A 71725-nucleotide genomic window follows, 5' to 3' on the forward strand; every position below is an offset into this window, starting at 1 on the left:
GTAAGAGGGTTAAAACCAGAATGATACATTATAAGTGCTAAATAAGTGCTGAGTATTGTTATTATTTTTATTATTGTTGTATGCACATATATGGATATACAAATGTACACCCAATTCACCCCTTAACATATTTCAGTTATATCTTGCTGAGCCACCCACCTCTATTTACTGTAATGAGATCTTCTAATTAATAAACATTCAGTCCAAAATGATGTCATTTCCCCTGAAAAACAAATAAACCTCTCTGCAAGATAGCTGTTCCCACTGCCTCTTGGTTTGGGTTGTCTAAGCCACCAGAGTCATAAAACGTATATCCACGGGTATTATGAAATTTTGCAACTGAATTAATTGGTGTTTGTTTATTAAAAAAAATAACAACAACGTTTTCAAATAGGAGTGGAAGAAGTTGATGGAGAGCAAAAAAAGCACAGTTAGGTAATCCTATTCCCCAAAGACAGGGTGCTGATCTCCTCCCTCCCTCGCCCTCTTCTTCCCTCCTTCCCCCTCTCATTTCCATTCCTTTCTTCTTAGTTACAGCAGTGACTACTTAGAGCCGCCTAATCCTTTCTGCAGAGGACAAAATGTTTAGAAAACTCCACTCTTGGTCAGCAGTTTCCCAGGAAAGATCCCTTATTGGAATCTTCCTTTCTGCCCCGAATAAGGGACTTCGCCTTGGGTTAGGTTTCTTTTGAAGACATGAGTCTCTGTAGTTTGCCTTCCAGACTAACAGCCAGATTTGGGTGAAGACCCCAAACGCGGAGGTTGTACCAAGGTCTTTTGTCATCTTGGGGACTGTCCCAGGCGGGGCTTGAGGGGCTCAGTGTCCCTATCCCATTTGTTCTTGGGTGGATGCTCTCGTCTGCATGGGATCTCCTTCATACCTCCCCCTCAGGCTTTTCCATTCCCTGGAATTTTGAGGTCATGGGTATGGAAGATGGGGTCCTTCGCAGGTTTTCTTACAGCTTGGTGCTCTGAGAATCAGCATTCCCAAGCCCTCCCAGCACTAGAGAGAGGATGCGGGCAGCTCATCACCCCTTCATTTGAGCAGAATGAGGTGGTGCAGAGTTTGGGAGCCCACTCTTGGGACCTTGGATACTCACCAGAGCTGCAGCAGAGAGCCAGTAGGACCAGGGTGAAGGTGACTATGAGCTTCATGGTGGGAGGCCCTGGTGATTCTGGTTGTCTCTGGATCCTGTCGTCTTGTGGCCTTCGGAGGCATTGGTGCCTTCTTATATGCTGCAGGCAGTGCCCAGAGGGAGGAGGTCAGGGTGCAGGCTCCGCTTAAGAGACTGCATTATTTACTTGTGCATCAGCTCTGTGGAATAAGTAAACATTCTCTTTTCTCAACCAGTTTCTGTTGTCATTGAAACTGAACTCACATAATGGGCCACCTGGAGCGGGGAGGCCCAGAGTACTGTGTGGAGGTAACAAGGGGAACCTGAGTCAGAGGGCATGAAGCCTGGCCACCTGTGCTCTCTCTTTGAACCGGAGCACTGGGGCAGTCCAGATCAATGGGAGCAATTGTAGAGCCCACCTGGACGCACCATCCCAGGAAAGACAGAGGCCCAAGGACCCTCACAGGTGGCAGGGACAGGGCTTGGATGGAGGACCCTGATTCTCCACTGGCTCTTCCACTGCTCCCCTCCAAGGAAGGAGGCTGGACCACAAGCCACAGGTTCCTGTGATTTGGAGCATCCCTGTGGTCAGGGTTGGGGGAGACCTTGGATCAAAGCACATGGACTTCTCCAGCGCACGCATCAGAAATCGAACCCCAGATTTTAAGCTGGATGATGTTGTGCATCAGGCTAGGCCTGTTCCCACCCAGAAGGGCCACCTGCCCTTCTGGTGGCCAGATGCAGGGGCACCTTCAGTCTTCTCTCGCTTGACCTCTTACTGGTCTTCACCCTGCTGACCTCCTCTTCCTCCACCCATTCTCTCCCCTGCGCTCCCACGGCAAGTTCTTTCCTTCTCCTTCTGTTTAGCTGTTTACTCTTTGCTGACTGGCCTTAAGTGTTGGGAGTTCCCAGGCTTTGACCTTAGCCTCTTTCTTGCCTCCCACAGCCACTTTCTCTGCTTGTTCCCTTCCTTCTCCAGGGTCCATATTCTATGACCACGGGCCTCCTGGACGGAATGCGCTCCTCCCCGGCCTCCCTGCCTCTCAACCATCTCTGAAGGGCCATTGGGATGATCTTCCTAAAGCCCACGGATCATGCCGTTCTGCTTCTTGAAACCCTTTCAAAGCTTCCTTTTGCCAGCAGGATAAAATTCAAGTGCGACTTACAAGGCCTTTGCCCACCAGCCTTTGCCAACCATCTGAACTTCCTTTCTCTACTCCCCTGCAGGGCACTTTAACTCTCTCTTCCTATTTGTGGACTTGGGCATGTTCCATGTTTTTTCCTGCCTTTTCACCTTTGCACAAACTAAGCCCCATGCCTGGAATATGAGTTTCCTGCCTTGTCCATTTCTCCAAATCCTATTTGTATTTCAAGGCTCAATTAAACATCCACCCATTCATTTATTCAAAAATTCCAAGCATCTTCTATGCCCGAGGCACTGTGCTAGGATTTGGGAATTGGGAATTGCACGGAGGGGCACTGTAGGAGCCCCTACAAGATGAACTCTCTGCCACTTGGCCTCCAGGAGTGTGGTCAGAAGAGAAACTCCAGCTGCCAGTAACCCAGAGAACTGACTTTTTCAAGGTTACACTGTCCCTGGAGGCTGATCACATTTGGTGGCAGAACAAGAAGGGGCTCTAAAAGCCTGGGCATTTCCTTTCCTTCCCTCCCTTCTTGTCTTTTTCTGAGATGGAGTTTTTGTTGCCTAGGCTGCTGTAGAGCTTCTGGGTGCAAGCGTACCTCCCTCCTTAGCTTCCTGAGTAGCTGGGACAGGTATTCGCCACTGTGCCCAGCAAGCCTGGGCATTTTTGCATCAGGTGAACACGTCTGGTGGGCAAATCTCCGGAGCCCTCTGCCTGGTTGGCTGAGAGGCAGTTCAGCTTTTCCCTCTGCCCGATCCTGCTTCCATCTCAGGTACAGCTTCCTGGTTACAATCTTGCATCCCAAGCTCTATCTCAGCATCTGCTATCCTGATGGTAACTATCCAGGACAGGGATACAGTGACAACGAACCAGACCCAAATCCCTGTGAAGCTTCACTTGAGTGATGACGACAGACTAGTAAACAATCAAACAGATGAAATAATTACAGGTTGCGATACTTGCTAGGGCAGAACTAAGCAGGGTGCTGAGACCTACTTAGATGGGGGACTCAGGGTGGACTTTCTAGATAGGTGGCTTCATGCTGAGGCCCATAGAGGGTTCCAGGCAGAGGAGACTAGCAGCACCAGGGCCCTAGGACAGGAAGGAGTCCAGTGTGCCTGAGAGGCAGTGGCTGGAACATAACAAGCCTCAAGCTAAGAGCTTTAGGCCCCGAGTACTGGGAGCTCTTGAAGATTTTTATCAAGGAGTGACATGCTCTGATTTCCCATCTGCTGAGATGGACCCTGGCTTGGGCGTTGGGATTCAAAGGGTGCTGTTTCCTGAAACAGAAGTCTTGGGAGTAATAGGGTTGGGAGCAGGAACAATGGAGTCTTTGACACCCCTGTTTACAGTGCTCACTGTATGTTATTTTAACCTTGGGATTCTTTATGTGTAAGACTCCTTTGCTGGCTGAATAGGAATCCCTGGCATGGATCAATGAATAAGTCCTTTGCATTATGTTTTATTTGGAGGCCGTGGCGACCTGCACTGTCTGACTTCAAGGCACCTCGACAGGGTTGAGAGCACAGGTTCCAAACTAGCCACAGCCAGGACTTGTCAAGTAAATTACCGTGTGGCCCTACAGCAAGGCACTAGGTAGCTGAAGAGTCAGGGAAGATCTGAACTATCAGGAAATGATCTTCTAGACAGACTGCAAACCAAAGCACAGAACAGGGTAAAACTGAGTCAAAAGACACCATGAATGTACTTACTTGTATGCCTGCAAACTATCTCTTCAGTGGACGGTAATGGTTGTTTCTAGAAAGGAGAAGCATTTGGAGGGGCCTAAGAGGAGACTTTTCACTATGATTCCTTCGGTAACTTTTTTTTTTTTTTGGTATAAATTTATCATCAATACAAAATAATTTTTTAAGAAGAGAGAACAGGGCTAACACCTGCTACTACTTGGACACACCTCGAGGACATTATATTTTGTGAAATAAGCCATTCAGAGAAAGACAGGCACATGTGATTCCCACTTTATGAGATACCTCAGGAAGTCGAATTTATAGAGACAGAGAGTAGAATGGTGGCTATTAGGGTCTTGGGAGAGGACCATGGGGAGTTAGTGTGAAGTGGGGCAGTTTCAGGGTTTGCTTGCTGAAGAAGAGTTTTGCACATCTCCAGGTGGTGGTGGTTTTATAAGAAGGCCAAGGCACTTAAATGTGTTTGAAATGGTAAAATTCATATTAAGTGAATCCTTCCACAATTAAAAACAATAATATAAAAAAAGAGAGAGAACAGGTTGAAGAATGAGACTAAATGGATTGAGTGTCAGACCCATCGAATTGGAAGTGAATTGCCTTGAACCAAGAACTTCACCTCTCTCTGTCTCGATTTCCTTGTTGTATAAGGAGCATAATAAGATCATCTTTGCTTCTGGCTCTGACCAAGGAGTCATGGAGTCCTAGTACAGAGAGTTACTCAGTATAGGAGGGCAAGTGCCACATTTTCACATCTGCACCTGGAATGTCTTCCAGATTCCTTGGTCGAGTCTACACATGTGTGAGTCGGGGCAGCAGAGGATCTTGGGTAAGCCTTGGCCTGGGCCATTAGGTTGAGCGTTTCCTGAACTGCCCTGCTGTGTCCATCAGATATACCTCTGGGCTTAGCTGACTCCTTTGCCTCTGGCTTGGCCCCAAGACAGGCGTTAACAAGTAAGGTTACTGCAGGAAAGGGAACTTCCAAGGTTGCGCTGTAGGAAAGCCTCGGAAAGAGGCTCAGAATGCCCAGGAACACTTTGTATCCTTGTCTTGGAGTCCTAGAGTGAGGACATCTCCCCGTATCCTCCCCCAGAGGAGTAGTTAAACACAAGGCCCTCCTGGATGCATGGATGACCATTGGCTGTGCAGAGAATGGCTTGATAAGTGTCATGGAGACGGGAACCTTAAAAATGCCAACATCAAAGATTCTAGTTTGCTTCTTCCAGGGAATTCTTCACGGTCATATGATAGGAATTAGCTTGTCTTGTGCTTGTTTCTGACATTTCTGCTCCTCTCTGACTCTGACTCCTTGTTTCTCTGTGTTTATCCTTTAACCCTTTTTCCTCCCTCCTCCATATTACCTCCCCTTCCCAACAAGGCCCTGGCTCAGTACAGGGACAGCTGGCTTCTGTTGATGGCTTCCCAGGCCCAGCTGGTGGGGGTGGGAGTCTGGGTGGGACCTTGACTCCACCACCAAGTATCCTAGACAGGCTTCTCCATCCCGGCCCTTGGGAGAGCCCTACCTGGCCATGGTGGGCCTTTCTGCCCCCTGCCCTGGAGCCTGCAAAGCTCCTGCTTCTCTGACCCACCACGAGGGACAGTGAGGCAGAAAGTGCTGATCAAGGGTCAGAGTTCGAGCCTCAGAGTGTTGAGCCTCTTAAACTCAAACATCAGCTCTCATCCTCAAAGCCTGCACTGTGCTGAGGCCCAGGCCAGAGCCCTAAGCCCACCTGGCACACGGAAGGGGCGGGAGCCCCCATTTCTGGCTGCTCATGGACCATTACCTGGTCACTTTGCAAAGATAGCCTTCTGGGGGAAGACAAGTCACTCAGTTATTACCACCAAGGGGACAGCAATGAATTGGCACAGTTCCTGTCAATCTTTCCACACCCTCAAGCCCTATGTTGCCCTGATCCCTGGATTGCTGGAGCTTCAAGGGCTGGGCCCGTGGACCTCTGGGGAGCCTGCTAAGATGGTGTAAGCACCTTGGGCCTGGTTCTGGCTTTTAGGAAAGAACCTCACCCAGAGTCTAAGGTAGAAGGTGCTGAGGAACCTGGAGGCCTGACCCGGCCCTTTCCCATACAAGGGGTATGTGTTGGTAATACATGTGGGTGCCAGGTTTTTGAGGCACATTCAATAATCCTCCGTGAGGCTTCCCCCAGTTCCTACTTAGAGGTCTGGTGGGAGGGGAGGAGCCAGCAGCGTCCCCAGCACATACTGCTCAAAGGTGTTGACTGAGACCAGGTGTTCACCCCTGGGCTTGATGCTTGGCATATCCCAATGAGTAGGAAACTGGAGTAGCAGCTCATGCTGGCAGCAGACTTGCTGCAAGTCTCAGCATGGCCCAGAAAACAGGTTGAAGGCCCTGGGCAGGCCATGCTATCTGGCTGTGCCACTGGAGGAGGACTAGTAAGACTACTGACTTAGGCTTGGGTCAGCTCATGGGGTCAGCTCATAGAACGAGCTATGGAGGCTAGTCTCCCTTCTTCTCCCTGGCCAGCTAGCTCCTTGGTTGCTCAGGAAATAGCTCTTAAGCAGAGAAAAATTCTCCCGTGTGGGTTTGGTCCATTCTCTGCAACCTTGGTGATCCCCTGGGACTGCCCCTGCATTGGAACGGGCCCTCCGAGGAGGGGCCCAGCAACTTCTGAACATTCCAGATATTTTTTCCACCAGCTCCATTGCCGAGGGCTTGTGAGCTTTTAGAAGGCCTTAAAAACAAAATTATCGTGTATCTCCTGGCTCCAAAATATAAAAAGAATGTCTCAAAATTAATGAATCTTTATCAAAGTAACATTATTTCAACTAGTTAATTGCAACTCAGGCTAACTTTTGTGCCATTGTATGTAAACTCAATACTGTTTAAATTGTATGAACCAAAGGCATAATCTCTTGCTAGTATCAAAATTAATAACTTCATACAAGCCCTTTCAAAAAGCTTATAGTCAACACTGTACTTATTGTGAGGAATGTGCATATCTTAATGCATCCGATATGATCTAGGGTGGGAACATTAAAACTCAGATGCCTCAAGTCTGCTCTTCCAGTGCCTTTGGCTGCAGCCAAAGTAGAGCAAAAGCCCCAGGACAGGGAGGGATCTGCCTCTAGTCCCATCCTCTGATCTCTGGCCAGAGGCTTTTCCATTGGCCCAATCCAATTGGCATTCAGCTGCAAGGGAACCTGGGATTTGTGGTCCTTAGAGGTTGGCTTCCTGGGGCCCAGAGCAGGACAGGGGAAGGCAGAGAGGATGGGTGAGACGGCATCAAATATAGAATGACAGTAATAATGGAATCATGCTACACGCATGGCTGACTTTAGAGCTCACTTTCCCCACTCATTAGGTCTTGGATTGCTTTTGAAATCTTGGCACTTATGAATACATTGCATTTTTGTTTTTATGATGCCGAATATCACTTTGCATAGATGTAATATAATTTAATTTACTCATACTTTGTTGGTGAACACTTGCATCATTTCTAGTTTTTCTGCCATTACAAACTGCACAGCATAGGCCTCCTGCTGCCCTGGGGATTCTTTCTATCCGGGAGATGCCTGGATTTAGGCAAGCTACTACCCTTCCCTGGTGTTGGCTCTCCTGAGCCTGCAAGCCCTTCCATTCCAAGGGCAGAAGGGATGTTGGTGGTGATGGTCAGGGCTAGGAAAGGAAGGATGCCAGGGACCAAGTGTCAACTGTTTTAATCTTCCACAAGGATCTTGGTCAATTTCTGAGTCTGTCACTCAGCCCACAAACTAGGGTGGTGGTAGCCTATTGAACGTGTGCAGAGATGTTAATGTCTCCAGCACATGTGTGTCCTTGCGGGCTTCAGAGCAGCCTACTGTGGTCACACACCACCCTCCAGCTGCCAAATGTACCCAGATACAAAGCCACTTGGCTTTGGCTGTGACTGGGGCCCCAAGGTTTCAGGGAGGGCAGGGGCAGGCTTCAACTTGCTACAGATTTGGGTACTTTCTTGCTCCCAGGCAGGCGGGTAGGCACTGTGTTTTCAGTAGGCAGGACTCAGCTGAAAGTTGGGGGGTGGGAGGGTGGAGCCGGGGGTGGGGATGGGGGATGTGCCTTCCCAAGACCAGGGTGGCCCAGCAGAACAGAACCAACCGGCAGGTTCTTTGTTTCAGGATAAGCTCTACTGGAGGGGTGTGGATGATGAAGCTGAGGGTAGTCCTTGTTCTGCAGGGAGGAAACTGGTTCCCCTCTGTTTTACAGGCTTACTCTGGGGATTTGGACAGCAGATTTGGGGGTTGACAGCAGAATGACACGATTCTCTTGTTGACCTTTTCCAGGATGCTTCTCATTTTATTGCTGACTTCTGCAGGTCCTTTGTTCTGGGGTGAGTCATTCTTGCCCTGCCCTCCTGCCTGTCTGCCCTCTCCACCTTCCCAGCCCTGAGCTTGTTCCCACTCATAGATTTGGCCAGTTACTGCGGAGGCCCCCCTGCTCCTATTGAGGATGGCACCCACAGGATGGGTGGCACAGCTCTGCTCTCTGCCCTCGTCGGGGAGATGAGCTTCAGGGTTGCAGAAGTGGGTCAGGACCCAGCTCAGATGCTGAGGGGCTGAGTGGCTCTGCAGGGATCCAGTTGTCCTACATGCACGGGGAGGGTAGAAAAGACCACCTTGGGCTCCTTCTGACTGTCATAGTCTGAGACCCTCCAACCAGAGGAGCCTGGTGAGCCCCTAACCCTGCTTCCCCAGCCAACAACCTGATGCTGTCTGATCTGAGCACCTTGCTACTTTTGGTTGATTAGCTTATATAGTGATTCAGGGTTCTCAAATGCAGGTGCTTACAAAATGAAATAGAGCTATCCTTTATTTATCATCTATCAACTGTCATCTTTTTTATTTTTATAACTAATGTCATTATATTTTATTTTTACATGTATGTATTTTATATATAATATATACATATTACATACAATACATGATATAAAATATTTATAACAAATATAACTAAAATAAAATGTAATTTCAATCTCAAGTCTGCGTTCTGTTAAGGAGTTGGGAACTTAATCTTGGTCATTTTGGGGGTCACTCTCCCTGGGCCTGAACCTGACTTTCTAGCTGTGTTGGTGAAGATATCTGGTGCTTAATGTAATTTATCACCAACCTGTTCCTTGTCATTGGTCATCTGCTTCTCAGGCAACTCCTGAGTATATTGGTACCATTTTTCAGGCTTTAACTCACTAGCATCCTCTGCCCCTCGGCTCACTCCTGAGTGCAAGGGAGTCTGGCTTCTCCCAGGCCATTCTTGGTTCTGGGGAGAAAGTGTGTATAGAATCATGCCAATTAACATAAACAAATAAATATAAGAGCACACACGAATATACATGAAAAACACAACTGTTATCTAATAGTCTGTATATTTACCTAATAGCACTTTGATTTTTTGATTGCAGTCTGATTTATTACATTTCATATAAATAATTAGTAATCAATAAACAAATTCTCACAAAGCCAAAATATATGTAAAAGGCAAAATTAAATTGTACAGTTTTTTTAAATTAATTCCTTAGTTCTAAAACAAGCAACAGGTAATGCAAAATAAATAAATAAATAAAAATCACTAAAAAAAGAAAAAGAAAGAAAATAAAACAAGCAACAGTTGAAAAAAGAATACATTTCAACTCTGAGGATATTATAATTCAGTAAGATATTTCCTGTATGAACTACAATATTTGTTTGCCAAATGAAAATATCACACCTTACATTCTTTCATTATTTATCAAATAAAATTTCCAAGTGGTCTCATCGTACAGGATTGAAGCAATTTTTTTGTTTTCTTCATGGTTCTGGGAACTGAACCCAGAGCCTTAGCATGTTCTAGGCAAGTGCTCCACCACTGAGCTATGTCCCCAGCCATGAAGCGACGTTTTAAGTTGTTTCTCGATCTTTGCGGTCATGATTCGTTTGTCATTTGTTCTGAATCTGATTAAATGCAGGAACACGGAGCACCTAATAAGACTTGGACATAAGAACTGAGTCTGAAGCTAGCTCTAAGAATTCCAAGCCTCCATGAACTCCTCATGAAATAAACGTGTTGGGCAAAAAAATACCAAAACAAAATGTTCCTCCACCCTCCCGCAAAAAAAGGTGAGAGATGATGAATATGTTATAATCTTTCTCCCATGTACACACAACATCAATTGAGCCCCTTAAATATATACAATTAATTTCAGTCAAATAAATGAATAATAAAAGGACTGTTTAAAAATAATCTAGTTAATAAATGGGCAAATGAACTAAACAGACTCTTTTCAAAAGAAGAAATACAAAGGCCAACAAGTATATGAAGGGATGTTTAACATCTTGAGCAATTAGAGAAATACAAATCAAAAGTACACTGAGATGTCATCTCACACCAGTCAGACTGGCAGCCGTCAAGACTATAAACAGAAAAAAAAAAGACTATAAACAGTAATAAACTTTGGAGAGGATGTGGGGAAAAGGAACACTTTTACACAGTTGGCAGGATTGTAAATTAGTACAACCACTATGGAAATCAGTGTGGAAGTTCTTCAAAAGGCAAGGAACCACCATATGACCCAGTTATACCACTCTTCTGTATTTATTCTAAAGAATCAAAGTCATTATGCTACAGTGCTATATGCATATCCATGTTTATAGCAGCACAATTCACCATGGTGGGATTATGGAACCTGTCTAGGTGTCTATCAGTGGATGAATGGATTAAAATATATATATATATATATATATATATACACACACACACACACACACACATATACACACACTTGGGTTTTATTCAGTCATAAAGAAGAATAAAATTATGTATTTGCAGGAAAATGGATGGAACTTGAGAGCATTATGTTAATGAAAATAAGCCAGACTCAGAAAGTCAAGAACACATTATCTCTCATATATGGAAGCTAGAAAGGAAAAAGGAAAAGAATAGTGTGTGTGTAGGGATCTCACTAAAATCAAAGAGAGGGCAGGGGTTGTGGCTCAGTGATAAAGTGCTCGCCTAGCATGTGCAAGTGATATATGATATTGACAAAATTATATTGTTACATGGTATGTGTGTATGAATATGTAACAATGAGTCCCACTATCATATATAATTGTAATGCATCAATAAAAATATGGAAAAAAATATAACACCAATGAGCATAAAAAATGAACATTTTGGGGACTACCTGTATCACTGAGAATTCTTAGAAATAATTTTCATGAAAATGATAATATTTATCTAAAAATAAACCTGTACTTATCTGGAGCTTGCATCTGTATCATACCATTAACACTCAAGGGGAACTGAAGAGATGGAGAAATTTTCAGGTGGGAAGATTTGGTCACTGGCTTAGAATGGCTGGAGCCTGGCGATAATAAAAAGCAGACCATCTTTTAATGGCCTTACTGCTTTTAGATCCTCTCACTGCTTGTACCTGGAGGAGACCGAAGGCCATTGCTCTCAGGAGGGACCACCAACCCTCAGTGGCACTTGGGCTTCTACTTCCTGCCACCCTGGGGATCCTTTTCTTGTCTGGGGGGACAGCGGGGTGCCTTGAAAGCCTGGCGCTTACTTACAACCGGCGCCTGGAGGTCTTTCCATTCCTCCCAGAGCCTGGGCTTTTGAACTGTAAAAGCCAGGAAGAGACTTCTCCTTCCTTTGCCTTCCTCTATCATAGCCCTTCCCTGGGGCCCCCTTGGCTGCCTGAATCAGGGGAAGAGCTAAGAGAAGAAAGGAAAATAATATGGGTTAATGTTCAGAAGTTTCCCACCACCAGAGGATGGCCCAGGCGGTTCTCTGCAACTGCCTTTGGCTTGCCCCAGATCTGAACTCCCAGGAACCCTCCACTGGAGTCTTTGATCTGGAACAGCCGGAAGGGCGCAGGGAATATCTGCTCCACCCTGTGTGTGCTGAAGAGCTTTGGGGCCTAGAGAGGACTTGAGATAGTATCAAAGGTTGCACGGAGGTTAGGGGCAGGGACAGGAGCTGAATGTGGGTCCTGCTGGGTTAACCCTCAGAGCACAGCTCTGTCCCTGTTTATTGCTCAGATCCAAGTGCACCCAACGTCCTATGAGCAAACATTGTTCAATGCACTTATGCTCTGAACTTAATGGAGCCCTGGGGCTTGTAAAAATGCTGAAAAACAACCAGCGCTGCTGCAATTTATTTTCCTCTGAAGTCACTGGTGGGTCTTTCCCAGGTGGATTCAGAATGCCAGGAAATAGGATAACTAGAGAACAGGCATTCCTCAGTCCCAGAGGCTGGAAACAGAGACGCCTTGGCCAGGCAAGGGACAATTCTAAGTAGCCCATGCCACAGTGACTCTGGAGACGCCAAGGCCAGATCTGTGGCCTGGCCCCCCTGGGGACAGGAAGTGTGGAGGCTGCCTCCTTGGCTCTCTGGCTCAGGATGGAGTTCATGTCCAAGGTCAGTGTCGTCCTGAAGTCTATTCTCCCCAGGGCAGCCAGATGAGCTTCAAAAAATGTGTATCAGGCCATGTGGCTTTCCTGTGAAAAGCTTTCTTGGTTTCTCAGGATCCTTAGAATAAAACCCAAGACCCTCCCAATCTGTGTCTCCAGCCTCATCTTGTGTCCCCGCACTCCCCAGAACCTGCAGCCAGTGCGGGGAGCATTTGCCACCTCCTGGCCTTTATTCTCACTTTCCCTCCGCCTGGACACTCTCCTCTCGATTATTTCCTGATTGTACCTTCTTATCCTCAATGCCAACTCATTTGTCCCTTCTGTAGACTCATCACTGTGGGTCATGCACCCCCAACATTCAGCCTCTGGCTCTTTCCTTCACCACCTTTGTCACTGTGTGAAATGGTCTTGTTTATGCATCATCCGTCTAGAGGTGCTCTAGAATGGAAGCCCCTTGGCTCACCTTCCACGCTCCAGGGCCCAGCTGAACAGTAGGTGCTCATTAAATATTTATTGCATGAATGAACAGGGCTCTGGGCCTTTTTCTCCATCCTCATCTCCAGGTGTTCTGTCAGTTAGTGGGGGCGGGGGATGTGCAGAGTACTCAGGGGTGCTTGGTACATAGGAAGCACTCAGTATTTGCTGTAACAATGACTGCGCTCAGCCTCAGGCATGTTCCCGCCTCTGCTTATCTTCCATCCTGTTCTGCCATCTGCAGAAATCCTATTTACCTTCAAGACCAAAGGCTGCCTTCTGTGACGTCTCCTCTTACCCCTCCAGGGAGAATGTATCACCAGCCACAGGATACTAACAGGGATACTAACTGGGCCCTATGAAAATGTGAGGTCAGTTAACCTCCACGGCAGTCCTCTTAGGCAGGTGCTCTTCCCCGTCTGTTTTAAAGATGGAGAAACCACTGCTCAGAACGTTGCCCAAGGCCTTCCTCGTAGTCAGTGAGTAGAGGAGATGGGATTTAAACTTGGGGGGTGACCCCAAACCAGGGTCTACACACCCTGGCTGAGTCTGTGGTCCTGCCCTTGCCCCTTCCTGCTGTCCTGGTCCTGGATGTCCACCTCAGCGAGGAGGGAGCTGAGGTCCCAGCAGTCTTCCTCATCTGAGGCTCTGTGTTCTTCCTCAGCACCATTGCTGGATGCAGCTGGCTTGAATTCTGGTCCTTCTCCTCACCCCTGCCACCTAAGCCATAGCCTTTTTGGTCCCCTTTCTGGAGTGGTGATAAGGAGCTGCCCTTTTTTCATTTATCCTTATTTGCCAACAAAAATATGCTCCAAAGAACAAGGTAGGTTTTTTTTTTTTTTTTGGAGGGGGGCAGTTACCAGGGATTGAACTCTGGGATGCTCAACCACTGAGCCACATCCCCAGCCCTATTTTGTATTTTATTTAGAGACAGGGTCTCACTGAGTTGCTAAGCTCCTCGCCATTGCTGAGGCTGGCTTTGGACTCGCAATTCTCCTGCCTCAGCCTCCCCAGCTGCTGGGATTACAGGAGTGCTCCTCGGCGCCCGGCTAGGATATGAGGATTTTGAAGGAAAAGGAAGACCGTGCACTGGGAAGCGATTGGTAGACATTTGGTAAATAAAAAGTGATTGCTGTAAATGTCACCTTAATGTTCTCCTGGTGTATCACCCTCCTCTGTGGTCCAAGCTGCCAAACAGCACCTTTACAATACAGTCCCAGTGGAGGTAGTTAGGTCTTCTCTCTCTTTCCTCAGTAGAGCTGGACCTCTGTGTGGGAAGCACTATGGCTTAGGTCTGGGTACCTCTGGAAGTCTGCCCCCTACACAATGCCAAGTGTGGTCAGCCCTTGACATCTTCAGGTTCTGCATCTGTGGAGTCAACCAACAGAGGAGTGAAAATATTCAAAAAGAAAAATTGCATGTGTACTGAACATGTGTGGACTTTCCCTCCCGTCATTACCCTATACGTGATTCAGTGTAACCACTATTGACATAGCATCTTCATTGCATAAGGTACTCTAAGTGATCTAGAAATGACAAAGGATAGGGAAGGATGTGAGTAGGGTCTATCCAAACACTCTGCCATATAATATAAGGGACTTGAGCATCTGTGGGTTTTGGAATGGGGCCTGGAGTCCTGGAACTAATTCTCAAAGGATACCCGGGGACAGCAGCATCTGAATGTTTAGAATAAGGAGAAACGTGAGCACTTTTTCCTCTTAGCCTCAGAGGTAAGCTGCAGGAACAGCTCTCTATATCAGGGGCTGACAGAGTCAACAAGTGACAGGAGGAAGTCATCTTCCCAGAGGGCCTAGGCTGGAGTTTGATGGTTGGGCCCAGGGGCTTGGGGTCGCTTCAAGGATCTTGCAATCGTCCGGGGAGACAGATGGACATATGGACCATAATTCTTGGGAAGTTCCCTAAGGATTGTTCAGAGGAGGGAAATATGACTTCTGAGTGGGTTCAGGAGGCTTCCTGGAAGAGGTGTCTCTGAGCTGTGTCCAGTGGAGGCTGGGACAGATCTTGTGGGGGGAGCAAGCTCAGGGCTGGGAGAAGCCCCTGCTGATTGTTGTTTTTTTCCAGCACAGGCCTGCTGTGTGCCAGGCCTGGTGCAGCCCTGGAGCATGGTCTACTGCAGGAGACAGATGCTATTTGTAAAGGTGACAGTTTCCATGAAGGAGAGACTCAGGGGTTGGAAGAGTTCCTGAGTGAGCTCCGTGAGATCAGCAGGTACCCTCTGGTGAAGATGGGAGGAGGCAGCTTTGTGGACAGAGAGGAGCTTCTAGGGCCCTCGAGTGACTGTTGCTGAGTGGGCAGAGGTGCCATCGCTCAGGTCCTCGGGCAGGGTCAGTCCACAGAGGACTCTAAGTGCCAAGGGGGAGTTTGGGTTTAGCTTGGCAGGTCTTGGGAGACCGTAAAAGGGATAAAGTGGGATCCAGGGCAGCGTCTGTCGAGGGAGGAATGCGGCCAGTGATTGGTGGACAGTGTCTGTGTGGGGCGCAGGTGGGCAAAGCCTGGCCAGTAGTACAGTTCAGCTCAGAGTCTTTTAGAAGCTCCTCCGTGCTCTCCTGGGTCAGCACCGGCTGGAGAGCTGGCTGGGATTGGGGTGGAGTTTAGTTTCATTGTTATTTCTGCTTTGTGGTCATGGCTTGTTGTTATGTTTGTTCAGTGAATGTGAACAGCCTTTCTGCTGGGGGCTCAGGAACTTGGATCCAGTGCTGCACACCCCACACGGCCCTGGGCCCAGCCCCCCCCCCCCCCCCCCCCGTTTGGCTTGCGCCTGGCCCTCCCTCAGCTCTGCAGGCCTTCTGTATCACATGGGAGGCAGCGTGGGCTAGAGAAATGAGCCTCCATGTGCAGCTGGGTTGTTACCTGGGTCCCCCTCACTGTGTACCCCTGTTTTCCTGGTCTGTCCTCGGATCCTCACCCCCCCACCCCTGCTCAGTCCTGCCTCTGACCCTCCTGGAGCCCTGTCCTCTCTTCCTCCCCCAGGCCCTGACCTGCTGGAGAATACCAAAAGAACCTTAAACCACTAGCACTGGCATTTCTCCCTAAAGGCCAGGAGGGAGTAAGGACCTTGTGAACCGGATGGTGGGGGGTGCACAGCTGTAGGCCCCAGGGAAGTGGCTGTAGGCAAGGCAGAATGTGGTCCCTGTCCTTGGGCAGTAGCATCCTGATTTGATCCGAGCCCCAGAGGACAAGCTCTTCCTGGTGGGCTCACAACTGCAGGTTGGCCTGAAGTGGGGCCCCACAGACTGGGGCTCACCTCTGGCATTCCTCGTGTTAGCTTAGAGAGTCGCATGTCCCCAGCCTCAGCTTTCTCATCTGAAAAACAGGAGCAGCATCTAGTTTGCAGGGTGTTTAAGGTTAATGGCAACATGGCTGGCCTTGGACACTCCTTGTTCCAACCCTGGGGTCTGGCCCCAGCTCTGCTGTAAGGCTCTCCTGGGCCCAGGGAGCCCACCAGGCCTTCCTCAGAGAGGAGCTCTTTCTGCCAGGAGCTGAGCTCATGGGCAGGGCGGCTGCAGGGGCCACACACCAGCCAGTTGTCCTCCCTTTCCTGGGAGCCAGTCCAGAGACAAGGGGCAGGGCATCTGGTTTTCATTGTGAGGCTGTCTCTAATTCCTTTGGCATCCGAGCTTCTTTTTAGAAGGAGAAAGATGCACTTAACTGGTTGTGACCCAGCCCAGTGCTGAGGAAAACTCACTGCGCTGGAGATCAAGCAGAGCTGGCTTTGGGGCCTAATTCAGCCACTTCCTGGTTGTGTCACCAGGGCTCCGAGCATTGGGGACCCCATCTGGAAACGGGCAATGATTTCTACCCTGTCTATCCACGCTATGGAAGTTGATGGGGAAATGTTTTATAAACCATAAAATATGAAGCTGGGGTTCTTCTGTGTGGGCATAGTGAAGGGAATGCTGGGGCCCCTCTGGCTGAGCAACTGGCCACCTGCCAAAGTGGTCAAAGTGACTTTTGGGTCCCACGGGACAGAGGCCTATTTTATTTCTATTTATTTATTTATTGTGTTGCTGGGCATTGAATTCAGGGCCTCACACACACACTGGGCAAGAGCTCTACCACTGAGCTCCAAGGTCCCAGCCCAGAGAAGCTTCTGGTTGGTGACCTTGAAGAGCCCCAGGGGCTCAGGAAAGGAGGGGCTCACTCTGGTTGGTGTGATTTGGGAAGACAATAACAGAATACTAGCTAAACACTAACTGAGCACTGTAGCACTACACCAGGCACATGTTGAAGAATTTTCAATGTGTTAATTGATTTTCACAATAACCTTTCTGGGAGAATTACTGTCATTCCTCCTTTAAGTACCTTTGAGGTGGAAGGGATTTTTGGAGCAGGAATTGGGTGCACAAAGGCCTGGGGAGGGTGGGGGAGGCCTTGACCCCCAGCTGCAGTTAGATTTGATCCAGTCAGCAGCAGGGACCCCTGGAGGCTCTTGAGTGATCTAATCCTTGAGGGTGGGCCAGATGGAGGGGCGGTGATGGGCTGGCTGTGGGGCGCAGAGTCCAAGGAGGGAGGTGGGGTTTCCTCATTCTTCTGTCTTCATGCTTGAGCATAGTTCCAGCTGCCATCCAAGTGGCCCCGTGGGAAGCCTTGATGCTGAGATGGCCTCAGAGCCCCCCCGCCCCCAGGGCCAGGGTAGCAGCCAATGGCCTGGAGTCTGGTCCTGCATGTGCCAAGTCTCACACGCAGCCCTCCAGGGGCCGTCTGCACCCTGCCCTGGGAACTGCCTGCTGGGTTTTAGAGGAGCCTGGAGCATTCCATCCACCCTGGCCTGACACAGTGCCTTCTTGTCTGAGTCCCCTGTAGGACCTGGTCAGGGACTGGCTGGGGCCAGGGAGGGGTGGTAGAGCAATAGCTGTGGGGGTTAGAGACAGGAAGCAGGGTTGGTACCTTTCCTCCCAAATACAATGGGTTCCCTTGCCAGAGAAGCCACCGTAGAGTTGGCCAGGACATTGGCCTTCCACTCTGCAATCTTGGTGACAGCACCCAGATAACTTAGAAGTTAGACATTTACCCCTGTTGTCTGCAGCACACCCGAGTCCGGACTTGGGCCAGGAATACTGAGACCGTGTGTGCAGGGAGACTTCTCCTATTTGTGGGCGCCCCACCCTGTGTCCAGACCCTTTCTGCTCGAGAGCAGTCCACAAATGTGTTGGAATTTCCAACTAAGACAGGGACAGGGTGGGAAGGCGCTTGGGGAAGTGGCAAAGGTTTTAGTCATGAGGCCTCCAGGGAGTGATAACTGCGTGATCTATTCCAGAGATAAGACAGAGATGGCTGGGAAGACTGGGGAGCCCAGGACAGAAGGGCTGGAAGGGGTGAGGTCAGTGGGGAGGCATGTGGGGCCCACAGTGAGCCCCGGGAGGGGCGGGGATGGATGAAGGAAGGAAAAACCGGCCTTGATGTTTTCTTACTTTTAAGATTAAATACTTGGTGTCTGAATACAATGTTGAGAGGTCAGGAGTTCAGGTCCCCAGGGACCTGCACAGGGTAGACAGGGTCAGGCTGTTCCCCAAGCTAATGGCAAATATTCCTGGATTTGGGGTGAGTGGCGTCCACGTGGACTTATTTGTGAACACTTCTGCAAGCTGTCCTTTGCCCAAGATGCACTGGGGTAGCCCTTGCTATTGTGTTGGGGGACAGGCCCTGGGAAAGGTTGAAGGCGAAGGGAGCTGGGAAGGAGAGCAAACAGACTCACTGTATGAGGGGAAGTGACCTGGGGAGGAAGAGCGTGGGGAGGTCTTTCCTGGTGGCTGCAGGGAGTGGAATCGCTCCCACCTGCTCTTCTCACTTTTGCTCACCCTTTGCCAAACTTCGGGGTGGGGCCCTGTGCTTTGGGCATGACCCACATTTCCCTCTCCAAGCCTTCTGCCTGGGCCTGTCTGGTAGCCTAGCACTGCTGGACTTGTGCTGGAAATGGTCTTCCTGGCCCTCAGGACCCCCTGGGCTGTGTCCAGGCCACTGTCTCCTCAACCACCAGGGGGGCAACCTGACCAACCCAGAAGGTGCCCCCTCGGAAGTGCAGGGGCCCAGTTACCTGTCAGTGCCACTTAAAAAGCCAGACATTTGGATACACGTATTGTAAAGAATACTTTTGAGAAAACTAGGGAAATTTGAATAGTGAACGAATATTCCATAAGATGACATGACAATTTTTTTATTGTCATGAAAAAGTGAAGAATGTTTATTGCATAAAAGTTACCCCATAGTATGTGTGGTATAGTCTCATACTAGAAAGCAATTATGTATATAAATATATGCAAAAAGATCTGGAAAAATACATGATCATTTACTAACAGTGATATTCACCAGGTGATAGGAAATGTCCCACCCCCCTTTTTATTTTTGGTGGATCTATTTTCTCACAGGTGTTTTAAGATTTTTGGTTACGGTTATTTTAAATGTTTTTCCAACTTCTACAATTCACATATACTGATTTTGTTGCAGTAGAGGTTATTATTAGCATTATTATTTGTTGAGATGGGGGTCTTGTTATGTTCCCCGGGCTCTCCCTGCATTCCTGTACTCAAGCAATCTTCTTGCCTTTCAGCCTCCCAAGTAGCTGGGACCACAGGTTTGTGCTTCTGGGCCTAGATTCAAGGTTACTTTTTTTTTTTTTTTTGCACTGGGATTGAACCCAGAGGTGCTTTACCACTGAGCCACATCTCCAGCCATTTTTATTTTGAGAGAGGGTCACTTGTTGCTTAGGGCCTTGCTAAATTGCTGAGTCTGGCCTTGAACTTGGGATCCTCCTGCTTCAGCCTCCTGAGTTGCTGGGATTACAGGCATGCACCACTGTGCCGGGCTCAACGATTATTTTTAACTTAAAAAGGTTTAGTAAAAAGTTGCTACCCTGAGATAACAATCCTGGGGCTGCCTGCACTAGGCATTAGGTGGTGGGCACTAGGACGGGAAGATCCAGTCTCTTTTCTCCTTGGCTCCCAGTCATAGCTCAGAACCCAACCCTCTATCGGAGTTGGGCACAGAATCCAGAAAGTGGATTGTGCAGTGGAGAAACGCACAACAAAAAATAGTTAACTGACATGATCAGAAATGATTTCCTCCATCAACCCAGTTCCTGTCTGGCTGATGGCACTGAAACCCAACTTCATTTTAATGGTGGCCTGGGGGAAGCTGAGGATGTGCTGCTCTTCCCTGCTTCCCAGCTGGAGCACTCTCGGGCTTCCCCAGAACTAGGAGGATGCTGGCTGTCATGGCTGGCGTGATGAGGATGGTCACGTGTAGGTAGGAGCCCCGGGATTTAGGGTGGCCGATAACCTTGGATTAACAAGAGTAGAAAGAGTGCCCTGGGTGGGGGATCCAGTCTCTTGGGGCCTTATTTTCTTATCTTTTAAAGGGCAGGATAATTCCGGAGCCTCCACTGCACATTTCTAAGATGTGCTATCTACAACTATGGCTCGGCTCCTTCTGGGGTCTGGTGTGGGGCAGGGTAAGGTAAGGAGGCTGCTTTCCCACGGAATGGTATTTATGCTCTGGATGGAACCACTAATGGCACCCAGACCACACCCACTCCCACCCGACCGCACCCACGTTCCAGGCCCAGATTTCCTCCCAACCCCATTCTTGACCTGGTATTGCCTGTATCTTTCGGTTTGGCTCATTCCTTTCTGGGTCGTGCCTCCAATTCTGTGGAGAGGAGAGAGGACACCCCTACTTCTCGCAGCTGGACACCCTCTCGGGGACACTCCCTGTTCCTCTAAACAGCTGCAGAATCCAAATTCAGTGGGGGTTTTGTGCCAAGGTGAAGGCTGATGGGAGGCCTCCAGTGGGGAAGGTGTGGGGCTGGGGGAAGGAGCACCCTGGCCTTTCTTCCCCACACCCTCCATTTCTGATGACAGGGACATGAAGTACACCTGCTCCACCTTCCTTTGCCCTCAGTTTATATCTCGATGCTAGAAGGACAAGTCAAGAAAGAATGCACTTAGAAAAAGCGTTTATTGAGCAATAGCTACAAGGCTGAGGCTCCTCCTCTCCCAGGACTTTCCTCTGCAGCTCGGCAGGTGTCTGGCCCAGCACCTCCTGTTGGGGTGGTCACTTGACCTTGGTTGTGGGACCCTCTTGTGCTCCTATTGTCTCACCACTTGGCGGGCAGAGGCCAAGTGGCAATTTATGTCCTCCTGGCTGGAAGGAGTAACCAAGGCCAGGGCTGGGCAGCCCGACTTTGCTCACTGTGAATTGGGGCATCCTGCCGCAGCCCCCACCCCCAGCAGAGGAGGTTTAAGTGTTGATCTGGATGGCTCCCTGGGGCATTTGCGTTTGTTTTGATAGTTCTGCTTTAAAAAATAAAGTATTTGGATGAAAAGGAGGGCTGGGAACATGGACCCTCTGTTGGTTCCACATTTTCCCCAGAGGCGGTTCTGCTCCAGAATAAGATAAATTACCTCCTCTTTGGGCCTCTGACCCTTGTGGACATGTTGTAGTTTGCTGCCCTCTTGTGGCACAGAGGGATTAAAGGGACCGTCATTCGGGTGCAGATAATATCTTGATCGTTTGTTTGCTTGACAGTTATGGAGCAGGCCACTGGTGGCGTGGGGCAAAAGTCACAACCATTTGTGGTCTCCCCTTACAGAATTTCCAGGCTAGTGTTTTTTTGCCAAACCAAGGTCTGAGGGCAAAAAGATACACTGTGGCTGAGAATGGGCGGATGATTCTGTATGGCAACTGCCTGAAGAGGTCAAGTGGCCACAAGCCCAGCCCGTGGCAGTGTTTAACTAGGGTCCCCTCCCTTGTGAATGGGAGAAATGACAGATAAGCTCTGACAGCTCTTTCACTGTGGCCTTCCTATCCCTCTCCCCCTTTTTCTTAGGTACTTAGTGATTATTTTCTTCTCCAAAGGGTCTCTTGCCTTTCTAATCCTGAACACGATCCTGCGTTGCGGGCTGTCACGGGCTGCATTCCGTCATCTTCCCAAGTCACATGTTGAAGCTCTAATCCCCATGACCTCAGAAAAGGACTGTATTTGGAGATGGGGCCTTTCAATGAGACTGATGGGATGGTACCTAATCTGACTGGTGTCCTTGCAAGAAGAGGCCTGTGCATGCCCAGAGAAAAGGCCATGTGAGGACACAGGGAGAAGACAGGCATCTCCCAGTCAAGGAGAGAAACCAAATCTGCTGATACCTTGATCCTGGACTTCTAACGTCTAGAACTGAGAAAATTCTTTCCTGTTGGTTAAGCCAGTCGATGGACATTTCTTGCGGCAGCCCTAGAAAACGAATTCTCCTTCTAACACAATACTTCTAAAGGTGTTTTTTAGGTCTATGAACATACAACCTTCTTCCTGGGCAGAGCGTAGTTTCTACATATTTGCCCATAGGATCCTTAAGATAGAATACCAAGCAGTTTTTCTTTAATTTGATCTTCATGGTAACATTTTATAGGTGAAAAATTCCTGGAAGTTGACGTGCCCAGGATCACCCAGGTAGTGGGTGGAAACAGACTTCAAGCTCATTTTCGACTCCAGATGCAGTTGGTCTCTTTGTCTTTAGTTCAGAGCAGCTGATGGGAGCCTAGGGAGGGTCTTAGATCAGAAGCTAGAACTCTGAGTCTTTCTGGGATGAATACTGCCAAACTGTAGGAAGATGGCCTGTTGCTATTTGCAAATGGTGGTTTTTATTTCTTCTCTTTAATTCATTCAGAAAAAGTTTGACTCTTCCAAAAAACTCCTGATTACGCTCTGCGAAGACAGGATGTGTCATCACACCCGCAAGCCATCCTCACTTCAAAAGTACGCTGTCTGGTCAGCTGCCTGCACTGAGACCCTGGGAGAGCTTGCATGCTTCTGGTCTTGGTCCACAGTGACCCCGAACCACACTGTTATTCTTTCAAAACACATTTTATTAGTGGCACATGGAATTTCGAGTTAAGCAACGAGTTTCCAGAGAGAAGGTAAGCCCTGGCAGACTCAATAACTGAGCAGATGTGTCACAGGAGAAAGACCATTTCCAGTGCAGTGAGATGGACAGGGATATTCCTCACCAAGGAAATGACTTTATCACGCTGAACACACTGAACAATGCCCTCTCAGTACATTCAGGGGGGCCCCAAAGCTCTAGAGCGTCTGTGTCCTCAGTAAATCATGGTGTCATTTCTCCACTGATTGGCCACTCCCCGCTGTTGGAGAGGCGGAGCCCTGTGACTCCCTGGGTGGGGACGGGGGTCTGTGGCAGGTAGGGGCTGGCTTGTGGGAGAATGCTAGGTGAACCCAGAAAACCCTTAAGACTCAAAGCACCCCCCACCCCAAGTTTCCATTATTGTCCCTTGTCTCCAGCTGGGGGAGCTACGGGTGATCAGAGGGTCCTTTGCAAGCATCGGGAAACACGTCCATGTTGGTCAGCTGCAGAACTGAGCCTTCTTAGGAAACCTGTTTTCCCTCTCTCAGATGAAGAACACCTCCCTTCAAGAATGTTCACTCTTCCGCCAAGGGTCCTTGTCACATTCCTGCAGCTTCTCCCACCTCACTCAGGCACCTTCGCGGAACTCGTCCCTTTCTGGTCCTTCACCTGCAAGCTTTGAGTCTCCCAATCCCAAAAGGCTCCCTGCACTGGGCCAAGGTATCCTCCCTTCTTTTTAACCTTACACAATGGAGACTGCTGGCTAGAGACTGTCATCTTCACTGGTCTTATTTGGACATATTTTTTTAGTAGATGGACACAATATCTTTGTTTATTTTTTTAGGTGGTCCTGGGAATCGAACCCACTGCCTCACATGTGCGAGGCAAGTCTTCTGCCACTGAGCCACAACCCCGGCCCCTTATTTGGATATTAATAGGGGTATTTCTCTTATTGCTTTGGAACCACACCCTCAACCAAACATTCAGATACTTATTGATCAAGGCAACAAAATGAGGGACAGATTGCGTAATGTTTCCATTTCTGAATCTAATTGATTAAGTGGCATCTCCCCAGCAGGCAGATGAGTTTTACCTCCAAGTTATCACCTAGAATACAAATTTCAGGGGTTTAGGGCAGGTCTGTGATCGTGGTGTCACCAAGGTCAAGGCCAACGTGCAGCTTGTTGTCCTTGGCGGCTGCCCAGGGCATGGAGGTAGAGGTCCACTTTGCCACCCAGTCTCCTGTTTTGCTGATCAAGATGAGGCCACCCAAACCTTTGATCTTTGACTTCATATAACCCAACGACAGGTCCGCGGCCTCTTCCACGGTCTTTCCTGAGAACAAAGGAAAGTTGAGAAACAACACAGGTTACTGAAAGGAATCAGATGGTGACATCCTCTGCAGTATGAGAAGCCAAAGTGAGTTAATGATTTCTATCTGCATGCCTAAAATGAGGATCCTCACCTTCTTGCTGAGACAGAGCTCCTGCATCAGCTAAGCAGAGCTGCCCTCCCTATCCCACCCAGGCTGGATGCCTCTGCAGCCCCCATCTCCTGAGATGCAGAGAAAAGAGTATTCTAAGTGCTCTTCCTGGTCCAGATCCGACTAGAAGGTGGGGAGGAGTCAAATAGTGGAAACTCTTTCTGAAAGAACATCTGCAGCCAATAAGAGAGGGCTCCCCATACTTCTCCATCTATTGATCACCTAGCTCCTGTACTTGTTTTCACAAATTATGAACTTGTCCTTTGTTCCACACACCTTGTTCCATGTGGAAGAGAGTAAGCCTGGCTAGATTCACCTTCAGGATGCTCTCCCCGTGCCCCGTCGTGGAAATGGCTCCGATGTTATTGTCAGCGTAACCTCCAGATCCTGCTCAAAAAAAGTGATTGGTTCTAACTTAGCAGCAATGGTCAGGAAGCACAAATACACATCACCTAGGCGTGTGCTGCGTAAGGCTAAACCTCAGAGTGCTGAAGAGTAGGCAAAGGCCAGGTTCATGGCCAGGAGCCACTGAAGCAACGATGGACCAGGATGCACTGGAATCCAGGAGGATGGAGCCCTGGGGAGGGAGGCAGGGGTGACCTCACAGAGCAGCTACACCAGGCCAGCATCTCCTTTGCCTCAAAGCATATCCATCCCCTGCTCAGTGATCCTGCCCCTCCCGGTCTCCTTCCCACACCCCACATGGAAGTGACTTTGTGGTCTCCTCTCCATTCCTGAACCTGTTCACACACAGCCACTGGCCTGAGAGTCCCACGGTATTGGCACAGTTAGCCTTTACTCTCCCCTGGTCTATCAGAAGCATTATATTGATTTTCGCCTTTGCTATTGATGGGGCATGGGGGGAAAGGGCTCTGGAATGGAGACATTGTGTGGAATGTCACGGGTCCCCAGGGTTTTCAGAGGCAGGTAACCCCTAGTTCTGGAGGGAGCTGGAACAGGGTAGGGACTGTAAACTCTAGCCAAGGGAGGTGGCTTTTCTTATAAGCTTTTGCTGTGGGAGGAACTGGACTGACCCCATGGTGTCCAGATGGCTGAGGCAGCCAGGTCTTTACTTTCACTTCTTCTAAGACCACAAAAGACCAGGGTGGTGCCAAGAGTGGTCCCGGCGTGGGCAGCAGGACTGCAAAGACACCTCCCCTTCTCAAGATGACAACACCTGGGAGAACTCTGCAGTGTGCCCAGTGTCCACCCAGAGTCCTCTGGGGCCGGCTGGGGTGTCCCAAGGGAATGCTCATCAGAAAGTCCAGGTCGAGCACATGTGGGGGTCAGAACCAAGACAAGGACTTTGGGTGACACCTTCTCTCTCTCTCAAGACGTCACCATCGCAACCTAACAAATTTGAATTCGGTTTCTGGGACCTGATCTGCTGTGCCTCTGGAGCCTGGACTGAACCCAGCTGCAGGCAAACTGCACAACCAACCAGACATTTTGGGAGGATTTTTTTTTTTTTTTTTTTTGCTAAGGAGAAAAGATTATTTCATATCTCTGGGGTAAGTAATTAGACATCTTCTCTTTAAAGAGGCTTCCAGGGTCTCCTCCAAGTTCATGACAGTACAAAGGATGTCAAGAGTTGTCAAGCGTACAGATTACTACCAAAGACTAAAGCAACACATTAAAAAAGGGAGGGCAGGGTTAGTTTTCCACCCAAAGTACAAGCTGTTGAAACAATTTAGCTGTTCCTGAAACTTCAATCAGAATTCTCACAAGAAAACTCTGAAAATCTGCACAGGATGAAACATATACAAACCCCCGACCCTGCCAATCACACGTCCTGGAAAAGAGAGGACGTGCGCTAGCGTTAATGTGAAGAACACTTCAATCTGTAATATTTCTGTAGAAGTGTGTCAGATTTGTGCCACTTAATTCTAATATCTGCAAACTGAAGTTCCCAGCTCTCTTATATCATTAATGTGAGCCCACGCCTGGGAAGAGGTTTTGGGTGCTTAACCCTCTGCAGGCAAGTCGGCAGGTTCTGAACCGGGGCTAAAGAGAAGACAGGTAGCCTACAGGGTTAAAAGCCCGGGGCATTTTAAGCATTTAATGCATTGCCCATCTCTGTTTCCTTTCCCAAGGCATCCCAAAAATGTAATCCAGGGAACAGAATGCCCACTGGATGAAAACATCCTCTCAAAGCAGTGCCCCAAACCACCCTTCCAGCCCCCAATTCTGAAGCTGTCATTGAGAAGAGGAAATAAAACAAGAAAAGGAGAGAACAGCGGAGAAGAGAGAACGAAGGGGACCTGGTGACAGGGAGGGAAAGGGGCAGAGGCAGGAGCGGTCCCTCAGACCTACCTACACATGGTGAGTCCCCAACTCGGCCAACCATCTTATTAACGATACCCCCTGTCGAGGTGGCATAAGCCACGTTTCCTTTGGAGTCCAAGGCCACGGCACCCACAGTGCCTGCCGAGTTTCTGCCAAAAACAAAAAGAGTGACAGTTTGAAGATGAGAAACGCTCCCACAAGCACCAGTGTGGCTTACAGCCACTGAATTCCCACATGACATGTTGACAGTGTGGGGACATCTTCCATGCCAACACTCTCCTTTGCTTCTTACCCCACGTGTCAGTCGCAGGCGGACTTCCAGACGTTCTCTAGCTCTGTACTCTAGGAGGACATCCAGTCCGGCACTACCATTATCTCGCTGTGTGGCTTAAGTTTTATTCCCTGTGTCTCACTGTCTCCATGAACGAAATGGGGATAAATATAACAGATTTATAAATATGACTGCATCTCAAACTTGGGCGTGCATGAGATTCCCTTGGATCCCTGCCTGCCCCCAAGAGATTCTGAAGCGGCCACCACGAACAGAAAGAAACGGAGGACGCGAGTTGGTAGCTCCAGGGTGGCCACCTCCCAGGTATGGTGGAGCTGCCAGGTACCTATTTTATGGGGTTGTTGTGAGGATCGAGTAAGTTGATTTCCCTCCTGACATTCTATTATGAATTTTCTGATGAGATGGTTGAAAACGTATTTTAACACCCGTGCATCCACCCAGATTCCACAGTAAACCATCCTGGAATACCGTCAGTCCGAGGCGCTGAGTCACAGCAGCAAGTGTGAGATAGGAGATAGGGGAGTTTAAGCCAAGAAGTGTTGTTATCTGAGTTGAATTTTAAAAATAATCATTCTTATCAATGCACCAACCCACGGGGACCGTTAAAATTTAAAAAGCACGATATGAAGCTCTGACAAAAAATGTGCAGGAACCCCAATCATCATTCATTCAGTAAGGCCACAGGTGCACACTGGCCAGACCCTTTTGACATCTCACTTTGCAACATCTGCTAAGGCTGAACATAAAGGCGCTCCACGACGCAGCAATTACACACCGCCAATCTGTCCATCAGAACGTGGACACATGATCACCCAGAAAGAGCACAAAGATGTTCCCAGCATCGCTGTTTGTAATGACCCCAAACAGAAGACACAAATCCCCCTCCCCACCCCAGGATGAGTAGATAACCGTGGGATACTCATGGAATACCATACCCCAATGGGGAGGAAGGCAGACCCCGTACGGTTCCACTCAATCCAAGCTAACGACAGGCAACACACCATCATCCACTGTGCTAGAAGTCAGCCAGCCGCTACCCGGGGGAGGGGAAGGCAGGAAGGGGCAGGAGGTGGGGCTTCTGGCAACATCCTGTTTTCTGATCTGGCAGCTGATTATGTGGGTGTGTGTATTCTATGAAAATCCATCAAGGTGCAGACTGGTGTGCTTGTGTACGTGCTCCTCTGCAAAGTTTATCTTAAAATAATCACTCTGGTGTGTAGTTGACTGAGAGTAGAGACTAGCAACAGACAGGGAGGAGGTGTGAGGAGGCGCTGGTTTGTTAGGGCAGTTTTGGTGGAAGGGGTGATGAGAGGCTGGACATTTTGAAGGCAGACTTGAGTTTGCAGGTGGACAGGATGTGAGGAAGAGAAATCTTGAAAGAGTCTGAAGGCGTTTGGCCTCAGCAAGTGAAAAGGCATGTATTGCAGTGTAGGAGATCATTAGGAGTAGGGTTTTTTGTTTTGCCGTTGGTGTGTGTATGGAGGAGCGTGGTAGGGCTGAGAAATAAAAACTCTGTCTTGGACCCAGGCTGGGGGGTTAAGTGATCACCTGGAGAGGCTGGTCCACAGCCCCACACTGCCTGCCTTCAGGGCATCTACTCAGGAGGAGCCCCGGGTTCCGTCACCTCAAAGTCTACTTGCGGATGGCCAAAGACCTCAATCTAGGGGGCTGTGTGTCTCAAGTGGGAAATGCTTTCTGAGTTTTAGTTTTGCTAACTATAAAAAAAGGTAGACATATTACCAAAAAAAAATCTTTTATATGGTAAAAAATGCCATAAAGAAAGTAAAAGTAGGTAAGTAAAGAGGTGCTCTCAGGCATTGCCAGTGGCGGGCTGGCTCCCAGCTTTGCAAGGGACAGGGCAGGAGCATACATGGAGTCAGAGGCCCACACAGCATATATGGTCAGTACTCAGAATTTATGAGTATTCTCTACCTTCTTACCATGGTAAACTGTCTTGAAAATATTTTCATACACACACACACACATATATACACACACACATACATATATGAAAATAACATATACGCATAAAATAAAGGTATACTGTATATTTTGATATAATGAAATTATTATTATAGTCAATCAAAATTATATAACTATCTATTATGTCAGAGTTACCTTTTTTTGTTACCTAAGATCCACTCTTGGCAAATTTCCAGTAGATAATATCATTAATGACCGTCTGCACGTTGTATGTCGGGTCTCTAGACTTATCCATGCTACGTAACTGTAACTTTGTACCCTTGGACCCACTTCTCCCCACTTCCCTTATCCCACCCTCTCCCAGTCCCTAGGAATTATTATTCTTTCCTATGTATCTTATTATTATAAATATTTTAGATGCCGCATACAGCTGAGATCATGCCGTGTTTTTCTTTCTTTGTCTGATTTCATTTAGCCTGATGTCCTCAAGGTCCATCCATGTGGTTGCAAACAGCAGGATCCCCTTGTTGGTGGGGTTCTTTTTTTTGTCTTTTTTGGAACTGGGGGGGGTCAAACCCAGGGCTTTGCAAATGCAGGGCAGATGCTTTGCCACTGAGCTACATCCCAGCCCAATTCTTTTTAATATTCCATTACTTACGCACACACCCCCACCCCACAATTTCTTGATCTATTCATCCGTTACGGACACGTCCATATCTTGGCTATTGAGAATGATGCTGCAACGAAGGCGGGAGTGCAGAAGTCTTAGGACGCGCTGATTTCATCTCCCTGGGGTGTACGACACAGACGGGCTGTGGGGTCACATGCTGGTTCTATTTTAGATTTCTTTAGGAATCTCCATGCTGTCTGATCTTGAAAAGTATTGTAAAGCTACATTTTCATTTAACTGAAAGTTAACATACTACTAACGATGATGTAATTTAATTATTATTATAATTAATATTGTGCACACTTGCACCATTGGATTAGCTGGGGATGGCAGCAGGATTCACAATGGTTATGCACTTCCTCCAAACAATCCATTTTTCTTGTCTTTGTTTCAGGGGTCACTTGTCATGTTCTCACACTCAACATTTTCACACATCATGAATTCTATTGACAAAAAATGAAAAATAGGACAACCTTTTTGGAGTCGATATATTCTTAGTACATTTTAAAGCAATTTTAATCTGGAGATGCCTTACTTCGGATAAATATGGAATTGCCCAATGTAGTTCTTAAAGCATACTTAGATTTGGAAATGAATCCTGATTTTTACATCATCATGCAAAAACACCGCATGGATCTATACATGATAAATTATTATCACAGAAGATATTACATACTTTAATTTGGTTGTATAAATCACAACCATTTATTATTGTCATTTCATCATCTCTTAAGTGATATCTATTTCCATGCAAATAAATTCTTTTAAATTTCAATGCTGGTATATTATAAAGAAAACCAGAGATAGTAGCATTTTCTTCAATTTTGTTCATATCTCTCTCTTCAAATGAGACCATACAGATTAAAAATCGTGTCTGCAGAAATTGGTTTGGGGACTTTTTGTACATAAGTTCTTCCTTGAATTAAGCAAAGAATATCTGTAATTCTTTTAAAGGAGAAATAGGCCAACTCAGATCTTCTTTTTTTTTAAAGCTTATTATTAGAAGACAATAGAGTAAGCCCGGTGTGGTGTTACACGCCTGTGATCCCAGTGACTCAGGAGGCTGACGCAAGAGGATCACAAGCTCAAAGCCAGCCTCAGCAACTTAGTGAGACTCGTCTCAAAATAAAAAACGAAAAAGGGCTGAGGATGTAACTCAGTGGTAAAGCATCCGAGGGTTCACTCTCCAGTATGAATTAAAACAACAACAACAAAAAAAAACAGCCAATAGTGTATTCAAGCACTTACAGATAGCACAAATTAAAAATCACCTTCACCTTCTGCGGAGGCCCATGCCTTACTCTTTGGACACCTTCTGTGGTTCTGCTTAGCTCTTCCCATCTAAATTCAGTTGAGTTACGTCAGCAGCATTCAGCAGGTGTCCCCACCACGTGTCTTTGTTATAGGGTCAGACATGAATTCAGTCAAGATGCTCCCCCTTTGGGCATATCTAGAGGATCCCTCTGTGTTCCACAGCACCCTGCCATTGGCTCAGCTGAGGTCATATATCCCCGAAACAAATCCAACACAGCTGCGCACAGACACAGAACCTAGTGGACTCTCGGCCAAGCTTCCTGCTTGTATGCTTCCATTACCAACCCGGTCAGATCCATCATCACCATTACCACAGGCTTGCCGCCTTCAACAGTCTTTCAACTTAACGCCTACAGCAAAGTTTCCCCACCTACTTCTTCATTTAATTTAAAACCATATTTTAAGAAGCTGATGTAAAGCCAGTGAAACACAGATTGCTTTAGACTTGTTTCCCTTCTTCAAGTAGTGCGATGAGCCTCCGGTAGATGTCAGTTGTCCAGCACGTCTTCTGACCACGGTACGTTCTAGATTAACACATTTTAGCTGGGTTCAGTGGTAGAGTGTTTGTCTAGTATGTGTAAGGTCCTGGGTTCCAACCTTAGCACTGCAAAAACAAAACACCTCCAAAAACAAAACGAAAAAACTACCACTAAACCAGCCAACCAACAAACCACTCCCCAGTTCGCCTGCCTGTAATCCCAGCTACATGGGAGGCTGAGGCAGGAGGATCAGGAGTTTGAGGCCAGCCTGGGACAGTGAAACTCTGTCTCAAAAAAAAAAAAAAAGATTTAATGTCTTTATTGCCCATTGAATTAACGTGTTTGAATTCCCCATTCTACACACTGAGCACGGTGTTTCACTATTTTCTGTCTTCAAATCATGTTTGGCATTTTGCCAAATTTTGAAATCATTTTTACTAAACCAAGAACATTTCTGTTGTGTTGTAAACTGCTGGGAGCCATTAGCCAAGTAGGTATGACAATTTCCTTGCCAGCGAACCCCATGTTGCTTAGTGGAAGGACTCGTGGAAATAGGACATTTTGCAGTGACATTGCATCTAAGGTGACCTTGCTCAAGGACCAGGGCGATCCGGGTTTAGGGCATTCCAGGTTTAAGGTTATTCCTGCTGGGAATAGGGCGTATCCTGCTGCCTGAGTTCCCCTTGAGTTCTCACGGGATTCAGACAGTATTTTTTGGGAGACAGAAGCCCAGTGGGGGTAGATTTGGGCAGAGAACGTGGATTTCCCCAGAACGTGATTGTAGACGGCTGGTGTGAGTTCGGGAATAAAGAGTTGCTGTTTGAATCTACAAGCTGTGTGGTGGCTCGTGATTGTGTGCCCAGCCAGACTGCGGCAGTAAACCCTGGTGGTGTCTTGAACCATGAGGCTTGACTAAATCCTGGACACCCGTGTTGTCCTCTCCAGGACAGCAGGTGACGTTTCCAGCACTATATTTTCCTGGTGTCACCAACTGTCCACTGTGTGTTCAGCCTCTTCCTCCCAATCCCTGTGCTTTTTTTGTGTGTGATTCTTTGTGGCCAGAAATTCAATTCTTCAATGAAGAATATCAAGCTTCAGGGATTTCACTTGATCTGTTCAAGTTGTAGATTCCAAGAGAATAAACTTCTTACTGATTTCCACTATTTGGATAAGAAACGGAATCTTCATTTAACAAAGAATTGGTAATGTCCTGTTGTGAACTTCACGTGGCTCATCCTGGAAGGGGATTGCTTGCTTTATGGATTCCAGTTTTTAAAGTGGAAGCAGACTCTTCTTTGAAGAATTTTTTTGCTTCTTTTTTTTCTTTCACTTTTTTTCCTGTTGTGAGATCCATTTTAGTATTCATTCTTTTTCTATCAAAATCTTGACTTATACTCAATTTCAATAATCTAGGGATTAAAAAGTAAAATAAAGTTATATCCAAAGTATACAAAAAATTAGAATATATTTTCATAAAAAAATGAAGCGGTAATTTAAAGAAGTTGAAAAATATAAAAAGTAATTTAAAGACTTAATTTTCAAGTCAGTTTTTTGTAAAATATAAAAAAATTGTCTATTAATACTACAATAAAAATGTGGGTTATAAATAATGAATATGTCTTACGTCAAAATCACTTAAGAGCTAAGAATTTTAATGTTACATTTTTGAAATTAACTAAATGTTTTAATTATCTCTTATTAAATAAAACAGACCACTCAATATTCTATATTCAAGGTCCATTTAGTTGGCCCCTTGGGCAGCTGACTCTGGAGCTGTGCTGTTCACTGTGGTCACCGCCAGCTACAGGTGGCCACTGGTGACTGCTAGCCACATGTAGCTAGCTAGGCTGCATTGAGGTGCACCACAGGCACAAAACACATGTAAGATTTTAAAGATTTAGTATGAAAAAAGAATGTAAGATAGCTCATACATAATTTTTATAGTGATTACCAGATGAAATGGAAATATTTTGGATGGTAATATAATATACCGTGTTAAATAAAATATATTATTAATTTCACCTGTTTCCTTTTATTTTTAAAAGTGATGTAAGTGGTTCTCATTATGTTTCTACTGCTCTTCTAGTCAGACATGCACACAAATTTAACTCTGTGCACATGCTACTAATTCAATACCTTCAGAACTTCAAGCTGAAACAGCAGAGCCGAGATACTGGATGCTTGGCACTAGAGGGAATCAATACTTTGTGACAAGTTAACTTTTCATTAATTTGCTTTTTCTCTTACCCGAGTCCTGCTGTTCCAGTCTTCCCACATTCCAGAGCAGTATCCATCTCTGATGTTGGCAGTGGCACAACCCACAAATTTGGACTCAGGCGGCCTCTGCTTCCGAGACGCAGAGCAAGGGAGGTGGCGCAGCCTTCCCCTGGTAGCTGAATGGAGTTAGTCACAGGAGCAGATGAGGAGGGAGGAGGAGGGTTATGGGTTGTGTGGTGCCAATACTGAGCGACAAAGGTGTATTCATGGCGTGAAACCCTTCTAAAGTGCTGGGCCCCAGGCAGGAGCCCTGCTTGCTTACTCTAAGAGCAGCGCTGGCTGGTGGAGATGCAGAGTTCCAGAGTCTTGGGATGCAACGTGGCAACATCTTTGGACATAAACATGAATCATTTATCAAGCGACCCCCTTCCTCCACTAGCTCACTGACACACTAGCATGCTACTGAGGTTGCCACCAGTTCCCAGCACATGGCCAGCCTGGTAAATCGGATTCTTTTTTTTTTTTTTTAACGTTTATTTTGTTTATTTTTATTTTTACGTGGTGCTGAGGATTGAACCCAGGGCCTTGTGCATGCTAAGCGAGCGCCCTACCGCTGAGCCACAACCCCAGCCCCCCCAGGTAAATCGGATTCTTAACCAGAATTCTCTGGGACACTTTTCCATCTGGCACCTGCCTGGCCTCATCACTGCAGATCTGGTAAGTCTGATTCTTTAGGGAGGGGCTTAAGGATGAATATTCTGAAAAAGTTCCCTAGGTGGTTCCCAGTAAGAACTAGGCAGAGTCACTAAAGTGAGTTCCATTATGACTTCCCATGCCATCTTCATGTTTTATTTTCAAAATTGCTTTAAATAAGAGGATTTTTGCAGGGCACGGTGGCACATGCCTGTAATCTCAGCAGCTCAGGAGGCTGAGAGAGGAGGATCCCGAGTTCAAAGCCAGCCTCAGCAAAGGTGAGGAGCTAAGCAGCTCAGTGAGACCCTGTCTCAAAATAAAATACAAAATAGGGCTGGGGATGTGGCTCAGAGAGTAAGCGCTCCTAGGTTCGACCCCTGGTACCCAGTCAGGGAAGGGAGAAGCATCTGTGTAAATGACACCCTAATGCAAATCATTCTCTCCTAAATCATGCCAGGAAAGGAACTCTGCTCGCCTGGCTCATAGGAGTAATAAGCGAGGTTAAATTTGAGAATAACAAGAGTAGCTTTTCTGGTATTTGGTTTGAGTCATTTAAGAAATGTAGATAGTTGTATGTTGGCCAAACTTTCATACTTTAATAACTCCCAGAAGGATGGGCGGCAGGTGAGACTTACTTTGGATAGTCTGATCTCTCGGCTCCGTTCCCATGCTTCTCTTTTTCCAGTTGCTTCTTGCTTCTCTCTGTTATCAGTTCTTCCATGGCAACCTCTGGAATCCCCATCTCTGCTGCAAATTTGCCCGCACCTTCACCCGTCAGAAAGCAATGAGGTGTCTGAGCCAGCAAGAAAAGGAAAAATAGTTAATTTTTGGAAAATCTCCAATATTCTTTTTTTTTAAAGAGAGAGAGAGAGAAAATTTTTTAATATTTATTTTTTAGTTATTGGTGGACACAACATCTTTGTGTGTGGTGCTGAGGATCGAACCCGGGCCGCATGCATGCCAGGCGAGCGCGCTACCGCTTGAACCACATCCCCAGCCCCGCTAATCTTCTTACCTGTACCAAATGTGTGGAAATAATTGTTTCTCTTTGGGTACAAAGGCTCAAAATGCAAATTTCATTGACTGGCTTTTCTGAATGCAGAAAATCATAGTTACATATGATCTTAAATTTAGAAAACTTAACATATTTGTATTTAACACATGCTCCTAAATAGCTGGTCTTCTCAATTTGTGTGTGCTGAGTTATAGGTGTTGAAAGAGGCCTGAAGAAAATACAGGAAGAGCCAGTCACAGGGGTGCATGCCTGTAATCTCAGTGGCTTGGAGGCTGAGGCAGGAGGATCGCAAGTTCAAGCCAGCCTCAGCAACTTAGTGAGGCCCTAGGCAAGAGAGCAAGACCCTGTCTCTAAGTAAAAACCCCAAAGGGCTGGAGATGGTGGCTTGGTGGGTAAGCACCCCTGGGTTCAATCCTCGGTACGAAAAAGAAAAAAAAAAAGATACAGAAAGATGACAAATTCATCACTGGTCAAGTGATTACTAGTCAGGTGACTTCACCCAGAAAAGTTGGAATTGTGGCCGATTTGAGAGCTCAGATGCTGCTGTTTCTGTTTCTGTACATATTTTTAGAACAGTGATCTCAAGTACTTCCCCTCAGTCAGGCCTCTGTTTGTCACTGAGGCCCTGGGGTAGACACTCCGCGGGAACACGGCGCTCCAAGCATATGTACCTTTTCCATAACAAGCCGCGCAAGTTTGACGGGATTTGCTATATTGCGCACTGCAGACACTGCTCCTGTGGACAGGTCTTTGCCGTCCATGATACTGGCATCCATTTCAACGTCACCTTCTGTGTTCAAGACAGACCCACAACCTACAACCAAGTTGAAAAGCAAAAATTAAGAATTTAGAGAAGAATCCAGGTTTTCCTGTAATTTATCCACTTCAATCCATCTCTATTCCACTGCCAGAGGAAGGGGATTTTTTTTTTTTTTTTTGGTATTGGGGATTGAACCCTGAAATCTGTCCTGAGCCCTTTTTACTTTTTATTTGATTTTTCAGATAGGAACTCACTAAGTGATCCAGTCTGGCATTGAACTTGCAATCCTCCTGGCCCTGAGTGACTGGAATTACTGGAGTGTGCCATCACACTAGGACACAGTGTTTTTTGATTTTTTTTTTTTTTTAATAAACCAGTATTCCTGTCCCTCCCTGGTTCCTTACTTGCTCTCCAGAGCTATGTGATGCCATCTGCCATGAGGCCCCCACTAGCCCTGGGCAGATGGTGGTTACCAAGCTCCTGAGTCCCAGAACTGTGAGCTAACTACCCCACTTTTCCTCCCCTCCCCTTCCTCCCTCCCTTTCCTTTGTGGTGTCTGGATTCAAACCCAGAGCCCTGTGCACACCAGGCCAGTGCCCTCCCTGTCCACCGAGCTACACCCCCAGCTCTACCTCAGATCTTTTGTTATAGCCATAAGAAATGGACTAGGGCAGCATCCTACAACCTACAAAATAGAGTGTGAAGCCATACCTGATCTGGCCTCTGACCTCCTGGTCCACTCCAGCTCCTCTCTGGATCCACTTCACTCAAGTTCGGGGCTTCCATGCACACACCTCAGCCCTCATCACAATCTCCCTTTCTCCAACTCCCGCTGCCTGCAGGGTGCCCGCAAATCTCTTAACCCTGTTGTTCCTCCATCTTCTCATTTGTAAAATGAGGGAAGAACACACACCCGGGCCATCCTTGCAGGCTTCAGTGAGGCAGAAAGGCACCTTAAGCCCTCAGTCAGAAGAGCCCCTGGCTTGGCCTTGTGGGAAGGCAAGAACACTGGCTGCTTCGATTGTGTGCAAACTGAACAGGTGAGGAAACCGGCAAAGCAACTTTCCCCATGTTGAATGTCCATTAGATCCAGGTCTGTTTCCTTCTGCTGAGGCAGCTCCCATCTTTCCACCACTCCTAGAGCCTTCACGGGTTGTTACATGAAACCCACCTTTACAGAGGCAATTATTTTAGGGTTACAGGAGACTATTACACTAGAAAATTTTGCAAGACTGATAATATAAGCAAGATTAATTTCTTAAAATTAGTTATAATAATTACCAAAGCAGCACAAGTTGTCCTTTGGGCATAGAATGATATGCCCTGCTATTTATAATATGCCTATTATCAAATTGTATAAAAAGATATGCTTTCTGTAGAAACCTACTTTAAATATAAAGACACAAGTAGGTTAAAAGCATGGAAATCTGAAGAATATTTTACCTAATATTATAAGACACAAGCTAAAAAAAAGAAAAGAAAAATGCTAAAAAATCAAATGCAGTGGGGCTGGAGTTGTGGTCAGTGTAGAGCACTTACCTAGCATGTGTGAGGCACTGGGTTCAACTCTCAGCACCACATATCAATCAATAAAATGCAGTCCCATTGACGACTAAAAATATTTTAAAAATCAAATGTAGCAATATAAAGAAAAAGATTCTACATCATGACAAAGTGGTGTTAATCTCAGGTGTATGCAAGTCTGGTTTAACATTAAAAAAATCAATCAATCCGTAGTCACCAAATAAGACAAAAGCAAAAACATATCTCAATAGATAAAGAAAACTCATATGACAAGATGTGACATGCATACATGATGAAAAAAACCTTAGCAAACTAGTAAGAGAGCTGCTTCAACTTGGATATCTATAAAATCCTGTAACTACACACATTTAATGGTCAGAGACTGGGTGCTTTCCCCCCCACTGCCTTTATTAGCTCTATTGAACATGATACTGAATGGGTTTACTAATGGAATAAGACCCCCCACCCCTCAAAAAAAAAAGAAATAAAAGGCATAAAGATTGGAAAGGAAGACACAAAAACTGTAGATGACATAACTGTGAACAATTCACAGAATCTCCTAATGCTACTAGTGTAAATAAATTTACCAAGTCACAGAATTCAAAGTTGCTATTATCTGAACATTTATGTGGCCCTATACGCAAATGTTGAAACCTTTACCTCTAAGGTGATGGTATTAGGAGGTGAGTCCTTGGAAGGTAATTATTTCATGAGGGTGAAGCCCTCACGAATGGAATCTGTGCCCTTATAAAGGGGGCTCTTCCAACATGTGAGGTTGGAATGAGAAGACACCTGTCTATGAGGAGGCAGGCCCTCCCCAGACACCTCATCTGCTGGCATTTTGCTCTTGAACTTCTCAGCTACCAGAAACTGTAAGATATTTCTGATTTCCATAAGACATCCACTCTGTGGTATTTTGTAATAGAAGCCCAAATGGACTAAATAAAAAATCAATATACAAAAATTCGTAGTTCTCACTCTCTGAGGCAGGGCAGAGTTGCAGCCGTCTTGGGAGAAGCCTGTCCTCCCACCATAACCCAGCAGTAATGAAGTCTCCCTCCTTCCTGTGTCAAGGAGGCCACCGCCACTGCACTGTGGCAGGTGTATATATAAAAATATCCAGAGCAAATACCTAAGAAATCCAAGAGAGACACTCAAAAACACTACACGTAAAACAAAATGGGATTCTAAAAAAACATTCAAGTAACTCAAAGGCAGGCCAGAAGAGAAAACTAAAAAACAGAGCAAACAACACTAAAATGTGATAGGAGATTTAAGTCGTCACATATCAGTAATTACATAAAATGCAAATATTCTAGATGGATTAATTAAAAGACAGACGTAGGCAGAGTGGATAAAATTTTTACCCAACTTTATGTCCTGGCAACGCTATTCCTGGGCATTTATCCTGGAGGTACAGAAACTCATTTTCACACTAAAGTCTGTTCACATACCTTCTCAGCAGCTTTACTGGCATAGCCCAGTAAAGTCCCCCAAACTGGAGACAACTAAAATATCCTTTACCAGGTGAATGTTTAAATAAACTGCAGTACATCTGTACCAGACAATGCTACTTAGCACTATAAAGGAATAAACTTGACATGGGTAACATGTTAGATGGATCCAGGGCGTTTTGTTGAGTAGGGGGAAAATTTCCAAAAAGTCACATGATTCCCTTTACTGTGCATTCTGAAAGTAATGAAATTATAAAGACGGGAAACAGATGAGTGACTTCCAGAGGTTAGGGAGGATGGAGATAGTGATAAGCATTTGGTTAACCATCCCAGTTTCCTGGCACACAGATGCTAATATTCTTGGAAGGCAGAGAGCAGTAATTGTGTTTTTGTGTGCTGAGGAGATGGCTGGTGGCTAGGGGCTCCCAGATAGTGTCAGGATAGGGGGCTGGCTGCCAGAGGAACTAACCATGTGGTTAAAGGGTCAACTACTGCCCTAACCTCCGGGGTGAGGGACAGACTAAAAGTTGAGTTCATAACCAATGGCTGTGGTTTAAGCAATCAATCACACCTATAAAATGAAGCCTCCATAAAAACTCCTAAGGATGGGTTTGGAGAGGTCTGGGGTTGCTGAACTCATGGAGGTGCCAGGAGGGCAGCAAGCTTAAAGAGGGCATGGAAACTCTGCACCCTTCCTACAACCTTGACCCGTACATTTCTTCAGGTGCATCCTTTATCATATTAATATAATAAGCCAGTGAATGAGTGAGTTTTGTGACTTGTCCTGAAAGGTAAATGGGAGACAGCTTGTGGAACTAAGCCCTTAACCTGAGTGACCTGACTCTACTCCTGGTAGATAAAGTCAGAAAGGATTAGACATTACCATGTCATCTGGCTTATGATTTGTATCATTTATCATCTTCCTTATAATAAATAAGCAAGTACAAGTGTTTCCCTGGATTTTGTAAGCCTTCCTAGAAATATACGGAGCCTGAGGAGGGGAACAGGGAGCCCCTGATATGTAGCCAAATTAGACAGAAGTGAGCAACCTGGGACCCACTAATTGTGACTGGCATCTGAAATAGAGGGACGTCTTGTGAAAGTGAGTCCTTAATCTGTGGGGTCTACTTAGACTCATAATTGAACTGAAGGACACCCAGTTGGTTTCCGGAGAATTATTAGAGAATTAGTTGGTATGAAAAAACAAAAACAAAAATAAAAACAAAAAAACTTCCATCTATCAGGCTACCAGGAGTATTTTGTGAGTGAAGAGAAGAAAACCAATTTATTCTTCCTATAGGCCTTTTCAACAATTGATGCTTGAATAATTATGCAAAAAAAGAACATTGATATATACCTTGTACCATAAACAAAAATGTATCCCAAACAGATTGAGACTTAAAATTTCTAGAAGACTACATTAGAGAAAATGTTTGTAACCCTGGGTTAGGTAAATATTTATGCTACGACATGAAGAGCATGATCCATTAACAATAAAAATGAATAAATTGGACTTCTATGAAGTTGAGAACTTCTGCATTTTCAAAGACACTGTTAACAGACAGAAATGATAAGCCACAGACTAGGTGAAAATATCTAGAGATCACCTGTCTAAGGTTTACACCAAATTATATAAAGAACATTTAAAACTCAATAATAAGGAAAAAAATAAAATTGACAAAGGATTTGAATAGAGACTTCATGAAAGAAGAAATGTGGTTGGGGAAAAAAAAAACACAGGAAAAGATGTTCAATATCATCTGCTATTTTGGGGAATGCTAATTACCACCACAATGAGATTCCTCCATGCCCCTATAAAGATGGCTAAACTTTAAAAAATACTGTTGAAACCCAGAGCTGGTGAAGATTCTGAGCAACTGGAACTTTCATCTATTGCTGGTGGGAATGGAAAATGGCAGTCTCATTGGAAAAGTCTGGCAGTTTCTAATAAAGTTAAATACATACTTGCCATACACTCCTAGGTATTCACACAAAATACCTAGGTTTTGTGTTTACCCAAAAACCTGTGTACAAATTTTCATGGTGATTTTATTTATAACGATCCCAAGTGGAACAAGTCCCCCAGCTGGTAAGCGGCTAAATGAGTGGGATACCTATACAACAGAACGCTTCTCCAAGGACACACTTGGGAGGATATCCAGATCTATGTGTACATTCTCATGCACTGTTGGGTGACAATTCAGACTCCAAAGGCTACAGACTGCATGAATCCATGTATGACATTCTGGAAAAGACAAAACTATAGGGATAGAAAACAGATTAGTTGTTGCCAAGGGCCAGAAGTGGATGGAGGTGTGGACCCAAAGGATGTGGAGAGGGAGAGAACCATTTTATTTTTTAATTGTAGCAGGGGCTACACCTCCATATATATTTATCACAGTCATCGACCTACACGCTAAAAAGGGAATTTTATTGTAATGTAAATTATATAAAAAAACCCAATCATTAAAATTGTATAGTACTAGGCTAGTGGATCCTAAACCTGGTTGCATCTTAGAATCACACGGGAGACTTCAAAACAAAGAAACAAACAAACCACAAACAATTCCTAGACTCCACAACAGACTTTTGCCATTTAGATGTAAAGGAGTTAAAAATGCTATAAAGAATTATAGACAGCTATGAGGAATTTACAATTATAAAAACAATCCTGTTACCTCAAAGACTCTTTGACAACTTGTAAAACTGAATTTACAGAGGGGCTGGGACTGTAGCTCAGTGGTAAAGCACTTGCCTAGCAAGTGTGAGGCACTGGGTTTGCTCCTCAGCACCACATAAAAATAAATACATAAAAATAAAGTCATGGGCTGGGGTTGTGGCTCAGCGGTAGAGCCCTCGCCTAGCACATGCAGGGCTCTGCGTTCGATCCTCAGCACCACATAAAAATAAAATAAGGATATTGCGTCCGTGGTACAACTAAAAAATAAAAAAAAATATTAAAAAAAATAAAGTCATTGTGTCCATCTACCACTAAAGGAAATTAAAAAACCTTAACAATAGAGAGAATAAATAATAATCTAAAGTGCTGTGTGAACGTTGCTCTATTCCAGGAAATGTAAAGGCTGAAAATCTAAGTAAGACTTTAAACAATATTTCTAAGATGGGTGTGGTGGTGCCTTTAGTCCCAGTGACTCAGGAGGCTGAGGTGGGAAGATCACTTGAGCTCAGGATTTTGAGGTCAATCTGGGCAACATAGTGATACCCCAGCCTGAAAAAAAGGAAAATGGAAAAAAAAAAAAAGAAATTCTGGCAGTCAAATCTCAAAGTTCAATTTTTATTCCATTAGTATCAAATAAATGACTTCAAATACTGGAACAAGCAGTAAACAGAAAGTAAAATCCATATTAAAACAGGAATGGAAACACAGCATTTTCACTGACACTCAGATAAGTTGTCGTGAGTGCTAGTTATCATCACAGAACCCAATAACTGCTGAGAGTCAGCTTTTTGTATGAAGTTCCCAAATAGATACTCCAGGCGATGATGGTAGAGGCTGCTTGAATCTGTTTGTAAAAGCAAATGGAAAAACAGCCAAGATAGACAGCATACTGTTAGAGCCCATCTATTCCCCCAAATCTTTCATTTCCTTTTTTAAAGCTCTACTCATCTCCCTCAAAGGGCTGAACAGCAGACATCTGGACATTAGAGGAAGATAACCAGAAGGTAGCCAAGAAAGGAGAGCTGGCTGCTCAGTTTCCTAATCCGAACTTCCCCACGAATGAGGATGAGGGATCCTGTTAGCTAATAGACGGTGGGGACCAGAATCTGCTTCAAATCAAGGTCCTCTGCAAACAAGTGGGGGTTTGTCAGCCAGCGGGTCCTGACTGCTGAGAGGCATTTGGTTTACAGGTCTGCTTCCCATGCTGGCTGCTTGGTCCCTAGCTGGTAAACTCTGGTTCAACAAACAGCCATAAAAGTGCACTGTCACGTCTCATTCTGTGGTCAGGCAGACTTGCGAAAGGTTTTTAAGTGTTGGTGGTGAGTGATCAGCAGAGTCAAGGAGATAGCACAAATACTCAGTCAATATTTGATGACCGATGTTGGGTGGGTGGTGTAATTCCAAGAAGTATTTTAATCATGAGATCTTAGGTTTCTCTTTTAGAATAAAGAGGAAGCAAATGTCTTGCAGCAAGTTAGTCAATTTTTTTGTGCCTTAGTGTTCTCAACTGAGAAATGGGCATAATAATTATACCTTGTTCACCAGACTACAGTCCACATTTAATGAGCTAATTGTGCAAATTTCTTAGACTATGGTATATAGTACATCATATATTAGCTATGATGATTATTATTCTAAAAAATGAACAGATTTGAGTCAAAGAAGCCAAACACAAAAGCATCATACTCTGTATGATTGCATTTATACGCAATTTTAGGAAATGCAAGCTAATCTATGGTGACAGAAGTGCATCTGGACTGCTGCTAGGGATGAAGAAGGGAATAACTGCAAAATGGTGTGAAGGAATTTTAGGGTTCCTTAGCTCTCAATACCTCACTTCTGACATCAGACGTGTGGGTTTCTTTCCCTGGCACATCAATTCATCTGCAGTTGATGTCCTATAATTCAATTTACTTCTGACACCATCTACACAGAGCTAGAATCAGATCCCACAGGTTATACTGCTTCCTACTTCAGAAGCCAATTACAGGTAGATTACCCAAAACTTCTGCCTCACTTGGCTATAAATGGAAGGTTTTGATGGGTTTCTGCAACTCCCTCCATTTTTTGGGGGGAGTTCCGGGGATTGAACTCAGGGGCACCACTGAGCCACATCCCTAGCGATATTTTGTATTTTATTTAGAGACAGGTCTCACGGAGTTGTTTAGGGCCTCGCTTTTGAAGAGGTGGCTTTGAACTTGTGATCCTCCTGTCTCAGCTTCCTGAGTTGCTGGGATTACAGGCGTGTGCCACCAAGCCCAGCAACCTCCTTCTTCAGTTTCATTAGTTCCCTAGGACAGCTCATTAGACTCAGGGGAATACTTATGTTTACTGGTTTAGAATGTGAGTAAAGAATAGGATAAGGGACACAGATGAACAGCCAGATGAAAAATGTAACAAGGATTTAGTGGTTACTTTTGCTAAAAGCACTGACTCTTCTCTTCAGCCTGTAGATACCCACTGAATAACTAAAAGCAAATAAAGCTTAGCATCTCTCCTTCATTCTGTACTGTCTCCTTTATCACCTTGAACTTTGTATAAAATTCCTGCTCAACTCTGCACATAGGCATTTAAGGAGTATATGTCTGAAAACTGGTGATAAAAAGTTGATTAGCCTTGAATTTACCTAGCCTCTTTATCCCCCTTCAAGTAGGAGGCATCAAGAGGAGAGTAACTAAAATATTTTCAAGATTCAAATAACAGCTTTTTACAATATCCTATCCCAGACCAGTTGCAGCAGTGCCTAGAAGTCTCCAGTCATTGCTCTAAATCTTCAGTTACCTTGGATTCCAGGATCAGGGGAGCCTCACCTCACAGATATATTACCCTATGGTGGGAATGGGATTGTCCCTTCATAGGATAACTTCTATGGAGCCACCCAGAAGAACCACAACTGAGATAACTATCAACCAGAGAGCAGTTTGACCAAGATGCTTAATTATGCACACCTCTTGCCCCCTCCACATCTTTCTCCATTTAAACCTAAATTCATGTCAGTACCGCAACCCCCCAACAGGTTGAAGACATTTTCTTCTTATTTAGTTTTTTAGTCCCTTGTCTTCCTAGTATATCTACACTGATAAAATTTCTTTCCTTCCTTTGCCTCTGACCATCTCTTATATTGGCATCTTGGGATGAGTGGCAGAACCTACAGGGACCCCTGGAGCAGGGCCTTTGTCCTAAAATCCTAGTAACAAAAATACACAGGGTCAAGTCTGGAAAGGCTCCTGGGCACAGGGGCTTCTGACCCTGTGGAGTTGGTGTTTACTACCCTCCTGGTACATGGGTGTGTTCACTAACTAGAAAGTTTCCCCAAACCTGCAGTTCTGGGATTTTTATGGAAGGCTTCATCATGTAGTCAAGATGGATTATAAACTGTCTCTGGCTCCTCTCCCTTTCCAAGGGAATGGGGGTGGAGGGCTGCAAAATTCAACCTAATTATGGCTTGGTTTGTATACTGACCAGCCTCTATTCAGAACCCCCCCAAAGTCACCTCATTAGGACAAAAGCTGTTCCTATCACCCAGGAAATTACAAGAGATAGGTACTTTGTGTTAGTAGCTGGGGTCAAAGATCAAATATTAGAATAAAAGATTCTCCTAGCTCTGGGCATGGCGGCACATGCCTGTAATCTCAGTGGCTTGGGAGGCTGAGGCAGGAGGACTGCAAGTTCAAAGCCAGCTTTAGCAATTAGCAACATAATGAGGCCCCAAACAACTTAGTGAGGCCCTATCTAAAATAAATAAATAAATATATAAATGGGCTGGGGATGTGGCTCAATGGTTAAGTGCCCCTGGGTTCAATCTTTGGTACATGGTGGCGCACACCTGTAGTCCCAGTGGCTTGATAGGCTCAGGCAGGAAAAAGCCAGCCTCAGCAATGGGTGAGGCACTAAGCAACTCAGGGAGACCCTGTCTTTAAATACAAAATAGGGGTGGGGATATGGCTCAGTGGAGTGTCCCTGATTCATTCCCCTGTACAAATCTCCCAGCACTCTCATGGAATTACAAGGGTTTCAAGTGCTGTGTTCCTGAAAGGGTGGAGAGAGACTAAATACACATTTCTTATTCTGTTATAATAGCACAGATGGGGATAGAAATGTTTTAAATCTTGGGTGTGGCAGTGGTCATACAGGTGTATACTTTTTTTCAAAACTTGAAAAGGGTACAGTTTATGATATGTAAAGTTTGTTCCCTCAAGGCCCCCCCCCCTCCAACGTAATAAAAGGCCTTTTGGTATATGAATTCTCAGAAACTGGTTAAATAAAGGGTGAATTAGTGGATTTAAAATTTCCGACCCCTCCCAAAACAAGTTGATCAACAGGTAAAAAGAAAAATACTGCTTTTCCCCTTACCATATTATTTCATTATGAAGCCAATTAGAACTGGGCACCGATGCGCCTGCCTGTAATCCTTGTGAATGGGGAGGTTGAGGCGGTGGAAGCCCAAGTTCAAGGACAGCCTCAGCCTCAGCAACTTTGTCAGACCATGTCTCAAAATAAAAAGTAAAAGGGGCTGGGGATGTAGCTCAGTGGTAAAGCGCCCCTGGGTTCAAGCCGCCATACCAAACAAAAACCCCCCAAAACAAAACCTTAGACTCTTCAAGTATGTTTGGGGTAGGAGCTCGATCTGACTGGCGTATTGTCCACTAGCTGAGGCGCAATTTACCTGCGTTGAACTCGGGATCGTTCTCCAGGATGGTCACTGCTTCTTCCACAGCATCGACTGCGCTCCCTCCCTCCTTGAGGACGTTGTAGCCCCCAGTCGCTGCTTTCGAGACGCCCTGGCGCACTCGCTCTTTCCGGTCCTGGGAGATGCTGCTGGCTCCGCCACCGTGGACCAAGACGACGGGATTCATCTTGACCGAGCCTAGGCGTCAGGAAGAGGCAAGCGTCATTCCGACAGGTCCAAGTTCTAAAACTGCACGGGCAAGATCTCCGCTGGAGACCGCGGAGAGGCCAAGTCCAAGTTTTCACTTCGGGAGGCAACCTCCTGAGACGGTGGCGCCGAGGGGGGACTCGGTCTGACCTTTGTACCTAAAGCCCAAGGCGACCCCTGACCTTCAGAATTCCCCGCTCCCCCGCTGGCCCGGGCCTGGGGTATCTGACGGCCCCATGTCGGGGGTTCGGGACCCAAGCCTGCGCCCCAGCCACACCAGCTGCAGTGGACCTCATTTTCCCCGAACAACCCCAGTCCCGGTCTCAAGTCTGGTCGCCCGCCGGGAAGAGCGCTCGGGGTCTGCTCGCGTGCCCTCGTCGGGCCTCGGTTTCCCCGGGGGCGTGTGGCCCCTTCCTATTCCCACCGAGGGGTCGGGGCCGTCCGAGCACCGAACCTCCTCGGCGTCCAAGCCTCGGACCCGCAGCACCGAAGCAGAGAGCTTCCCACCTTCAGGAAAGGTCATTTCTGTCCACGTCGTCCCCCAGCCCTGCACCTTGGGCTGCTGCTCCCGCAGGGCGGCTGACTGACCTACCGAGGGCGCCGCGGGAGGCGGGCGCAGGTGGAGCAGCCGATCGCAGCCCTCCCAGGCCGGCTCTGCAAACCGCTCGGCCCGCAAACGCTCGGCGGGCAACGGTTCCGCGCCTGCGCACGAGGGCGGGGCCGGCGCCGCGGGGTTACCGTAACCCGCCCCGCCCCGCCCGAGGCGCCGCGTCCTGCACCTTTCCCGGGTCAGCTCCCCGCGGTGTCCGCGCTGGGCGCCTCTCGGAACCCGGGGTTCTGGACTTCCACCCTCTAGTTGCAAACGGGCACACTCCTCCCGATAGGCTGGGGCGGGTGGCCGGGTTGCTGGCCCAGATTTTGTAATTGCATATCTAAATGCGGCGCTCCGAGTACGAAGCTGGCGGATTATCGTTTTCTCTGAAATCCTCGTCCCTTTCATTGTCTCTTTTTTAAATCTACTACAAAGAACAGAAAGATAAACTGCAAAAACCTCTTTGATTGGTCAGGTTCCGTGGGTGGCGGGCACCGACAGTCTTGAAACCCCAGTTTACTTCTTACCAAGTAAAGCCTCTAGCTTCACTCGCTCTTTTTTTTTTTTTTTTTTAGTGCCATATAGCCCTTTTTCTATTTTTTTTTAGAGACAGGGTCTCACTGAATTCTTAAGCTCCTCACTGAGTTGCTAAGCGCCTTGCCTTTGTTGAGGCTGGCTTTGAACTCGCGACCTTCCTGTGTCAGCCTCCCGAGCTGCTGGGATTACAGGCGCTCACCACCAGGCGCGGTCCTCCACTCGCTCTTAATGGATTTAGAGGAAACTAAAATGTTAGTTTCCTACTAGTTTTGCTGTAGATAACACCTCTGAGGGTTATAACGATAACCTGCCTAGGTAATGGGACCTGAAGGTTGATTTTGCTTGAAAACTCTTTGACTCTGCAGCTGGACCTCCAGATGGCCCAGGAGTAGTTTCATATTGCATCTTTGTTGCCTTAACTTTTGGATTAGTTTATACTCAGCTCTGCTCATAGACCTGTTGGCGGTTTCAGAAATGTTTTGTCCAGAACTGTAGTATAGGGTTAATTTGACCTAGACTTGCCTAGTTCCCCCGCCCCCGCGGAAGGCTAAGGTCCTGGAGGATCTCCACCTATTCCCAGAAAAGACAGAATTATGAACCCCTTTATTAGCCTTTCCTTCTCTCTCATTATTCCTGTCCTATACGTTTGAGTCTTCAACTCATGGGGAAGAGATGCTGATTTGTGAACAAAGCTCCCTCTTTTCTTTGGTCGCTGAATGAAAGCTCAAAGTGTTATCCAATCCAGCACTCCTCACTTGGATGCTGATTTTTTTTTTTTTTTTTTTTGGGCGGGGGATGAGCCTTCAAACCTGGGTTTGGTAACACTTGGGGCCTCTAGACTCGAGCTCTAAATTTCTTCATCCTTTATTTTTTTTGTCGACACTTCCCCTCCTTCTTGCTTCAGAGCATTCATTAAAGATTTGACTCCTCCAGAGACAAGACCTAGGTAGATGATGGTTTTTGTCCTTCCAGTAGTCAAGAGGTTGGAGAGAATTTACATTTCTGTGCAGCAAGACACCAGTAAGACACTGAATTAGTATTTCTGGCTAGTAACAGACCTCACCCCCCACCCCATTTTTTTCCTTTTGACAAATTGCAAAATCAGCATGTGAGTGTCTGAGAGTGACCTTGCTATTGGAATGACTGACTGACCTAATTTGAAAGGAAGGTTTTATTCTTAATCTTTGCCAATAGCAAATTATTTTGACACAGCTGAGGAGTGCTGGGCTGCCTTCTGCATGTCTTTTGTTCTCTAGCGGTTCTCAGCCTTCTCCAACCTTCTCCTCTTCCCTGATGGAGCGGAGGTGAGAGAATAATCAATATAAAAATGGCATAACAGTAACAACTTCAAATTACACTTTAATTTGACCCTCAGAAAAACTAACAATTTAGATCAAATTAAAAAAATTATGAATAGTCACGAACATTGTCCCAATAAAATAAAGCCTAAATTTTTGGGCTGATGTTTACAGCTGATTTGTTTGTTTTGATACGGGGGATGGAACCCAGAATATCTTGTATGCTGGGCAAATGCTCTGCCATTGAGTTAGACTCCTAGCCACTGATGTTTGCTTTTTTCTTTTCTTATTTTGGTACCAGGGATTGAACTCAGGGCACTTTACCACTGAGCTACATCCTCAGCCCTTTTAATTTTTTAAATTTTGAGACAAGGTCTCACCAAATTGCTTAGGGCCTTGCTAAATTGCTGAGACTGGTCTCAAACTTGTGATCCTGAATCACTGGGATTATAGGAGTGCACCACCACACCTGGTTTATAAGAGAAAAATTTATTTGTTTTGTTCATAGCTTTATCGAGGTAAATTGAAGTGTAATGAAATGCACATATTTGAAGTATGCAACTTGATCAGTTTTGATATGTATGCAACCACTACAATCAATATAAAAAATTTCTATTACTTTTTTAAAACTTTGAAATCATGCAGACTGTGTTTTTACATAATCTATTACATTAGAAATCAATCACCTTAGAATATATAGAACCCTACCCCCACACAAACTATTTCAAAATGAAATGTGCACTTATAAATATCTCATAAGCCAAGGAAGAAAGCACAGGAAAGGTAAATCAAAAGTGCTTTGAACTAGGTGATAATAAAAGCTTAAAGTATGAGGATCTCTGGGGTGAAACAGTACTCAGATGAACATTTGTTCCTTAAAGCACTTGTATTAAAAAGAAGCTAGAATAACAATCAGATTATTTTCGAATTATATAGTAGGAAGAAAACAATAAGAGTAGGAGCAGAAATATATGAAATAGAGAAGAAATAGTATAGCTAAGATTTGATAAAAATCAAACAAGTGTAATCAAGAAAAAAGCAAGAACACAAAAATTAATATCAATGGAAAGGGAACTATCAAAATAACCCTACGATGCTTCAAATATATTAAGGTGATATTACAATTGTATGCCAACATATGTGATAGCTTACATAACATGGTCTATATTAGACAAGGATCCGTGTGCTGCTGACAAGAAAGTGTATTCAGTCATTGATGGATTAAACATTCTCTATATGTCTCTTATGTCTAAATTAAGTCTAAATTATTTATTGTATGTTTTTACTTCTATAGCTTCTTCATTTACTTTTTGTTTGGAGGATCTATCCAGAGGTGACAGAGACATGTTAAAGTTACCCAGTATTATTGTGCGGTGGTCTATTTGATTCTTGAAATTGAAAAGGGTTTGTTTGATGTACATAGATGCGCCATTGTTTGGGGCATAAATACTTATGATTGTTATGTTTTGTTGATGCATAATTCCCTTAAACAGTATGAAATGTCCTTCTTTGTCCCTTCTGATTAACTTTGGCTTGAAGTCCACTTTATCTGATAGGAGGATAGAAACCCCTGCTTGTTTATTTGATCCATGTGAGTGATATATTTTCCCCATCCCTTCATCATCAGTCTGTGGATATCTTTGCCAATGGGGTGAGTCCCTTGGAGACAGCATATTGTTGGGTCTTATTCTTTAATCCAATCTGCCACTCTGTGTCTTTTGATTGATGAGTTTATGTTACTAATGTTCAAAGTTCTTATTGAGATATGATTTGTATTTCAGGTCATTTGAGTTTCTAGTTTTTAATTTGAATTAGTTTCTCCTTTGGTGGACTGTTCCTTTAGTGTACTCCCTTTGTTTGCTTTCACTTTTTTTGTTTTGTTTTGTTTTCCTTTTCATCTTCATAGAATGTTTTGTTGAGAACTTTCTGTAGTGCAGGCTTTCTGTTGCAAATCCCTTTAGCTCTTGTTTATCATGGAAGGTTTTCATTTCATCTTCAAATATGAAGTTTCAAATGATGGTGGAATGGGATGGACATCTTATCAAAAGTACATGTATGAAGACATGAATTGGTGTCAACATAGTTTATATACAAACAGAGATATGAAAAGTTGTGTTCTATATATATAATAAGAATAGTGATGCATACTTCTGTTATGTATTTAAAAAATAAAAGCAATTAAAAAATAAAAAATAAATTTTGAAAAAAAAATATGAAGCTTCATTTTGCTGGATATAGGATATGTTGGGAGTCACCCCGGCTCCAAAAACTAACTTCCCCATCCCCCGAGAAGAGCCATCCAATGGTGAGCCCTGCTGGCTCACATGATCCTTACCCACCACAGACTAGCCCTGCTGGCTCACATGATCCTTACCCATCAATCAGAAAGCACCCCATGCCAACTGTCAAACCATTCAACCATTAAACTGTCATAACTGTCAAACCACCCCCGGCTCTATAAATATGCAGAGCTGTTCCTCAATAAACGGGCATTTTCTCCGACAACGAGCCTTGTTCATTCTTTCAGGATTCTTGGTTGGTATCCATTTTCTTTCAGAGCTTGGTATATGTTATTCTAGGACCTCCTAGCTTTGAGGGTCTGGGTTGAGAAATCAGCTGAGATCCAAATCGGTTTCCCCGTTCTCTCACAGCCTTTGAAATTCTATTGTTCTTCTGTATGCTAGGCATTTTCATCATAATGTGCCTTGATGTGAGTCTGTTGTAATTTTGTACATTTGGCATCCTATAGGCCTCTTGTATTTGACTTTCCATTTCATTCTTTAGGTTTGGAAAATTTTCTGATATTATTTCATTGAAAAGATTGTGCATTCCTTTGGTTTATATCTTTGTGCCTTCATCTACCCCCAAAAAATCTTAAATTTGGTCTTTTCATGTTATCCCATATTTCTTGGAAGTTCTGTTCATGGTTTCTTAACATCTTCTCTTTGTAGTCAACTCTATTTTCAAGATTATATATTTTGTCTTCATTTAATAGCAACTTTTATTAAGCACTTACTGTATATAACAGGTTAATGCTAAAGACTTTGCCTACATTTTCCCTTTGAATCCCCATGACAACTTTTGGAAGTGGGATCTGTCTTTATCCTCAACTCACAGACATTTGTTTCTCTGTTTTCACTCTCTATTGAAGCTGTTCTTGCTGAGGGCACCAATGTCTATCATATTACCAAATATAAGGAGACTTTTTAGGCCTTACTTGACATCTCTGTAGAGTTTAACTCTGTTGGTCTTTCCCCTAATATTTTTTCTATTCCTTTATTTTTGAAATTCTGTCTTTCTGAATTCTGTGAAGTCAGAAAACTGGATTAAGTGGTGGTTCCATTCCTTGAATAATCTCCATAAGGCTGCAAAAATTGGATTCATCTTAACCTGGAAATAAAATTTAAAACAGAGCTGAGGATATGTTCAGCAATAGGACACTTTGGTTGAATGCCATTGCCTGGTGCTCAGGAGCTGGGCCTGCTTCGGATCTTCAGCTCCTGCGCAGCAGAGCAACCTGTGTCTCTCTTAGTGTGTCTTTCTGATTGCCATTCTAACAGGGGTGAGATGAGATCTCAGTACAGTTTTGATTAGTGTCTCTTTGACTGCTAGGGAGGTTGAATATTTTTTCACATATCTGTTATTCATTTCTATTTCTTCTTTTTTTTAAAAATTATTTTTTACTTATAGGTGGACACAATATCTTTATTTTTCATTTTTATGTGGTGCTAAGGATTGAACCCAGTGCCTCACACATGGCAGGTGAGCACTCTACCTCTGAGCCACAACCCCAGCTTCTATTCTTCTTCTGAGAAACATTTATTTAGGCAATTTGTCCATTTGTTGAGTGATTTATTAGTTTTTTGGTGTTAAGTTTTTTGAGTTCTTCTTCTTCTTCTTTTTTGTAGTCTGATTACTAATCCCCTGTTGGAAGGGTAGCTGGAAAAGATATTCTCCCATTCTGTAGGCTCTCTCCATGCTCCTTTTTATTGTGACACTATTCACAATAGCTAAGATATGGAATCATCAATAGATGAACAGATAAAGAAAATATGGTATCAAAACACAATGGAGGGGCTGGGGATGTGGCTCAAGCGGTAGCGTGCTTGCCTGGCATGCGTGCGGCCCGGGTTCGATCCTCAGCACCACATACAAATAAAGATGTTGTGTCCGCCGAATACTAAAAAATAAATACTAAAAAATAAATATTAAAAAATTCTCTCTCTCTCTTTAAAAAACAAAAAACAAAACACAATGGAGTATTATTCAACCACAAAGAAGAATGAAAATCTTCATTTAGCAAAGTGGATGGAACTGGAGGACATCATCAAGTGAAATAAACCAGACACAGAAAGACAAATATATGTTCTCTCTCATATACGCACCCCCCCCAAAAAAAAAAAAGAAAAAGTTAAGTAACTTGAGTATAGAATAGTGATTACTAGGTGCTGGGAAGAGTGTTGGGGAGTGGGGGCGAGGGTGGAAGAAAGAGGGTCGGATGTGGTCACTGTACCCCATATGCCTGTTTGGAACTATCACACTGAGTCACACTAACTTGTATAATATGCATTAATAAAAAAAAGGAATTAACTTTACACAAAGAAAGGTCTGGCTTTTATCCTTGGCTTCGTGGAGTTGATCTCTAAACTCTCCTGTTTGATCATAATGTCAGTGTTTCCCTCCAGCCTTGGGCCATGCCAGATGGCCTAACAACAGCATCATAAAAAGAGAGAAATCTGGACAGATACAGAGGTAGGATAGAATGTGACAACGTAGGCAAAGGTTGGAGTGCAGCATCTACAACCCGAGAAGCCAAGGATTGCCAGCAACCCCCGGAGCCGGGGAGAGGCAGGGATCCTGCCCTGAGCCTTCAGAGAAAGACTGGCCCCAGGACACCTTGATTTCAACTAGTTGCCTGTGGAATTATGAGAACAAGTTTCCGGTGATTTAAGCTACACAGTATTGGAGGGAGGGAGGGAGGGAGAGAGAGATATGTATTCTACCTCCCTTGGTTCTTATGTGGGTTCTTTGGCTGGACCTGGGGGCCACTGTACACCTGGATCTTCACAAGAGAATGAAGTAAAAAAAAAAAAAAAAAAAGACCAAAGCATGCTGATTTAATATCTTTTTAAAAAAATTTTTTTATTGGTTGTTCAAAACATTACAAAGCTCTTGACGTATCATATTTCATACTGATTTAATATCTTTTAGACAAAGATCAACAAGTTTGAGAAGGAATGGCAGGACAGCTGGATATCTGTCCCGGAGTAGTAAATTTCTAGGATGTTACTAAGAGATAATGGGGAGAGAGGTAGAAGCTGGTGAAAGAAAAGTGTCATTCTAGAATTTATTGCTGTTCCAATTACCAGTCTCTGGCCACCAAAGCTATTTTTCAGCCTTGGTATTGAAACAAGCTAAGACCTGGAACACAGCCATCTCTTGAACCAACTTCCTGTTGCCAAACAAATGCAGAACCATCCTCGGCAGGCTCGGTTTCTGTGCCTATGCCTGTGGGTATGGAGTGAGGGCCTGAATTCAGGTTGGTGATTCAGGTTTGCTGATCAGGAGGCACACAGTGCTCTGCACTCCTCCTGGGAAGAACAGTCTGAACTTGGCGGCCCTCGCCCAAGCACATTCCTGATTGAACTGCCAGGATAAACAGCCTTTGGGAAGGTCTGTTTTGACACCTGGATCTGACCAATGAGCTGGGACCTTCAGTCAAATCTGCCCCCTCATTTACATAGTACACAGTGGGAACCCGGTGGGGAGGCTCTGCACACGCCCAGCCCCTCTCTCCTTCCTTCTGAGCACGCTTTCCCTTTTCACCCAAGAAACTGCATCTCCTGTGTTTGCAAACCGCTTGTTGAAATGATGCCTCCCCTTTGGTCTTAAATTCTTTTCTAGTGAATTTTTGTTGAAAGATTTATGCCTTCTTCGTCCCATATTTTTTATTCCAAAATAACCTGTTTCCTCAGATCTAATGGATATTTCCCCATCTGTTTCCTGGCCATGCTATTTTATTTTACTTTTTTTTGCCAGCATCTGTTAACAGCTAAATATGCACTTTTATTTTAGAGATCTTTTGGACTCAGAACTTCGATTTAGCAGCAGTCAACATCCTGAAGGATGCCTGCAATTCCCAGTCCTGACCCTGCTCCCTCCCCTCACGGGAAGAGTGGAGCTGTGCTCCCAGCTGGTAGGTGTCAGAATTCAGCTAACATCAAAAGCAAACTGGGGGCTGGGGTTGTGGCTCAGCGGTAGAGCACTTGCCTAGGTCACGTGAGGCCTTGGGTTGGCTCCTCAGCACCACATAAAAATAAATGAACAAAATAAAGGTATTGTGTTCATCTACAACTAAAAAAAAAAAAAAAAGCAAACTACAGATTGCTAGATTCCACCCCAGCATTTCTTATTCAGCAGGTCTTTGTAAACATATTCAATCTGAGTTTGAAAACAGTCTTCTTCTATCTGGGATTCAGAGTTCACGAATAGGAGGCTGGGAAATTTGGCCATTTTTAGTTTTTCCTCTTTTCATTCAAGTGTCCAATGAATGATGAATGAGCTTCTTTTATTTCTTAAGTGCCGAGTGTTAGAAGGCTTAATTCAGGCCATCTGCATGGGTAGGCTGGGGGAACCGAAGTAGCCTAGGAATGATTACAATTAGCCCCCAGAAGTACTTGTGCAGCACCAACGGCAGTTCTCAAGGAAGAGGCACATTCTATCCTACCTCTGTGTCTGTCCAGGCTCCCTCCCAGCTCAGCACCACTTCCATGTTTCCCAGGGAAATCCCCCCTCTGGTTGCAGCTGTTGGGGGCTTGTCTATCTCCCAAGCCAAGCCATGTGCATCATGGGTAGCAGCCTCTGCGGTTCTTTTGGTAAGACTTTGTGCAGTGCCAACTCTTAGAAGGGTTTCATGAACGTTTGTTGTACAAAGAACAAATAGTTCAGTAACTTAAAAAGGTAAATCCCAGAAGACTGGGGTGACAGCTTCTAGGTGGAATGAAATTACGGTAATTTGGGTGCTTGTGAGCTGTTCAGTTAGGTGAGGTGTTGCTGAATCCAAGCTCTGGTCCTGGGAGAAGCAGCGAGGGATGGTAGCCCCTGTGGGTTAGAGCCCAAGAGCCTGCCAAGCCAGCGATGAGTGGCAAGAAAATGGGAGTGGGGTCAGAACCAAATGGAGAGTGCAGGGCTGACCAATAGCATTGGTACTTTCCCCAAACCCAATTTGCATAAATTTGGACCAATAGCCTTGACCCGAGTGATACACAAACCTCTACACTAGCATACTCAAGGGGTGACCTAACCACCCAGAAAGATATTGAACAAATGATGCACCAAGTCCAGACAGTGATGCTTTAGCTTTTGAGCAGGCATTGGGCTGAGGCTTAGGGCTGCTAAAGATTTCAATGTACATTAAAAATTATAATCCACTCTACTGTCATGTATACCTAAAAACAATAAATGAATAAAAAAATTATGATTCAAATCTCTATATCTGAGTAGGAAAAAGTATTTATTTTACTTGCATAATTTGTATGTATATGGTGGAAATAAAAAGATGATAAAAGTATGATTTCACGAATTGCATGGTTTATTGCCATACAACGAAAAATTTTTCTAGGTTCATGGTGCCAAAAGAGGGTGTAACAGGGACTTAGAGGCTGCTTTTGCTAACAGCAGTGTCTTTTTTTTTTGGTATCGGGGATCAAACTCAGGGGCACTCAACCACTGAGCCACACCCCCAGCCCTATTTTGTATTTTATTTAGAGACAGGGTCTCACTGAGTTGCTAAGCACCTCGATTTTGCGGAGGCTGGCTTTGAACTTGTGATCCTCCTGCCTCGCCTCCTGAGCTGCTGGGATTATAGGTGTGCACCACCGTGCCCCGCTAGAGCAGTGTCTCTTAGGTTTGCAGATGTCCCTTGGGTAACTGAATGCAGGGTAAAATTTGGCATTTCTGTCTTTACTATGTATTTGTCTCCTTTATTACCTTAAACTTTGTGACCACTTAACTCCGCACATAGACGTGTTACTCACTTAAGGGGCGTTCATCTAAAATCTACTAACATGTGTTAGTCAGTGATGTGTTCGGCACTGTGACCAGAATACCAGACAAGAGCAGCTTAGAGGAGAAAAAGTTGGTTTTGACACACAGTTTAGTGTTTCGTGCCATGGTCAGCGGGCTCCATTGCTCTGGGCCCAAGGTGGACAGAACATCCTGGTGGAGAGGGTGTGGTGGGGGAAAGCTGTTCAGCTCATGGCAGCCAGAGAGGGATGTGTGTGGGGACAGATATGCCAGGGACAAAATATAAACTCAAAGGCTGCCATGACCTGCTTCCTCCAGCCACACCCACAGTTAGCTCCAGCGAAGTAGTCCTTTAAAATTAATAATCCATCGAGTGGTTTAATCCACCCATGAGGTTACAGCTCTCAGTCTAGTCACTTCACCTCTGAACATTCCTGCATTGTCTCTCTCATGAGCTCTTGGGGGACACCTCGTATCTAAACCACAACATGATACAAGGTTTACTAGCCCTAAACTTACCTAACCTAGCTCATCCTCCTTCCAGACTGGGACAGGATTTGCAGGGATATTGACTGTCTGCTTTTACTGGATCAGGCCTTGGAGTGGTGTCTAGACCTCTTCAGTCATTGTCCTATACCTTCCAGGAACAGCAGGGGGCAGCCACATCACCCCAAGACAAGACTGGCCCTAAATTGGAGGAATCATCTCATGGGAATTGCCTACTTCCAGGATCATGGGTCTGACAGATAAAGAAATTGCCCTCTCCTGTGATAAAGGCTTTTTGGGCGCTGTCTCACAGAACCAGAACTGAGATAACGATTGACCAGACCACAGTTTGACGGAGACTGCTTAGTTACGCAGACCTCTCACGCTGCCCCAATTCTTCCTTTATTCAAGCCTAAAACTCCTGACAGCAACTCACAGATAGGGCTGAGATGCTGGGTCTCACTTTGCATTTCCAATGTGGCCAGATTTGATGAAAGCACCCTTTCCTGCTTTTCATCATTATGCTTTTGGGGCAGGGGGCTGTATCTGGTTTGTGAGGACCCCCAGAGTCAGACCTGGTAATAAGAGGGAGAATAATGGGAACAAACTACACAGTGAGCAAGCTCCCGAATTATTAAAGTCCAGTTGCCCAGTTAGGATGGAAGAGACAGACCTCTGGGGAAAGGAAAGTCGAAGTGAAGTTTTAATTTCTTAATTTTAAAAATACTTCATTTTATTTTGTGTAGCATGTTCTCATCTTACATACTAATGGGGTTCAGTGTGGTATTTCAACACCTGCCTGCAGCCTGCACTGACCAACTGCAACCTCCCTCTATCTGCCCTCCCTACCTCTTCTTCCCAACCTCTGATGATCACTACTCTACATTCAGGTTGACTGTTTTAGTTTCCACAAATGAGAGAGAACATGTGGTATTTGTCTTTCTGTGTCTGTCTTATTTCACTCAACTGACACTCTCCCGTAACATCCATTTTGTTGCCAGTGACAGAATTTCATCCTTCTTTTTGGATGAATAATACTCCATTGTGTATAAAACACAGCTTCATCTATTTATCTATTGGTGATTGCCATGCTTCTCAGCACTGAGTACCTCAGATTTCTCCAAAACGGTATTTCCATAAACATGGTCATGCAAATGTCTCTTTGGAATGCTGATTTCATTTTCTTTGGCCATAAGTACCCAGTAGTGGGAGGTATGGTAGTTCTAATTTTAGTTTTTTTGGGAACCTCCACAGTGTTCTCCATAATGGCCGTACTGATTTATGTTTCTGCCAACAGTACATGAGAATCCTCTTTTATACACGTGCCTGACAGCATTATCTGCTTTTTTTTTTTTTTTTTTTTTTCGGATAAGCCAAACTTGAGATTGTACCTTTGTACAATCAAGTGGTTCTCTGGAGAAGCTGGCTTGACCAACATGGTGGAGATAATTATGCATCTATCCAACTGGTGTCTGTTTCTTATTATCTCTCTATCTATCTGGCATCTGTCAATCATGTATAAATATGATTTATATTAGCATCGAATCAATGACTAGCAGTCAGGGTTATGTTCAACTTTCTCCAACAAACTTGACCACAGTGATTTAAATGGACAATTGTTGATTTTTTTAAAAACAAGAAATCTAGCGGGAGCCATCAAGCCTAGTTCTGTGGCTGCAGGTTGACACAGATGCCCCAGTTCCTCGTCTTTCTCTCAAAAGGTGGCTTTCGTGGTCACGGCACCCTCTAGGTACTTTGGTCCCTCTTTGGTTGGGAGGACTGGGGAACGGCAAAAGGAGAAAGACTCAGGCCTGATCGGTTTCCCCCTTTATCTCAGGAAAGCTCTCTATTTCCCTGGAAGTCCTGCCAAGTGGACCTTCATGGGCTAGAACAGGGTCACCCAGCTGTCCCTAGAGTCTGGGGTGTGGTGGAGTCTACTTCAGCAGGGCTCTGGATGAAATCGAGGTCTCTTGTGGAGAAGGAAGGGCAGCCGGCCTCTGAGCCCTGGTTTCTCAGGAGTCCTCCAGAACAGGTGGGGCCACTCTAAGCAGATTCTCACTTCTTCCTACCTGTCGTTCTCTTTTCATCCTCCAAAGTGACTGTTGTGGTTTGGATGTGAGCTTTCCTCCAAAAGCTCAGGTGTGACACAATGCACGAGATGTAGAGGTGAAATGGTAGGTTTGTGAGAGCCTTAACCCAGTGAGTTCATCTCCCGTCGGGGATTAACTGGGTGGCAACTGACGGGAAGGTGTGGCTGGAGGAGGTGGGTTCATATTTGGTGCTGAGCTCAGTCTCTCTGCTTTCTATGGGCTGAAACCTCGGAAACCGTGAGCCCCCTAATAGTCTTTTCCTCCTCTATTTGTGCTTAGCAGGTCTTTTGGTCAGAGTAGCAAAAAAGCTGACTTAAACAGTGACCTCTTATCTTCCGTTGTCTTCTGTCCCTCTCTTTGTGATTGTGGGCACTATGCTCTTAAGTATCATTTGCTATTACTTTAGCAGGATTTGGAAGGGAAAATCAGAGGTTGCCTAGAGTCCAAGGTGGAGATTCCAACCACCTTGTCTCTGAGTGTCCCAGGAGGGGTACTTGGGGTGGCGTGGGGGATGCCAGATGGGACCAGAGCAGAGAGGTGGGATGGGACCAGAGCGGGGGGCACTGGGCAGGCAGGGTCTGGGGACAGAATGAAGGAGAAGTATTGAAGAGACGTGGAGGGAGCAGGGGGTTGAGGGAGGGAGGAAGGGAGGAAGAGAAAGAAGAGAAGGAGCCTGAGCAGTTCTAGAAGGTCCATCAGGAGCCACCTGCACACTGCAACCTGCACCTCAAACCTTCAGCTGCCCTGCGAACATCCGAGTTCTGACCGGTCTCTGTCCAACCAGCCAGGGAGCATCCGCTTCGTCCTCTTACCCATGGCTTCAGGCCCTCCCAGGCCCAGCAGCTGACCACTCCCCATGCCCACCTCTCCCAGCCACATGGGAAAGAGGTTTTGAGTTCTGGAAATCTCCTTGGAAGGGGAGTCATGATACAGGAGGGGAGAAAAGCACATGTCTTCATTCCATTGCATAGAGTTACGAAGAAGTCAGGGGGCAGTTCTGGGGAATGATATTGGCCAAATTCCATTGTTATATTGTGTGTTTGTGTGAATATGTAACAACAAATCCCATCATCAAGCACAACTACAATGCACCTATAAAAATGTGGGAAAAAACAAGGATACAAAGGAATTTAAAGTGAAAATATAGCAACCATCTTCTGTCCTCCCTGTACCCTGCACTTCTGCCTCTCTAAATCCAGGCACTATCGGATACAACCATTTAAAAAATTTTAGCTTGTCAGGTGTGGTGGTGCACACCTGTAATCCCTGCAGGTTGGGAGGCTCAGGCAGGAGGATTGCAAGTTCAAAGCCAGCCTCAGAAACTAAGGCCCTAAGCAACTTAGTGAGACCCTGTCTCAAAATAAAAAATAAAAAGGCTGGGAATGTGGCTCAGTGGTTAAGTGCCTCTGGGTTCAATCCCTGGCACCAAAAAACTCCAACTCAAACCAAACGAAAAACAAAACAAAAACAAACAACAACAAAACACAACTTTTAAAAACCATTATTATTATTATTACATGATAGTAGGATATATTTTGAAATATTATACATATATAGGATAAATATAACTTGTTTCAATTAGGATCCCATTATTCTGGTTGTACATGATGTGGAGTTGCCTGGGTCGTGTATTTATATATGAGGATAGGAAAGATATGTCCAATTCATTCTACTGTGTTTCCTATTGCTATCCCTCCTCCCTTCCCTCTATTCCCTTTTGTCTAGACTGATGAACTTCTAATCTTCCCCTCCCTTTTTGTGGTTTAGCATCTGTATATCAGAGAGAACATTCTGCCTTTGGTTATTTGGGATTGGCTTGTTTTACTTAGCATAACAATCTAATTTCATTCTTTATGGCTGAGTAATATTCCATTGTGTATATGTACCACATTTTCTTTATCCATTCATCTGTTGAAGGGCACCTAGGTTGGTTCCATAAGTTGGCTTTTGTGAATTGAGCTGCTATAAATATTGATGTGGCTGTGTCACTGTAGTATGCTGATTCTAAGTCCTTTGGATATAAATCAAGGCATGGGATAGCTCCCTAATATGGTAGTTCCATTCCCAGTTTTACAAGGAATCTCCATATTGCTCCCCAGAGTTCTTGCACCAATTTGCAGTCCCACCAGCAATGTATAAGTGAACCTCTTTCCCCTCATCCTCACCAACATTTATTGTTGCTTGTAATCTTTTCTTAATTTTAATTTATTTATTTGTTCTAATCAGTTATACATGTCAGCAGAATGCTCTTCGATTCATTATACACAAATGGAGCACAATTTATATATATATATATAAAACTTTATTTTATTTATTTATTTTTTATGTGGTGCTGAAGATTGAACCCAGTGCCTCACCTGTGCTAGGCAAACACTCTACCACTGAGCTACAGCCCCAGCCCAGAGCACAATTTTTGACTTCTCTGGTTGTACCCAAAGTAGGGTCACACCATTCGTGCAATCATACATGTACCTAGGCTAATGATGACTGTCTCTTTCCACCGTCTTTCCTACCCCACACCCCCCTCTCCTTGTTGCCGTATTCTGGATAATTGCCATTCTAACTGAGCTGAGATGGAATCTCAGTGTATTTTTGATTTGAATTTTTCTAATTGCTAGAAATGTTGAACATTCTTTCATATATTTTTTTGACCATTCATATTTCTTCTTCTGTGAAGTGCCTGTTAAGTTACTTTGCCCATTTATTGATTGGGTTATTACTTTGTTGCTGTTAAGTTTGTTGAGTTCTTTTTATATCCTGGAGATGAATGCTGTGTCTGAGGTGCTGGTGGTAAAGATTTTCCCCCATTCTGAAGGCTCTCTGTTCATGTTCTTGATTGTTTGCTTTGCTGTGAAGAAGCTTTTTAGTTTGATACCATCCCATCTATTGATTCTTGATTTTATTCCTTGCGCTTTAGGAGTCTTATTGAGAGAGCCAGTTCCTAAGCCAACATGGTGGAAGGTTAGACCTACTTCTTCTTCTAGTAGGCACACAGTCTCTGGTCGAATGCCTAAGTCCTTGAGCAGGGTGAGACAGAGGTTCGATTTCAATCTTCTACGTATGGATTTCCAGTTTTCCCAGCACCATTTGTTGAAGAGGCTATCCTTTCTCCAGTGTATGTTCATGGCACCGTGGTCTAGTATGAAACAACTGTATTCATGTGGGTTTGACTTTGTGTCTTCTGATCTGTCCCATTGATCCTCATGTCTGTTTTTGTGTCAATCATGCTGTTTTTGTTACTGTGGCTCTGTAATTTAAGGTCTGGTTTTGTGATGCCTCCTGCTTCACTTTTCTCTCTAAGGATTACTTTGGCTATTCTGGGCCTCATATTTTTCCAAATGAATTTCATAATTGCTTTTTCTATTTCTATGAAGAACATCATTAGGTTTCAGTAGGAATTGCATTAAATTTGTATAGGACTTTTGGTAGTCTGTCCATTTTGACAATTTCCACTAGGCGACCAGCGCACTGGTTTCATTAAAGAGGTTCGTGGCATAAAAGTTAACTGGTGAGATCAAAATAAACACACAGACTCAATTACCTTTTTCTATGACCAGGTCCGAGACGGCTCTCACCTCTCTGGCTCACACCTCAAACCACCCGGTAGGGCAGCAAGGCTTACTCAGGACTAACAGGAGAGAGAGAGAGAGCGCACGCCAGGGAGTGGCCTTTTATTGGGGAACAAGAAACTCAGGGGAAAATTCCATCCAATGAAGGTCGAGGGGGGCAGCATTCCAAGGTCAGGGTCAGTGATTGGTCTCAGGGTCAATGGTCAGTCACACCCCCACACTGACAGGCTCTCGCACCTGGAGAGGGTGGGGAAAGCTGCGACACAGTTTAGCCAGAACACCTCACACCCAATCTGGGAGGTGCCCAATCACATGTGAGAATGGCTCCCCACAGACAATATTAATTCTTCCTATCCAAGAACATGGGAGATCTTTCTATCTTCCAAGGTCTTCTTCAATTTATTTCTTTAGTGTTCTGTAGTTTTCATTGTCAAGGTCTTTCACCTCTTTTGTACGATTGATTCCCAAATATTTGATTTTCTTTGAGGCTATCACGAATGGGATAGTCTTCCTGATTTCTCTTTCAGCTGAGACGTCATTGGTAGGAACACAACAGATTTGTGGGTGTTTATTTTAAATCCTACTATTTTTTCTGAATTTGTGTAGGAGTTCTAGAAACTTCCTGGGGGAGATTTTTGTTTCAGCAAATGAGGATAGTCTGACCTCTTCTTTTCCTATATTGTATCCCTAGTACCAAGACGACGACGACAACAACAACAACAAATCAAAAAACAATTTGTTAGCTTTATCTTCCTGGTGTTTTCTCTATATACTTTACTAGTAAATGTATGCAACTTCCTGATTTAACAGTATATGTCATTACTTCTTGTCGTCTTGCTCAGTCTCATGCCGATTTAACTCATTTACTGCTTCTTTGCCTTTTCTGCTTTATTCTTCTGAGTTGTATCATTCTATATTTAAGTAATTAAATATAGAATTATTCTCAATTTCTAGTATGTCAACTGGGAATAGCATTTCTTGCCTTCCTGATCTTTATAAAGGTGCCACATCATCCTTCCCTTCGTTCCCTTCCATTTTTCTCTACCCTACTTTAATACAGATCTACAAAGAAGTCTTAATACTTTGACTAGAGATTGACTCTAAGAGTTGGAGATCAACAACTTGTGTTTGTTTCGTTGTTAGGATGTAAAGTGTGCTCATCATGGATCCAGACCATGGTTTGTGATGACATTTCTTGTTTTGTTTGCCCTTTGTTTTTCCTAGAGTTTCTGTTCCCTTTTTTTTTTCATTACCCGCCTTATCAGATCTGTAAGTTGCTGCAGTTCCCAAGTGCAGTATAAAATCCTGCAGGCCTCTCATTTTGCTGGATTCCTCCCCATTCCCCCTTGTGTTTATCTGCATTGGTTGCTCCCTCTGTCTGTCACTCACTCTTTCCTGATAGCCTCCCATTACTGTTAAGGGTTGGATCTGGCATTTTGGGTTGGTTATCCAGCTTGGACAGCATGTCATGGGACTTCCTGGCCTCCATAGTCATGCCATCGATTCCCATGATAAATACCTCATATACCTATATATGAATCCTATTGGTTCTGTTTCTCTGGAAAACTCTGATTAATACATGGCTCATTCCTACTTTGTTGATTTATTTATTCCTTATGTCAGAGCATGTCTTCAGGTGACTCCCTAGGAGAATCATTTCTGTGTTCTAGCATGCCTGAGCCTTGCTAAGTGTGTTGCAAAGCTTTCTGAGATTTCTGACTATAGAATAAAGTCATATAGAGGAAAAAGGAGGACGGCACAGACCCTCTGACGTTTAGTCTGAATCACATCTTTCCTTTCACCTACCATTTTCTCGATGCAGTTTATGTTCTTGCCCCACTGATTTGACAGTCATTGCTTCTCCCCAGGCCTTTCCTGTGCCGCGACACCCTTTCTCCCAGACCATCATCCATTTTCATTGGGTTTCAAGATGCCCAACCCAGATCCTACTGAGTGAAGCTCTTTCTTTATCACGTTCATAATAAGTGTCCCCATAGGATTTACAAGTATTTCCTGTTTCAGAGAGTTTCATAAACGTCCGACTTCCTGATTCCCCCCACCCACTTGTGAGTCTTGGGGGATGGTTTGACGTCAGCCTTCATAACAGCTTTGAATATCATACTAAAGGATTTGATTTGAGACTGTAGAAAGATTTTCACAGAGAATCTGGTGCCCCAAATTCCAGGTAGGAAGGTTGTAAAGAGTCACACGAGAGTGAAGCTAGGGCTTGAATGCCGTCCTTCTGGCTCCAAGTCTGTGCTCTTCCTGTCCCTAAATCATTCAGCATTCCCCGAATTCTAATGTCCTAACTCACTTTAGCAGTTTCTGAATGAACTAAGATGAAATAAATAAAATCCATTCTATGTGCTCTATTACTTTGTTACCAACTGCTTTGAATTGGCAAATATTGATGTCTTTTGACCTATCAACTTCTCAATCTTTGTTTTTCCATTCTAGATTGTTGGTTCTCCCTGGGCAGAGGTTGTGTCTGGAATTCATCTGGCCTCTTTGGCACAAGTTTTCTTCCCAAGTAGTTTCTCAGTAACTTTTGTGCCCTGACTAATAATGATGAGGGGGTGACATGGCGACAGTAGGAGTGGACTCTCAGCTTGTTTCTTTTTCAAAAAGTTTTTATTGTTCTTTTTAGATACAGATGACAGTAGAATGTATTTTGATGTAGACATACATGAAGTATAACTTCCCATACTTGAGGTTATACATGATGTGGAGTTTCATGGTCATGTATTCATATATGAACATAGGGAATAAACATAGGGGGTCGGTGGCCAGCGTCCCATTGAGGGTTCTTCTTCCTGCCCAGAAGGGTGTAAGCCACCCAATCTCAAATAACTAGTGAATAACAAAACACAAATACTCAGAAATATATTTACAAAAGACGAAGCCCCTGAGAGATCTAGTCCACATGGGTTCTGGAACTAGACAAAGAAAAATTGGCTCCGGTGGTTTATTTAAGGGGGTACATCAAAGGCAGGGATAAGGTCTCAAGGGTGGAGTCTTGCCTTCTGATGTCTTGCAGTTGGCAGGTTGGTTGACATCTTGGCAGGTCACACCCATCTCAAGTGCTCTGGGGGCCATGGCAGAGCGGGATAGAGATTCACATTCTCCCTGGGCACTTGACCAGAGAAAGTGTCCACTGGTCATTTCCAGATACCTGATATCTCTATCCACAAGGCTTCCATGTGCAGTGACCCACAGGCAACCCACGGACGACTCCTGACAGGAAAGTTATGTCTGATTCATTCTACTGTCTTTCCTATTCCCCTCACCCTTTTCCCTCATTCCCCTTTGTCTAATCCAATGAACTTGTATTCTTCCCTCCCCACCCCTTATTGTGTGTTAGCATCTGCATATCAGAGGGAACATTCAGCCTTTGGTTTTCTGGGATTGGCTTATTTCCCTCAGCATGATAGTCTCCAGTTCCATCCATTTACTGGCAAATGCCATAATTTCATTCTTCTTTGTGGATGAGTAATATTCCACCGTGTATATGTACCACATTTTCTTTACTCATTCATCTTTTGAAGGACACCTAGGTTGGTTCCATAGCTTAGCTATTGTGAATTGATCAGCTCGCTTCTGATGGGATAAACAAAGCCTTACTTCAGCTGGGAATCATAGACCAGGCTGAAAAGGCCTCTTTCAGGACATCATCATCTCCTACTGTCCTTACCAGGGGCAGATGAAATGAAGCAGCCTTCCGGCATGGTCTTCAGCCATCCAGGGGCAGTTCAAAGGTACGGGATGCAGTTACAGAAGTCTGACCACCAGCTGGCGCTGTTCCCTAGAGCACGGGCCGGAGGAGGACTTGCGATGATCGAGTGGCCACTGGAGGGAGCCTTCTCTGTCTGTGGCCACAGCTGGATACTGATGGGACTCCTGTAACTTCCAGGACACCGGTAACTTCCTCTCCTCGCTAGGTAATCTCTATCTTGGGCACCGATCTGTGTTCGCCCACGTGCAGCCATCGGTGGAGACTTAGGTTGTTTTTACTTTTGGGCAGTTGTAAATGTACTTGCCACGTTCAGATGGTGCCTGTGCTGCTCGGAGCTGGGCTGTTAGAGCCCCTCTTCACCTGTGGGAAGGAGGGCTGACTCACCTGGCTGCGCCAGGGGGCGGTGGGCGGTGGGCAGTGAAGTCGGCTGGTCTGCCCAATCGGCTGTTTTTCTCCTCGTTGCTTCCTATGGTGCTGCCCTTTCAGGGCACAAGGTCTGCAGTTCTTATAAAGCTCCTTCAGCCTGTGCTAGGGAGAGTTCCTTTCTGTCTGGAATCCACCTGTCTTTGGTCAGAGTTTCCTCCCATACGTATTTTTCACTTGATTCAGAGCTTAGAAGAGAAGGAATTACTTCATATCCTCAAGCAGCAATGTGGGTTTTGGAAGCAGAAGAAACAGGTTTAAATCCTGACTCCTTTAACGAGCTTCGTGACGTTTGCCAAATTGCCCTGCCTGTGCCTCAGTTTACACATCTGAACCTGGACCTTTTAAACACTGCACATAACGAACTTAACACATTGCCTGGAACACAGAAAATGTTCAACCAATGTTTTGACCTGTGCTCGGAAACAGTTAAAATGCCAGAGAAATGAAGGTTTGTGAAAATTTAGGGAGTCTACCTTTTGTGAATTGGACCAGGGGTTGCAAACTATGGGCCAACTCTGCCTTCACATCTGAAAGAATTTAACATTGTTTTGGATAGTTTGAACCCCTCTTTCAGAGCCAGCAAAGTCAAACTGCCTTAGGGAACCAAGGAAGCAAAAACCAAGACTGTTAGGAGTTCTAATTTATCAGAAAGGAGGTATGTTTTACTAAATGGTCAGCTGGAGTAGGACATGCCGAGAGGCTGAGAGTCTTTAGAGATGCTAGGAAAAGCTAAATAAGACTACAGTGAATATGATCATCTCGATAGATGCGGAAAAAGCATTCGACAAAGTACAGCATCCCTTTATGTTCAAAACTCTAGAAAAACTAGGGATAACAGGAACATACCTCAATATTGTAAAAGCAATCTATGCTAAGCCTCAGGCTAGCATCATTCTGAATGGAGAAAAACTGAAGGCATTCCCTCTAAAATCTGGAACAAGACAGGGATGCCCTCTCTCTCCACTTCTGTTCAACATAGTTCTCGAAACACTGGCCAGAGCAATTAGACAGACGAAAGAAATTAAAGGCATCAAAATAGGAAAACAAGAACTTAAATTATCACTATTTGCAGATGATATGATTCTATACCTAGCAGACCCAAAAGGCTCTACAAAGAAACTATTAGAGCTAATAAATGAATTCAGCAAAGTGGCAGGCTATAAAATCAACACGCATAAATCAAAGGCATTCCTGTATATCAGCGACAAATCCTCTGAAATGGAAATGAGGACAACCACTCCATTCATAATATCCTCAAAAAAAATAAAATACTTGGGAATCAACCTAACAAAAGAGGTGAAAGACTTATACAGTGAAAACTACAGATCCCTAAAGAGAGAAATAGAAGAAGATCTTAGAAGATGGAAAAATATACCCTGTTCATGGATAGGCAGAACTAACATCATCAAAATGGCGATATTACCAAAAGTTCTCTATAGGTTTAATGCAATGCCAATCAAAATCCCAACGGCATTTCTTGTAGAAATAGAGAAAGCAATCATGAAATTCATATGGAAAAATAAAAGACCCAGAATAGCAAAAACAATGCTAAGCAGGAAGTGTGAATCAGGCGGTATAGCGATACCAGACTTCAAACTATACTACAGAGCAATAGTAACAAAAACAGCATGGTACTGGTACCAAAACAGGCGGGTGGACCAATGGTACAGAATAGAGGACACAGAAACCAATCCACAAAACTACAACTACCTTATATTAGATAAAGGGGCTAAAAGCATGCAATGGAGGAAGGATAGCATCTTCAACAAATGGTGCTGGGAAAACTGGAAATCCATATGCAACAAAATGAAACTGAATCCCTTTCTCTCGCCATGCACAAAAGTTAATTCAAAATGGATCAAGGAGCTTGATATCAAATCAGAGACACGGCATCTGATAGAAGAAAAAGTTGGCTACGATCTACATACTGTGGGGTCGGGCTCCAAATTCCTCAATAGGACACCCATAGCACAAAAGTTAATAACTAGAATCAACAAATGGGACTTACTCAAACTAAAAAGTTTTTTCTCAGCAAAAGAAACAATAAGAGAGGTAAATATGGAGCCTACATCCTGGGAACAAATATTTACTCCTCACACTTTAGATAGAGCCCTAATATCTAGAGTATACAAAGAACTCAAAAAATTAGACAATAAGATAACAAATAACCCAATCAACAAATGGGCCAAGGACCTGAACAGACACTTCTCAGAGGGGGACATACAATCAATCAACAAGTACATGAAAAAATGCTCACCATCTCTAGCAGTCAGAGAAATGCAAATCAAAACCACCCTAAGATACCATCTCACTCCAGTAAGATTAGCAGCCATTATGAAGTCAAACAACAAGTGCTGGCGAGGATGTGGGGAAAAGGGTACACTTGTACATTGCTGGTGGGACTGCAAATTGGTGCAGCCAATTTGGAAAGCAGTATGGAGATTTCTTGGAAAGCTGGGAATGGAACCACCATTTGACCCAGCTATTCCCCTTCTCGGTCTATTCCCTAAAGACCTAAAAAGAGCATGCTACAGGGACACTGCTACATCGATGTTCATAGCAGCACAATTCACAATAGCAAGACTGTGGAACCAACCTAGATGCCCTTCAATAGATGAATGGATAAAAAAATGTGGCATTTATACACAATGGAGTATTACTCTGCATTAAAAAATGACAAAATCATAGAATTTGCAGGGAAATGGATGGCATTAGAGCAGATTATGCTAAGTGAAGCTAGCCAATCCCTAAAAAACAAATGCCAAATGTCTTCTTTGATATAAGGAGAGTAACTAAGAACAGAGTAGGGACGAAGAGCATGAGAAGAAGATTAACATTAAACTGGGATGAGAGGTGGGAGGGAAAGGGAGAGAGAAGGGAAATTGCATGGAAATGGAAGGAGACCCTCAGGGTTATACAAAATTTCATACAAGAGGAAGTGAGGGGAAAGGGGAAAATAATACAAGGGGGAGAAATGAATGACAGTAGAGGGGGTAGAGAGAGAAGAGGGGAGGGGAGGGGAGGGGGGATAGTAGAGGATAGGAAAGGCAGCAGAATACAACAGACACTAGTATGGCAATATGTAAATCAATGGATGTGTAACTGATGTGATTCTGCAATTTGTATACGGGGTAAAAATGGGAGTTCATAACCCACTTGAATCAAAGTGTGAAATATGATATATCAAGAACTATGTAATGTTTTGAACAACCAACAATAAAAAATTAAAAAAAAAAAGATGACAGTGAATTATTACAGCCTTTCTAGAATATCTTGCTCAGGAAGGCAGCCATGCCCAGCTGATGCAGGCTCTCTGGAATCCTTTGACCACAGAGGCCCAGAGAAACAGCACCTTCCCAGGACCTCCTTGGGCATGGTTCCACCTTCCATGATGAGCTCTTTCACTTGTGGGCAAATTCCCCACAAACTCCCTGAAATGTCCTTTTCTGAAGCTCCAAACTGGACAGTCCTTCTCTCTATACAAACCCCAATTCGCCTCCAGGGAAAAGCAGCCTCTCCCTTTAGATCCTCAGAGCACTTGTATTTCTCACCTTGCCTGCAGCAGGTTTTGTCTCCGTCTGGTTGGGTGGTTACGTCTTTTACAAGATCTTTTTAGAGGACTGAAGGAACCGTGGAAAGGACCATGAAAGAACTTCTGAGCCGCACACAAGTTCACACGTGCATCGGCGCACAGCCACGCGTGGTGGTGGCGCTCATGGGCTTTGCTGTTCATTTGTTTCTTAGATTCACTGAATGATCTCCTTAATGGGCACGGGCATGAGTTAGATAGGAGAAATGACCACTACTCTTCTATGGCACTGCCCGGTAAATATGGTCGACATCAGTACATTGAATACTTCAAAATAGCTGAGAGAGATGATCTTGAATGTTTCCAATGCAAAGAAACGAAACATGTCTGACATGATTGATACAGAAAAATATCATTACACATTGTATACATGTACTGAAACGTCACACTGTAAATACAAACAGTTATTATGTGTCAATTAAAAATAAGAATATATTTTAAAAAGTTTTTTTTTTTAAATCTCCTTTTCTCCCCTGATCCCCAGGCTTATCTCTCCTGTTAAGTCGACTTGCACTGTGGAAGATAGTTGATCACAAAATTTCTCACAATCTCCTTCATCTTTGAAAGGAGGATTAATAGTTCCTCTCAAAGTGGTTGTAAGAATTCGGTGAAATCAGCGCAAGTGCCTCAAATAAAATTTGTCATCAGGCTGTTGTTCTGTGAAAAAAGGAAGAAGTGTAGTATCTCTGGTGATCCAAACAGGTCCCACCCATGGACCATGTTGGTGCATGGAGTGGCCATGGAGCTGGCAGGAGGAAGGTGAGTCAGGACTCGTGGTCTAGACACCTGTCTGCTTTCAAGGGGCTGTAGGGCTAAACAGATGTTGTAGGTGCTTGTGCTTTTTGGTTTCTGTGCACTTGGGTCCCTCACACATTTGGGGGTACCTCAGTCATGGAGTTCTGGAGTCACTCTTCTGGAATTTTTCAGTGATGCGGCTTAGACACATGAGCATAGGAATCAGATTGGTCAAACAGCCTTGCCCAAGACTTTAAATATTAAAAAAATTAC

General features: G+C 44.8%; 2 protein-coding genes across 5 annotated transcripts in view; both read right to left on the reverse strand.

The window, feature by feature from the left end:
• Positions 1–1246, reverse strand: part of Scgb1a1 (secretoglobin family 1A member 1) — a 2903-nt gene extending 1657 nt beyond the window's left edge. The window contains exon 1 of the mRNA XM_046444596.2: positions 1101–1246. Within this exon, the coding sequence (XP_046300552.1) occupies positions 1101–1155 (55 nt within the window). The 5' untranslated portion in view covers positions 1156–1246. The remainder of the gene's footprint in view (positions 1–1100) is intronic.
• A 21443-nt stretch (positions 1247–22689) lies between these two features.
• On the reverse strand, positions 22690–47070 carry Asrgl1 (asparaginase and isoaspartyl peptidase 1). Of its 4 annotated transcripts, none has more exons than XM_046445548.2 (7): positions 46965–47070; positions 46163–46363; positions 35750–35892; positions 34699–34856; positions 26503–26624; positions 24466–24576; positions 22690–24041 (listed from the first exon to the last, which is right to left on the reverse strand). In XM_046445548.2, exons 2-7 carry the CDS (start codon positions 46350–46352, stop codon positions 23836–23838), a joined length of 930 nt encoding a protein of 309 aa, XP_046301504.1. In that variant the 5' UTR covers positions 46353–46363; positions 46965–47070; the 3' UTR covers positions 22690–23835. The 4 variants fall into 4 exon arrangements, with proteins under 4 accessions (XP_046301504.1, XP_046301505.1, XP_046301503.1 ...); XM_046445549.2 differs by having other exon boundaries at positions 46961–47063; XM_046445547.2 differs by having other exon boundaries at positions 46880–47029.
• Positions 47071–71725: the final 24655 nt, after the last annotated feature.

The sequence above is a fragment of the Marmota monax genome, unplaced genomic scaffold (genome assembly GCF_021218885.2).
Source record: "Marmota monax isolate L192 unplaced genomic scaffold, Marmota_monax_Labrador192_F-V1.1 WCK01_AAM20220418_F8-fsc00038, whole genome shotgun sequence".
NCBI classification, from domain to species: domain Eukaryota; kingdom Metazoa; phylum Chordata; class Mammalia; order Rodentia; family Sciuridae; genus Marmota; species Marmota monax.

Coding starts and splice junctions, on each gene's coding strand:
- Asrgl1 (XM_046445547.2), bottom strand. Junction 24,577..26,502: donor TGGGGACTCACCATGTGTAG/GTAGGTCTGAGG, acceptor TTTTTTGAGCAG/GATCTGGAGGTTACGCTGAC. Junction 24,042..24,465: donor TCTCTTCCACATGGAACAAG/GTGTGTGGAACA, acceptor CTTTGTTCTCAG/GAAAGACCGTGGAAGAGGCC.